This window comes from Topomyia yanbarensis, chromosome 2 (assembly GCF_030247195.1).
Source record: "Topomyia yanbarensis strain Yona2022 chromosome 2, ASM3024719v1, whole genome shotgun sequence".
Classification (NCBI taxonomy): Eukaryota; Metazoa; Arthropoda; class Insecta; order Diptera; family Culicidae; genus Topomyia; species Topomyia yanbarensis.
Window position 1 is genome coordinate 440,887,374 of NC_080671.1, and position 64,886 is coordinate 440,952,259.

Genomic DNA, 64,886 nt, shown 5'->3' on the forward strand with positions numbered 1-64,886 from the left:
TAGTCTCCCACATTAGTACCATTCCCTTCATCATATGCTACGCCAATATAACGAAGTCCCTGATTGGCGGAACAATCCAGAATGCTCTTTTGGATACAGTATAAAAGCATGTGCAGTATCGTAAAACAGTCATAAGTATTTTGTAAATTAAACAGTGAAGTCGAATAAACAAGAAAAACCGAGAATGGAATATTCCTTTCCCAAGCTGATGCCTGAGGATTGCAGCCATTGCTGCTCGTCTGCTCGCCATGTGAAATCTGGAAGTGATTTCATTCCACTGCTGCTCCGTTTCCGCTCGAGTTCAGCTGCCGTAGGAGTTTGCCGCTGCGTTGAGGACCTTTCTGCTGCTGCACGTTTAGTCATGTTTGATCTGCAGCTGCTATCGGATGCCACTATTTCTCGCTATCTTCCGTCCGTAAAGAATTAAATTAGGCTCAAGTCCTTTTCAGGACTGGTCATCAGGAAGATAGACGATTGAAGAGCACAGATAGACCAGCGTCTCGTTGCGTGCAATGTCCCAGCAGAAGGTCTTCTGGCAGCGCGGCAGTGTCGCTGTTAGAGTGAACCGCTAGTCGTCCGCGTCTCAAATTGTCGATGTTGGCATGTGGAGCCAACAAGGTATCTGCGTTCAAAATTTTCGTCGTTGGCATGTGGAGCCAACAAAGTGGTCCTTCGAGCCGAATAGTGAAACACGCATATGAACCATAATCAAAGTAAATGAAAACGCTTTATGAAAAAAAGTTGTGAACTAATTGAATTTCTGCCAATATGAACAAACAAATCAAGTGAACACTGAACAGAGCAAAAGTAAAAGTGAGTGAATTCCAAAGGAACACTGGTAGTGTTTTTGCAATCGAGCTGTGTCATCATTGTGTTTGTTGCTCTACCGTAGCAGCGTTTCCTTTTTCTCTATGACACTACCACGCACACCAGAGACATCAAAGAAGCTAAAAATGGAAGAAGTCAAGCCACTCATCCATCAGCGTGGCCAGGTGAAGGCCAGCGTTACCACCATCGTCAGAGCATTAGAAAAAGCGGAAGATGATCCAAGTCAGGTAAGCCTTCCAATCCTGCGAGTGTATTCGAAGAAACTTGAAACCTTTTACAACACGTATGTCGCCTTTCACAAAGAAATATTGGCGAATATTCCAACCGGAAAGCTGGATGAACAGGATGAAAAATTTACCGAGTTCGAAAATCTGCACACAGATGCTATGATTCGTGTTGAGATTTTGATTGAATCATTTTCTAAACCCCTTTTAGCCACTGCCCCAATTACTACGCAAGGAAATTCCCCCCAAGTGATTATTCAGCAGCCACTTAGAGCACCCATCCCAACTTTTGACGGGCGCTATGAAAATTGGCCGCGTTTTAAAACGATGTTCCAAGATATCATTGATAAATGTGCAGATTCTGATGAAATTAAACTGCATCATCTCGATAAGGCATTAGTTGGTGCCGCAGCCGGCATTATTGATGCAAAAACTCTAGCGGACAATAATTATCAACATGCATGGGAAATTCTTATTGATAGGTTTGAAAATACAAGGGTTATAATTGATACATACATTGGGGGGTTGCTGTCTTTGAAAAAGATGAGCAAGGAGTCTTACAGTGAGTTACGTGAGTTGATAGACACGTGCACAAGGCACGTAGAAGGTTTAAAGTACATGGGTCAATCAATCGATGATACATCGGGATTAATAATCACAAAAATTCTCACTTCTTGTCTTGATCCAGTTACTCGAAAGTATTGGGAACGTTCTCTCACTCACGGTGAGTTACCTAACTTTGATGAAACATTACTATTCCTCAAAGAACAGTGTCGTGTCCTCGAACGATGTGAAACTGAGCAACCAGCTGATGCAAAGCCATCTCTGGGTAAGTCCTCTCAAGCTGCGTCTAAGTCAGGCAATGTGAAAGTACATGCGTCAACTTCCGCCGAGAGCAACGAACCGTGTCAGCTTTGTGGTGGTAATCATTTCAATTACCAATGTTCCGAATTCCGCAAGTTGTCGGTGCCAGATCGAATTGCGAAGGTGAAGGATTCCCGAGTTTGTTTTAATTGCCTTCGTCGTGGACACCGATCAATAAATTGCCCATCTAAGAATACATGTTCCAAATGCCGCAAACGTCATCATTCTCTCCTACACCACGAGGGCCAGAAACTCGACAGTTCTGGAATGATAGACGCGAAGCCTCAAGAGCAAGGTGTTTCGATTCAATCTTCGTCTGTTCCACTGCCACCACAAATCGTTCCAGACAGTTCTGTTTCCACGAATGTTTCTTCTACATGTTGTTCAGCCATTCTCCCGAATGTGTTGCTACTTACCGCTCTTGTGAGTCTCTTAGACAAAAATGGCAATCCCATCCGTTGTCGTGCATTTTTGGATAGCGGAGCACAAACAAATCTTTTATCTGGTTCAATGTATCAGAAGTTGGGAATCGAAGGTACGCCATTCAATGCAGATATTGTCGGCGTAAGTGGTGCCCGCAGCAAGTCAACCCGATTAGTAGAGGTCAATATTCGTTCATTATACAGCGATTACAATGCTTCATTGAAATGTCTGGTCACGTCAAAAATCACCAATGCTCTCCCGTGTAAAACTGTGAACATCTCCAACTGGAGAATTCCCTCAGGTATCTTTTTGGCTGATCCAAAGTTTGGCACCCCAGCAAATGTAGATATGCTGATTGGTGTTACCGAGTTCTTCCGAATATTGAAATCAGGGCATCTTGTGATTGGCGAAGGTCTGCCCGAATTACGCAAAACGGAATTGGGTTGGGTCGTTGCTGGAGAAATTAACGATGAATCATCAGCTATTGTAAATGCGCAACAGATAAATTCCGTGACGATCGAGTCTCTTAACGAAGCGATAAAACGCTTTTGGGAAATCGAAGAAATAGAAAACCAAACTTCTTCATCTACGGAAGAACAAGAATGTGAGGAAATGTTCCGTAAATCTCATGAGAGAGATTCTACAGGCAGATATGTAGTGAAACTTCCATTCCGAAGCAACATCCACCAACTTGAGGATTGAAAAGCGTTTACAAAAGCAACCAAATCTGCAAAATCAGTACTCGTCCTTCATTCATGAATATGAGTCCTTAGGGCATTGTAAAAGAATCCGAGAAGCTGATGATAGTCCTAACATGGTTAAATATTACATGCCACACCATGCCGTGCTCCGTTCCGACAGTTCAAGTACTAAATTGAGGGTGGTTTTTGATGCATCTGCTAAATCGGGTCCCTCAGCTACATCACTTAACGATGTGCTACAGGTCGGTGCAACTGTCCAGAGTGATTTATTTAGTATTTTGCTAAGATTTCGAATGCATCGTTATGTCTTCACCGCTGACATCACAAAGATGTACAGGCAGGTTCGCGTTCACCCCGATCAAACCTCAGTTCAACGAATTTTTTGGCGTTCGAAGCCAACTGAGAGGCTTCGAATTCTTGAATTGCAGACTGTTACATACGGTACTGCTTCAGCTCCTTTTTTGGCAACCCGCGCGTTGGTTCAACTCTGTGAGGACGATGGATCCGAGTTTCCGCTAGCGGCTCGCATAGTGCTGGAGGATTGTTATGTTGATGACATAATATCTGGTGCTGATTCGATTGAAGCAGCTATTGAATGCCGTCAACAGCTTCAAGCCCTTTTAGCCAAAGGAGGGTTTCCCGTACACAAATGGTGTGCCAATAATGAATCAATTCTACGTGATGTTGCCGAGTCTGAACGAGAGAAACTACTACAACTTGATCAACTTTCGGCCAACGAGGTTATCAAAACACTCGGTCTAATATGGGATCCTACAAGCGATGAATTCCTGTATGCCATTGACAATGCTACTTCAGAAACTACAATTGTAACCAAGAGACAGATTTTTTCCAAATGTGCAAAGTTGTTCGATCCTATTGGTTTCCTTTCTCCCATTCTTGTGTTGGCGAAACAGTTGATGCAGCGCACATGGTCACTCAAAATTGATTGGGACTCTCCTCTGGAAGGAGATCTGTTGGCAGATTGGCTACGTTTTAGTGGTTCTCTAAAGGGCGTGAATGAAATTAAAGTTCCAAGACCAGTCATTACTTTTCAATATTCCCATTTACACTTGCACGGTTTCGCTGATGCCTCGGTATTAGCTTATGGGGCTTGTATTTATATCCGTTGCATTGGGTCCGAAAATGAATGCTTTGTTCGCTTGCTATGCAGCAAAAGTAAGATCGCTCCTCTACAGAATATGACGATTGCTCGAAAGGAGCTATGTGCAGCACTGCTGCTCTCACGGTTAGTCCGCAAGGTGTTTCCCATTCTCCAAGCCAGTATTTCAACCGTTTACTTGTGGTCAGATAGTCAAATAGTACTTGCTTGGTTGCGAAAACCTCCCGCAATGCTTCAGCCGTTTGTTCGAAATCGTGTTACAGAGATTGTCCAAGACAATCAGCACCATCAGTGGGGTTACGTGCGGTCAAAGGAAAATCCAGCTGACGTGGTATCTCGAGGCCAGTCTCCTGATCTATTGAAAAACAACTCTTTGTGGTGGGATGGTCCACCATTTCTTCAATCATTGGAGTTAGAGCCAGCTGTCGCCGAAGAAATTCTTGATTCCGAGCTTCCGGACATGAAGTCTTCTTCTGTTATAATGATTAATATCCTAAACATCGATGATCTTCCGTTGTTTAAGCGCTTCAGTAACTTTCGAAAGCTCCAGCGAGTTTTGACTTACGTTCAACGCTTTATCAGAAATTGTCGCGAGAAGGTCGTTGAAAATCGTATCATTGAACCATTACCTACAATAGCAGAGCTCAGAGCAGCATTACATACGATCGCAGTACTAATTCAACATGAAGCATTTTTCGATGAGGTTCAGCGAGTAGAACATGGTGAACCATGTAAAAGAATTGGTAATTTAGGTCCCTTTCTCCACGAAGGAGCATTGAGAGTAGGTGGTAGGCTTCAACATTCTCGCTTGCCGCTGCAAATGAAACACCAGTACATACTGCTAAAGCATTACATAACTGATCTTATTATTCGTGCATACCACGAGGAAAATTTGCACGTGGGTCCAACAAGTCTGCTTTCCGCCATACGGCAACGTTTTTGGCTATTGGGATCCAGATCAGCTGTTCGAAAAATTACAAGAAATTGCGTTCAATGTTTCCGTTCACGGCCCAAGGGTGTAACACAATACATGGGCAACTTACCACCAGCCCGGGTCACATGTGGAGCCCCTTTTGAAGTTACCGGGGTAGACTATGCAGGACCCTTTTTGGTGAGACAAGGAGCTAGAAAACCTGTCGTCGTAAAATCATACATATCCGTATTTGTTTGTTTATCGACCAAAGCTGTCCATCTTGAGCTTGTTTCGGACATGACTACAGTTGCTTTCATAGCAGCATTGCAAAGATTTATTTCTCGCAGGGGAATTCCTCGTGAAATTAATTCCGACAATGGTACTAATTTTCGGGGTGCCAAAGCAGAACTGCTCAACCTTTTCAAGCTATTCCAAGATCAAGCTGCCGTGAAAGCTATTGGTTCTTTTTGTCAATCGAAGGAGATAAGATGGAACTTCATACCGCCAGAGGCACCAGAATTCGGAGGCCTGTGGGAGGCGGCAGTAAAAAGTACAAAATATCACTTGAAGCGAATTCTGAAGGAAACTCCATTAACATTCGAAGAGTTCAGTACTTTGTTAGCGCAAATTGAAGCAATACTTAATTCACGTCCCCTGTTTTCCCTTTCCGATGATCCTGTCGATGATGAGGTTATAACACCATCGCACTTTCTCATTGGGCGACCAATCAATGCTATTCCAGAACCGTCATATAACTCAATTAAAGTGAATCGTTTAAGCCGATGGGAGCATTTGCAATTGATGAGAGAGCATTTTTGGAAATCGTGGGTTCGGGATTATTTAGTAAGCTTACAGCCAAGAGGAAAAAACTTTATCCGAGTCCCAAATGTTTTCCCGGGTCAAGTTGTTTTGCTGGAGGACAAGAATTTACCGCCATAGCAATGGAAGTTGGCCAGAATTGTCACAGTGTACCCTGGATGTGACGAACTTGTAAGAACAGTCGATGTTCGCGTTGGTGAATCAGTGTTTCGACGACCTATTAATAAACTTTCTCTCCTACCTATAGAAGATAATTTGCCGTCCAGCCGGGATTCTGCGACCAACAAGTGATGGCCATCACTTGCCGGGGGTGTATGTTCGCGATAGCGAGAATGACGCAACCTAATTTCCCAATGTACCACAACCCTGCCAGCAAAACGCGCCAATTCGACATCTCCCTCCCTTTTTCCCGTTTGTATGCAAGACTCAATCACACACTAACACCACGTAAGCCGCCTGGATAGTCTCCCACATTAGTACCATTCCCTTCATCATATGCTACGCCAATATAACGAAGTCCCTGATTGGCGGAACAATCCAGAATGCTCTTTTGGATACAGTATAAAAGCATGTGCAGTATCGTAAAACAGTCATAAGTATTTTGTAAATTAAACAGTGAAGTCGAATAAACAAGAAAAACCGAGAGTGGAATATTCCTTTCCCAAGCTGATCCCTGAGGATTGCAGCCATTGCTGCTCGTCTGCTCGCCATGTGAAATCTGGAAGTGATTTCATTCCACTGCTGCTCCGTTTCCGCTCGAGTTCAGCTGCCGTAGGAGTTTGCCGCTGCGTTGAGGACCTTTCTGCTGCTGCACGTTTAGTCATGTTTGATCTGCAGCTGCTATCGGATGCCACTATTTCTCGCTATCTTCCGTCCGTAAAGAATTAAATTAGGCTCAAGTCCTTTTCAGGACTGGTCATCAGGAAGATAGACGATTGAAGAGCACAGATAGACCAGCGTCTCGTTGCGTGCAATGTCCCAGCAGAAGGTCTTCTGGCAGCGCGGCAGTGTTGCTGTTAGAGTGAACCGCTAGTCGTCCGCGTCTCAAATTGTCGATGTTGGCATGTGGAGCCAACAAGGTATCTGCGTTCAAAATTTTCGTCGTTGGCATGTGGAGCCAACACTGACCTAAGAACTTTAACTTGGTGGATAGTTTATAGTTGGCCGATGATATACAGCATTTTGTAGTGACATAATATTTAATGCACAAAAGAAAATAAGTTTGAAGTGGTTGAACCATCGTGCCATGATAGTTATTTTAAACTTTGATTAAAAAATTGGTTGAAATATTTCAAATTGAATTCAAAATGAACTGTGAATATAATTCTAATTGAACACGATACCTGTCGACACGGGGGGGGGGGGGGGTAGAATATTTATATTCATTTCAAGCTAATTTTCACAAGGTTGGAATAAATATCAATTATAAATAAAGGTTAGATCACACTCTGCGAATTAAAATTGTACACGTTTTTTTCAGCGAAGCTTAAATAAAAAGTAAACAAAGGCCAAACAAAAAATTGACAGAATGATCATTTTAAATTCACAAGTGTTATATTTCATATTGTTGATTGCCTATTTCTGTAATGCACCAATGTAGATTGGAACGATTTTATTTGCTAACAAAATTTCTACGATTTTATAAATAAACAGTAATGACTGTTTTGAGCATCCTAGCAATATATTTTTACGAACAAATATATTGATCGCCGTTGCGTTCGCAATCAATTTTAAAATATTTTTATTTGGATGTTTTATGTGAGTTTATTCATATAGGAAAAATGCGTATATTTAAAATCTTTTATTTAATCTTTGCTTAGGGTATTAATGGAGTTACTTTGTAAGCAGTTGACATTCTGATTCAATTTGAGAACTGGTAGTGAAAATAAGAAAATTTATAAAATAGTGCATTCTACGATCTACATCCGATTGTCATTTATTTGGATCTATCCAATAAAGAAAAACTATTTTTTTTTCGTTATTCACTTTCTTTGATGTGTGAACGACAGATATATGGGCAATAATTCGTGATAACATGTTATTGATTTATATTACGGAATAAAATGATCCCACTTAATCTCACAGAGATATGTAAAAGAAAATAATCAAAACAATTCTTATTGCAGTTTTGATTCTAATTCGCAAAAAAACAACTTTGATCTGAATATGCGATAATCGATTCGATTTATCCAAATGCTCTCCTGTAACTCTTCGATGAGCAATTGGAATCAAGCGTGTAGAGAGAAGGAAAGAACAGAAAAATCAAAAATACAGGTAAATATAGAGCACTCTATATATCTGACAACCTCAAAAGCTGATTTTCAACGACGTAAATCTGTCAAATGGGTTAAATCCAAATTGCTGAGCTTTCAACATCTTGTATTGCTAAAACGATGAGTTCAACGAAATTTTACGACGTCGTGCAAAAATTGAGAAAGCTTCAAGTCCCGGTTACAAAATAATAAATTACAATTAATTACTTCCTATAGTCTGCAATCTGTCTGATAATCAATTGACAGATATAACTTAACAAATTGAACCTGACACTTGATGCAGACAGTGAATCTTCAGAAGGCACCTCGACAAAATGCATGTTAACCGTAACTCAATATTTCCTGGACCAATCGTACTGAATTTTGCACAGTTTTTATTCTTCACATCATTGGTCTACAGTGGAAATGCTAATCGTCCAAGATCTGATGGAAAATTATAAATAGTGAAACAATATAAGCAATCATCGATGTTATTTAAATAACGATCAAAATGAGAATATTTGTAGCAGATTGTTTGCCGTCATATTGTTACTTAGGTTGTATGACATGGCTTTATTTACAATCTTTTATTTAATCTTAGTTTGGATTCTTTCGAAAGCAGTAAATTATAAGAAAACTTCCACTTGCTTATTGTGTTCTTTGTGAGAAGATATAAGTAGAAAAGAGTACACAGTGTGATTATATATTATTTTCTTTTCCTCTAGTTAAACTAACTAAAAAATTGTGGGTATATTAAACAGCTTTACTCATTTCGATAGCCATAAGTAAACTAACAAACGAAAACAATTTTTTTAATGCAGCTTTGCATCCAATTTTAAATTTTCGTTCTACGGTTTGTTTCAAAATTATTCGACTTCTGCTAACTTGCAATATAACTCTTCGACATGGCATTTGCAAATGAGCGTGCAGCACCTTATGGATAGGACGATAAAGAATATCAAAAAATGACATTTAAAACTCGATTATACCTGTTTTTCGTACGCGATAAAACTTGCTTACTTGCCCTCATATGGTTTGTGTACAACATGGGCCATAATATTGCACATAAAAGTCGAAAAGTTGATTCAAATTATTGAGATGTATGCAGGAGGAATATGGCGCCCCTTTACACTGTTTTCATTTGGCTTCAGGATGCAGCCATTTCTGCGATGACAGGTACTAACGTCTTAGACCGGACTAAACTGAGGCCTAAAATCAAAGATAGTACCGTGTGGCGGTACCAACTAGCTTCAAGCTTACCGCTATCAGAGTTTCCACCCAAACACAGATGAACTCTTAGCTCTAATAAAAGTGTACTAATCCTATTTCTAATACAGTGGCAGAGGATGGTTTTGTACGCGTTGTAATCGCTTTTCATAGCCGAAAAGGAAACAAGAACCTTTTGCATTTAAGTACATACTTAACTAGACATGAAGAAGAAAATAGTCGTTGTAAAAAAAACAAGGGTCAAACTGTGAAATTACAATTCAACAAACACACAAAGTTAGTGATACAATTACGCAGCTTGAAGTGATTTATTTCAGTCGATTAGGACATGAATGCAAAGATTTAGCAATCTTTCGAATATTTGTTCGGTGTGAGCAACGGAGAGGGTCATATTTACCCGCTCCAACAGCTGAAGTGTGGAACCTAGTGCGATATTTAGCATGATATACTGTCAAAGTGGACATAAAACAGCAAAACGAATGTAGTAATACACAAACTCAACCACACACACGAAAGAATGACTGTAAATGTTGAACATTTTTCGTTTGTTTTTTCTCGCGCTAATCATTATCAAACGATTAAGATTGATGATACTAGTTTTTACAATTACAGAAAAAAATGGCGAAAGCCAACCATATTATATAAACGCCAAGAAATAAACTTGATGATGATCGTCAACCGGTTATTGCTATTATTTAAATTTAGCGATTCGAATTTGAAAGAATTACCCGCGTACTACTTTTTCATCGTTCCCTGCGTCTTCTTGCTACTGGCTCCGGGGAAATCAATTAGAATGACCGAAAGCCCGGCGCTCATTCTGTTATCGAACGATTTGGCAATGTTGTCCGACGAATCCGATGAGCGGGTTGACGTGGAGCAGATCGACATTTTCGACACTGAAAAGAGACAATTTTTATTTTTATATTATCCGAACAGCTCATTAACCCCTTCATGCCCATGTTGCTTATAAACAATCTCATTTTTAAACAGTTATAACTTTTGGATTAGGTAAGGTTTTTTCCACAACAACTAGTAAAGCTAACAACTGAGACTATTACCTTACATTTGAGTACTAACAGTTATTAGAATCCGCGGATTATAAAAACTTCGGTTCTACGCGTAGAACCGAAGTTTTTATAATTAGTCTGATTGAATTTCGCTGGAGCAGTGCTGCCAGGCACAGTTTCATGTAACGGTGCAAAATTAAATTTTGATATATCTTCGTTGCTTTGAAATGTCATTTAAAACTATATCGATTTTAGACTTCGACTAACTTTTCCATGAAATTGGACGATTATCGCGTGTTTTTTGTAAAGGACCAATAAGCATACTGTCAAAATTCACTTCAGAGGGAAAATTCCGGACAATGTAATATCACGCAGATTGATGTGTTCAACGGCAAAGGACATAACGTGAAGAAACCTCGCGAAAAAAGTAAATTACGGATTGGTGGGGCAACGAAAATCACGTATTGTTATTTATTGTGTAGCTACATCGCCATTCCACATCAGGGGCCCTATTCTCACAGTCACTGGCCGCTCGAAGCACCGGCCAGTTGCAAGTTGCTACTTGGTGTTGCCATCTCAAAGCGACAATTTTATTTCTTACATAACTTGAAAATTTTACTTGTATGTTCTATACTTAGCTCCCCCGGACGGGAACTCACAAAGAAAAGTACTCTGCCAGCATGACTTAACCTTAGTGGTGACGCCATTGATGAGTAAGTCCTAATGACGAAGGCGCTAAATTTGATGATCTCTGATCTACGAATCAGTCCGTTTGGCAATCGGAGGATACCCTAGAAACCTGAAACCTCCTAGGAAGGACGAGGAGCCAGGTACATTCAGGTAAATACGACAACCTCTTGAGAATGAGCAAGCTAATCGATGATACTCCTGTGGTAGTCATTTCTTACCAATCTCTGAACGTGGTCCAAGGGGTTATGTATGATCCGGATACTACTGAGGGTGACACAGATCTCACATGCAGGGGCAAGGATGCTCTTATATCAGAAGGGTTACGAAGAACAACAACGGTACGATTAGACACCTACCACTTCTAGTATTGTCATTTCAAGAAACTGTATCGCCTACCCACGTGTACATGGGGCTCACAAGACTACCCGTACGCCAGTACTATCCGACACCGTTGCTTTGCTATAATTGCTACCAGTATGGGCATTCTCATAAGAACTGTCAGCGGATAATAATCTGATTTAGAACATCCTATCGACACCGACTCCGCATGTACAATTCAAACTTTTTGCAGGAATTTCAATCACCAGCATCGAATAAGCAATTACCAGTTCATGAAGAAGATGTCATAATCCGAATCAAGGTATCGAAAGGAATCACCTTCGGGGAAGAATTGAAGAAACGGAACAGTAAACCTTTCTACGCCCAAACGTATAACCCGATACCATCAAGGACAGGAAAATCCACCAATTTAAACACATAAGCAACTAAAGAAACCATTTGAACAGTAATCAACCGAAAAGATGTGCAGATCCAAAAATTGACCCAGGATGATAGTAGAACTTATGGAAAAATTGTAAGCTTTCCAAAAACAATTTGAATCAGACTTCATAGTTCGCCGAGAATCCCCAAAACCAGAACCACCGAGAAAGAAACTGGCTGAAACCAAGACAATCGGAATGACACCCAAACCAGAGGCACCAACAACAAACTCAAATAGCCAATATATTAATAAACCCGCGAATGCAAACGCTTCACTGAAGAGGGGCACCATCACGGTCTCCGATCATCAATTCGATTAAAATTAATCTTCCAAAAACAATCATAAACCAACCAACTGGAGGCCTTTTATAACACCTAGAACTAGTATCCTTTTTCAGGCCCCCGATACATGGCTACAAATCCTTTTGCACCGAGTGAAAACAAAAAATGTCCGCTGTTCAGTAACCAAAAAACCCGACGCAGTAGGATTGTTAGATCCTCCCTACCCATCCCCTGTAGTTTAGAAAACAACGAGTATAAAAACCACTGCAAATATGCGGCTCCGCAACTATTCTACAACACAACCAAAAGTCATGTACGAGGCAAACATGTACTCATCCATGAGCGGGCTTCCAGGGCCCTTCTCAACCACCAAACACCAACCGGAGATCGTGCAAAGGAATCTAATGCCCACCTGGCTCCTTGTAATAAAAAAAAAATCTTTTCGCATATCTTCCTCCAGTCCAAGCTGTATTATTCTCAACTACTGAAACATCAATATCGTGGACTGCTGAACGGCAGTTTGTGCGTCTATTTCAAATATCAACCTAGAACAGGAGATTTACAAAATCAGTTGACTTCGTCCATAATGCGGCCTTACCCAAGCTACTACTCAATATTATTCTTCAATAGCTACCGAAAACAACAGTTTCTCACAGACAGAGATTTAAGTCCCATCCCAGGATGCTAATGGCATCCTATAGGATTTCGCTCAAGTCGTCGCACACAAGCCGATACTTTACACGTCCAATTAAATACGTCAACCAAACCCGACCCGACCGAGGAGGTACTAGCACAGACCGATGAACCTTCGACGGCTGCGGACACCAGGAAATCGGGAACTTCTCAGGCAAGTACCCCTTACCCTAACATCATAGGTACCCATTCATCTGCTTGCAAACATATTTCAGTGTCAATGGAATTCGAGGCACCACCCAACCCAGACATCCTGCCACGTTCAAGACCAGCAGACTCCCGACATCGATCAGCTCGACCAGCAGCCACAATAACGAATCGCAAACCATGTGCCCGGAAACAACAGCAAGAAGCATTGGCTTGCGCTCCAGTGGTACATAAACGGCATTCGAAATCAATTAGGTGACCTGCTACTACTAATTAAGCGCCTCGATCCAGTGTGCTTGTCCCTACAGAATAGCTATATTCGTACCCATTCTAGACCCCAGTAACTGGCTCGGGGAACACTTTGAGTGGCATGCTAAACAAGGAACCAACATATATCGAACAATAGATATTGTAGTCCGATCCTACTGCAACGCCATTGCAGTCCCACTCGACACCACCCTCCTCGCCGTAGCGGTGAGAATGCTTAACCCGATACTAATCACCACGGTCAACATATACCTTCTGTCCAGCATCATCATGGGGAATTTTAAGACCCACCATACACATTGAGGGAGCAACATTGATAGCAAGAGAGGAAACGTACTACTCTCATCAGTGGAAAAATTCGATGCTAGCATTTGAAATGACGCTAATGCAACCTTTTCGAACAGCCGGGCAACATCGGCAATTGACCTCATTATTTGCTCCAGTAACACAGCCGGAGTCCTTAGCTGGCAAGCGTCACAAGAGACTTTCGGTAGCGATCGCCATCCCATCATTGTTCACTGAAATCGACAACCACCCTCCACCACTCGTAGGAAATGGCTCTATGATCAAGCTACGTGCCCGAGCTTGAAAACGCAGTGCTCGATTATGTAACCCGCGACACGGCCTAATCAGTGGAAGAACTCAATCATAACCCGAGCCGTACATATATAGAATCCACGGCAAACCACCACAGAAAGCTGTACACTGGTGGTGTCCTGATGTAGCAATAGCGCTCGTAAACTAGCGATGAGCGCTTCATAGACTGCAAAGTACCGCTTCAAATCGAGAATGTTTTGCGAAAGCTTTTTGGGAACAGTAAAATGGAAAGGCTATTCGTAAAGCAAGAGAAACCAGTTAGAACTCTTTTCTTGATGGGATTCACCCAGACTCGACAACAATGGAATTATGACAATATTTTTCGAAATTGTCGTGCGAAAATGCCTACAGCGAAAACTTTAAACGGAAAAACATGGCTATTTTGAAATACCCGATTCAATTTAGCACAGATAACGCTCCGTACAATCAAAACGACTCCCCGCCCTCGCTGCGAAGGATAAACCTAACGAGCCTTGCTCTCCTTCCCAGCTAATAGCCAAAAAAGAAGAAACAGGATGGATCCGGTGACACTGTGTGTCACCGGATTATTTGCTCCTCGCAAAGAATCCGGTGATTCGTCACCGCCGTCGCTAGAGAGGTTCCAACAAAAGAGCCTGGCTCACCTCGCTACCTAATTGATAAGAACCGCTGCCTGAGCACCCAACAGAGACAGACCAGGCCGTTGTGGTCCCGGCCGTACAGAGAAACCCACTCGCCAGTCCGTCAGCAGTAACCAACGACGCTGGTTTGTTGGTGTGCAATGAAAAGGATTGGTGGAATAAAAGTTGGTAAATTTAGTTTCTTTGTTTGTTTCCTTTTTTGTTATGTTACTAAAATTCGAAATTCTGATAGAAACACCTATGCCTCCCTGTCAAAAGGGTCTTCCTTGCAAATAAAAACCCGAGTAGTGGGCTACCTACAATATAGGATATGAATTAGCTGTAGTCCGTTTACAATGAAATTTGGCAGCCGAACAAATCCAACCAATTCCAGTTGTAGACCAAACTCTGGCCGTTATCAATGTCGATGAAACGATAAGCTTGTTCTCGGCTTAATTTGTCGTTCAAGTCGCGACCTGAAGAAGTTCCTTTGGTGCGACCCATCGCTTTTTTGTGACTCTGCTTCTGTAAGAATCATCTTGCAGTGACATTTTTCGGTTTCGCTGGAAATCCGCGAACATGCTTCCAATCTATAGCACGGAAAATGGCGAAACATCAATAACCATCGTGAAATAACTTCATTGAGCGCTTTCTAGCTGATCATTATGGGGCCAATGTAAGCAGTACCTAATCCACGATTAACACGGATTCATGCCTGGACGCTGAATTGCGACTAACCTGCCGTCTAGCATCCTACATTACAGGAAGTATGAACTGTCACGGTGAAACTGATATGATTTACACCAACCTATCGCCGTTTTTTATATAACAAACGAAAAAAATTATAGATATATAGATTATGCAACTGTTTCGATCCTAGCTCTCCGATTGAGAGATGATTGTCATTGGAGCTTGCCGGGTTATTATTTTTACATGAGGAATAGCGCAGGGCAGCTACTTGAGACCGTTGATGCTTCTACTTTACTTCAATGACGTATATTTAGTGCTGAAAACTCCTCGCCGGTCCTGTACAGACGATCTCAAAATATTTCGTCTCAACCGCTTAATTCAGGATTGCCGATTTTTTCAAAAAGCAGTATTAAACATTTGCGGAAGGTGGTGTATCAAGAACTGGGTGTGTGTAAATCCGAAAAAGTGCCCGGTGATTGAATTATAATGGATGACTCTCAGAGCTCTACCTGCCAGAACTCAACAATTTATTTCTGCCGAAGCTCTTCTGTCATACCTCAGAACTTAACCTGCCGAAAACCTGCTGAGAAGGCACAGTCGTTTGAAAGGTGACGGAGGAGGCGTCCCTTTTCGACCGTCCTGGTTTTTAACTCGTCTGATATGGTTATAATGCTCACATTATAGTTAATGTGAGCATTATAACCAGCAAACTTATCTACTTATTCACCGGTAGCGCATATGACTTATTAGTCAGCATCCTTTACCCCGTTTTCTGTCGGAATAGCATCAGGCCTCTTGCCGAGCTCACCGACCGAGGCATCGGGTGTGGAAGCAGGCATTCTTACCTTCCCCTGAATCGCAGCCACCGAGATCATTAGACGCGTAAATGAATTCTTGGAGAAAGCTCCAGGGTACAAGCGTTTTCAAATAACATCAGCAAACAGTATCTTCAGACGATTCACTGGAAAAATACTACCAAAAAGAGCTTAAGTCCACAGGATGTTTCTCCAAAGTTGGAACGACAGATCACCAAATTAGCAGATTGAACAATCATCTTCATGTTATTCCAAACTTGACAATCGAATCAGTGTCCACGGACTCGAAATAATGTAGCATACAAAACACCTTCCAGTGCAAATTACTCCTGCCTTCCCTGCCATTTCGAACATTATCGCCACTGATCCGGAAAGGCCATCAAGGAACAACTCCTCGCGCTCGTGGAGCGATAGCTACACCCGTAGCGGGCTTGACCCAAATACGACATGTCATCACGTACCGAATAGTCACTCCCTGTAGCCGGGATGTGTTACCGTGGAACCTATGCCGTTCAAGGTAAACGATACCTGCACTACCTTGAAACTATTACAACTGGCGGAGACCCCTCGAACCCACCAAGAAGATCAGAGAATCAACCAATGGACATCACCCAGGTCCAGAACCTGTACGAAAAAGTAGAATTATTCGGGCATACAAAACAAAGGCCAGATACATGCACACCCATCCGACGTGGAAGTCGGTACATGTCGGTGATCCCATTCCGCTACTGTAACAAAGAGAGAAATATAACAAACGAAATGGCCAATTGTCGTGACGCTTGGAAGCCATTTTGGAGTCTGCTAAAATTTGGCAGTCTGTCCGCTCGCTTCAAATTTATAACACAGAATGAATCGCTGAACTCAATTCAAAGTTTAGCGAAGCAACGAGCATGTATATAAATTCTCTTCTCTCTCCAGTCTTGCTATGCCATCATCCCTCTCTCTCTCTCAATCCCGTCGAAAAAGGCGCTTTTCTTACTTCGCTCTATCTTGCTTCTCAATTTTAACGAGTGGTTGCACGAAGGCTGCGGGGAAACTTCGGTAACCGTCGTTTTTTTTTTTTTTTTGTTTGTTTAAGACGCCGGTAGCAAATGCGTTCGTCTCTCGGCAAGGTATCGTTCATCTGCAAGATTGCTCTCCTGCTTGTTCTCGTTCTTCTCTCAATAGAGTGCACAAACGCGATTCCTCAGCAGAGAACTTCGGCAGACGTCGTTCTTCAACTTCCGGCAGCAATGCGTTCGTCGCACGCTTGAGGAAGTTGCGTTTCGTTTACACTGAGTAAATTTATCTGTTGAATTAGTTTTGAGCCGTTTGCTGCGTGATAGTATCAGAAAGATGCTGAAATCATCACCTAATTTTTATTCCTGTTATATAGTTCGATTTGCATTATATTATTTTCGTCATATACCCCACAATATCCTCCTTCTCTACTCTTGTTATATATTAACTGATTTATTAATTTAGTCATTGACTTTTTATCGCAGTTTCAATTCATCCATACTTCTATGTTATAATCCATTTAATACAACTTCATATATGAATCTAAGTACAACAGACGTAATAAGTTTGGTTTATTGTAGCAAGTGCTACCCCAGTTTTGATTTTCTTCCAATTTATTTTCGTTTAATTTTCCGTCCAGTTAGTTCCTATTTTCCTATTTATTGTCATATTGAAAACAATAGATACAAAATTTTCGTTTGTCCTGTATTCTACTACTGACTTTAACTCTTTAAACTATATGTTTAATTCGCTAGAGTGACAAGCTCGACATATGTAAGATCACATACAGCAAAAAACAGACAGCAAAGATAAATATTCCCATCACCAATCAATTAGAGCGAAGTGCGGTTTTACTCGTTTTTTTTCCACCTTTCTATCTACCTTCGAAATGACAACCGCACTTCCACGTAGCAAATGTAGTCACCTTTGTAATTCTGCACTTGAACAGCATGAGCAGCGATGCCAGATATGAAAACATGTCTTCATTTTAAAGACATTTGAAAGGGTGTGAAGACAGGTTTTTCATTTTGAAGACAAATTTGTTTCGGATGTCTGGCGGATTTCTGGCAGAAATCTGGCTCAAATCAAAACCTGATTCAGAATACTGGTCGGTAAAGAGAAATGAAGACATTTGAAAATCATACCTGGTATCCCTGAGCATGAGTCGACGAAGCTCTATATCGACCAAGAAGACAATACCATTAAATTGACATTTGTCAAAAGAAAATTATGTGCAACACAAAAGTGTGAATTTCGTGAGGTTGGTGGTTTAGTTTTTGCCGGCGTTTGCTTTTATCACCTTCCTGCAATATCAGCAAATTGTTGGTACGAAAAAATCCCCGAACGACAATTGAAACGCGAAGGCGGCAGATCACCCTGAGGATGGATTACTATGGAAAACCGCTTGAAGAATCCCATTACCGTGCGATTAATAAATTATGATATTCAAATGACCTATGGAATTAAAGAATTACTCAACCGTATGGTTCGTTCTGTGGTTTACAAATTCATTTCATACATTTATTTATTATTATTATTATTTTTTTTTTTTTTTTTTACTTTTAGATTATCGAAGTTAATTACTGGAAAATTCTATATATGAAGTCATTGAACCTGGCTGGTTTCGTTATGGTTCGTTTTGAACAGCGTGTTTCTCGGGTATCTCTGTTGTTTGTCACTTTGATATTAGGCCCAGAATCAGCATTAGAACCCAGTACTGTTGCCGTGCAGTCTGATGAATGTGGAACCTTCTTCAAGTCGTTGCAACTTCTAGCGTATTGTACTCCGTTATCGCTAGAAATTACTATCTTAGCTCCTTCTTGTGCAACGACTGTGTAGCGTTCAGAAGAGAAGGTAGGGTCTGTCTTGGATTTCTTGTGTTGCTTCAAAAAAACCGTATCACCAATACGAATATCTGAAGTCGTTGCCCCTCTAACGCGGTCTGCATGTTTCGTACTGTTCAGTTTTGCTTCTGCGTCTTTTTCTCGAATGTTTTCGCGGTCTAGTTCTCTAGCGTTCACATCGGTCCAGAGACTTGGAAATGTTCCTCGAAATTTCCATCCGACTAGAAGCTCGAATGGCGTTACGTTTAACCTAGAGTGAGGTATGAGGGTATTATGATTGTGTACAAATGTTTCTAGCGCCGTCCTCCAATGTATTCCTTCGAGTTTTGCGGCGGACAATGTTTTTATAATTGGTTGATTGTACCGTTCAACCAGTCCATTTGACTGTGGGCTCAGTGGGATCGATTTGCGCACTCTGATACCTTTTTCTTGCCAGAAGTCGCAGAATGTCGAACTCTGAAAGGGAGGACCATTGTCACTTTGGATTATACGTGGCAATCCCCAGCGTTTGAACACATCTTGTAGAGCCCTATTCGTAGCATCCGCGTTAGTACGATGCATTTCAACCACGAACAAAAACCGGGAGTATGTGTCTATGACCATGAGGAACTCTCCAGATCCAAACCCCGGAACCATGAGGAAGTCTATTTGGACTATCTCCCATGGTCCTTCTGGAAGTTCACGAGGTGCTAGTGGGATTGGCGGGTTTTTTCTTGACAGCAATACACACGTTTCGCAATTTTTGATAAACTTTTCTGTTTCAGAGCTCATTCGTGGCCACCAAAAAAATTCCCGCATTATGCGTTTCATAGCACCCTCGCCAATGTGTCCACTATGTGCTGATACCATTGCTCGGGTCCTTAAATGTTTAGGTAAGATGATTCTATCGCCTTTGCATAGCAGTGCTCCCAGTCCATGAATGTTCTTCTTTTGCGCTTCATACATCCGCAGTTCGTCAGGCCAGATATCATGCTTCAAGGCAAAACGCAAACGTTCCATTTCTTCGTCTTTTTCGGCACTAGACTCTATTTCGCTCAAAGTTAGCTCCATGCAACCTGTATCCAAACTACACAAAACATTGCTATCATTATCTTCATCGAACGGTTCTGCTTTTTGGGAAATCTGAATCAATCTCGACAACGCATCGGCCACATTTTCTTCGCCGTTGACTCTCTCCATCTTGAAGTCATATGGTTGAAGTCTTAAGGCGTACCCTTCAGCTCTTGTAAATGCGCGCTTCCCTATGCGATAGTTCGAATGATAAATAAACTCATTTGCGGAGGCGTCGGTTCGTACAGTGAATGGTCTACCCGTGAGGTAAAATGTGAAGCGCTCTATGCCCCATACAACTGCCAGAGCTTCTCTGTGCGATTGGGGGTAATTCCGTTCAGAGCTCGTGAGTGCCTTCGAAGCACAAGCGATTATTCTAGGCCTTCCATCCGAGTTGTACTGGACTAGCACAGCTCCTAAACCAACTGCGGATGCATCGACAAACAGTTCAGTTGTGTCAGTATTGCTATAGTACCCTAGCGTCTTAATTGCCTTTATTGTTTTGGTCTGTAATGATACGAACTCCGCTTCCTCACGGTCGGTCCAGTAAAATTTCGCCGCATTTGACAAAAGCCTTAGATACTCCGTTTTTGTTGCCCGATGGATGAGAAATTTGTCGACAAAAGTAATCAATCCTAGAAAACTTTTTACTTCTGCACATGAGGTAGGTTGTCGGAAATTCTTAATAGCACTTAATTTCTCCTGTTCAATCCGCCATCCTTCAGCAGTTAACTCAAATCCGATGAAGTTTACCGTTCGACTGCTAAATTTACACTTGGATGTGTTAACCTTCACATTGTGATCTTTGAGTCTGGTTTGAACTTCTGAAAGATTCCTATCATGCTCTTCTTTCGTTTTTCCGTATACCAAAATATCATCGAGATAGTTACATACACCTTCGCATCCCGCCAAAATCGTACGCTCCATTACTTCTTGGAATATATCCGGGGAGTTGCACAACCCGAAGGGAAGTCGTACATAGCGGAACATTCCAAATTCCGTCATGAAGTTGGTCAGGTGCCTTGAGTCTTCGTCTAGCTCGATGTGAAAAAATGCGCTAGTCAAATCTATGGTGGAAAACCATTTTGCGCCCTCTAGTTTCACGAGGATCTTTTCTAAACTGGGCATTGCATATGGACTACGAATGATATAACGGTTTGGACCTCTGAGGTCAATGACTAAACGGAAATCATTTTGCCCTTTCGGAACGACAAGCATTGAAGAACAGAATGACATATCCATCGATTCTGTAACGCGCTCAATAATTCCTGATGAAATTTGTTCATTCAGTCTTTGTTCCACTAATTGTTTCATAGCAACTGGAACATTCATGAAAATGTTGCGGCATGGTGGTTTTGACAAATCGTAGTATATTTTGATCGGAGGTATGTTAAACTTCGGGAATGTTTCGCCAGAACTAATGAACGCAATATTCTGTCCACTGTTTGGATTCCGAGTTAAGGACACGCGGTTCAAGGGTACGTTTAAGCCAAGAAGCAATATGCTGTACCTAGTCGCTGTAGCACGGCTAAGTAATGAGCGTAGTTCCTTGACCACGTAAAATCTTTCGAGTAGTACCGGGCGATCATCCGAAATGTACAGAAATGCTTCGAAGTTACATAATACGCGTATGCCTTCGGCTGTTGCGTATGCTTTTAATGGACGATCAGTTCCTTGTTCAATATTATACAACCCTTTACTATACTGGTTATTCGTGAGCAACATTTCGAACACAGACTCCGTTACGGTGTTGACCTGAGCACCAGAATCAATCAGGAACTCACATGCCATTCCAGCTACTGTAGCTTTGATAGTGCTATTGTCGTTGGACTCACACAGCACCGCCAATGTTGTCCCCGAACTTTCATCGCGCGGCTCGAAAACCTATTAATAATTTGAACATTAATTCACACACAATAAAAAAGTAACACCAAATGGGTTGTATTCATCAAACGTGATTTTTTTTTATTCAAATGAAAAAAAAACAAAGAACATTTCAGTTATTACCACTAATTACCCATTGGTGAACTTCATAGTAACTGAGTTGAGTCATCACTTACTGGTCTTGGGTTGGTGTCCTCGCCCGCAATTACTTCGGGTTTAGCATCGACTACAGCTACTTCCATCTGTTCGCGATTCATCTTCCGATCATCTGGAATTTGTCTGTTTCTCGATGCCACTGGTAAATTGCACGCTCGAAGGAGATGTCCAATACCACCACAGTTATGACAAGTCATTTGACTTGCAAAGCACCTTTCCGCTGAATGGTAGATACTGTTGCACCGAGTGCAGCGCTCTGGAGTCTGCGAACTTGATCCGCGCCAGGTCATGCCACCTCTGTAAGGTCTTTGCCCTCTTCCACGATAATTGAACCTTTGGTGCGGAGTTCTACCATAAGCTGGAGTAGAGTGACTAACCACGTATCGTGACGGTCTAGCCACGGATCGCAGAGCATTCAATGAGCCCTCCGCGGTTCCAACAACTGCTTGTTTTTTAGAAACGTATTCTTCGTTCAGGCGTATCGTTTCGATCTCCCTAACTTTGTCAATAAGTTCTGATAGTGTTCCTTTACGACTCATCATTTTGAGTGCTGCTATTCTAACCTCTTTATGTTTAGCCTGTTCGGCCACGGTGCTTAATATTTCTTCAAACTGTTTCTCGTCTGCATACTCGCACAGCTTTGCAGTCATCCCAACTCTTCTAATAAATGCCAAATCCGTCTCATTCACTCCCTGTGACATGAGTGACAATTTTCTGCGGTGGAGCATGACATCAGCGTTAGAAGCAAAATACATCCTTAGGCGAGCCATTGCATTGGAAAATGGATGAGTCACTTCACTAGGCGCATCGTTTGCTGTTACAGTTCCTCGGAATACTTCAAGAAGCTTTTGTCCTGCCTTAATTTTGAAGACAACGTATTTCGTTTCCTCGTCAATAATGCCCGCCAAAGCCAACGAATTGCACAAAAGATCCTGCCATGAATCAAAGTCGATTCTTGATATTTCTTCGCCCTCTACACACGGTTTACATTCCGGCACGCTAATGGATGAGACGGACATTTGGTTCATTGAAGAAACAAATCGGGAAAGATCGGCCGACGAATCGCTCCGGTGTCCAGCTTGGTGTTTGGTACTGCAAGGGCCGAGGTCGTTCTCGAACTCAACGCTATTTACCTCGCCACACTCGCTTCTTGCGGATGACAAACTAGATTGTAACAATCGAATCGTTTCTCGCGCCTTCTCCAGCTCTTCGGTAAGATGAGCCAACTTGGTATTCTTCTTTTTCCTGCAATTTATTCCAATAGATACAATCAATTTTTTTTTTGTAATGGGAAACTATTGTTACTACTAAGTGATAATAGGTGCGATGACTACTTGATTTGTAATGGCTTACCTTCATATTTTGCCAGTTTTTTTTTTCTCATAAGCTTACCTCACATATTTTGCTTATGGTAAAACGCATTTATATTTGACATTTCATTGATATTTTCTTTGTGTATAGCTATTTTGGATAATAGATGGCTTACCTTATTTTTTTTGCCATTTTAATTTTCATAAGTTTATCGTACACGTGTCTTGCTTATGGTTAGAAGGCTTACCTTTTTTTTGCCTAGTGGAGAATGGCTTATCTGTATTTTTTGCCAACTTTTCCAACAACAAATCGCTTTTTTTTGCATATTTTCTCACGTTTGTCATCGCGACCTTTATACATTTCCCTAGTCGTTTTCTTTTTAGAAGGAAACTATATCTGCTTTGCAATTTATACTTACTTAGTGGGAGCGTCAACTACGCCATTGTCGTGACGCTTGGAAGCCATTTTGGAGTCTGCTAAAATTTGGCAGTCTGTCCGCTCGCTTCAAATTTATAACACAGAATGAATCGCTGAACTCAATTCAAAGTTTAGCGAAGCAACGAGCATGTATATAAATTCTCTTCTCTCTCCAGTCTTGCTATGCCATCATCCCTCTCTCTCTCTCAATCCCGTCGAAAAAGGCGCTTTTCTTACTTCGCTCTATCTTGCTTCTCAATTTTAACGAGTGGTTGCACGAAGGCTGCGGGGAAACTTCGGTAACCGTCGTTTTTTTTTTTTTTGTTTGTTTAAGACGCCGGTAGCAAATGCGTTCGTCTCTCGGCAAGGTATCGTTCATCTGCAAGATTGCTCTCCTGCTTGTTCTCGTTCTTCTCTCAATAGAGTGCACAAACGCGATTCCTCAGCAGAGAACTTCGGCAGACGTCGTTCTTCAACTTCCGGCAGCAATGCGTTCGTCGCACGCTTGAGGAAGTTGCGTTTCGTTTACACTGAGTAAATTTATCTGTTGAATTAGTTTTGAGCCGTTTGCTGCGTGATAGTATCAGAAAGATGCTGAAATCATCACCTAATTTTTATTCCTGTTATATAGTTCGATTTGCATTATATTATTTTCGTCATATACCCCACACCAATCAACGACGCTCCAGCGATATTTCCCCATGGCAATACATAGCAATTCCAACAAGCAAGCGCCCGACATCGTATGATGCAGCAGGTGAATCTCACGTGCTCTCAAGGACAAACAAAGCTTCACCGACCTGCCACCGCATCAAAGAACAATTCGATGACAACAGTCGTTTCCAATGTCCTACACCATATGTAATTTTTGTGAAATATCCACACAAAAAAACAACGGCGAACGACCCGCAGAGGTTGAAGACAGGAATAAACAACAACAAAGACAGTTTTAAAATAAATTTGTTTTGGAACCGTATATATGCCAGAAAAATGTTGGGCATGAAAGGGTTAATGTCAACTAGTAAAAAAATACGAGTCGAAAATGTACTTACTAGGTTTGGAGGAAGTACTATCAGCCCGACCGCTATACTCCGATCCCGGTGAATTCTCACTACGCCACGAGATCTGACTTTTAGTGCGACGCACCGTGGGAAGTCTTAACCCCTTGTCATAGAAATACTTGTTCACCGTGGGATTCATCTCCGGGAATAGTTCGATCAGATCAGCGATTTGATGCAGTACCAGGCTGTTTCTCTCTTCGAGCTCCTTTAGGCTCAAATCTTTCTGGAACGTGACCAGCAGATCTTCATCATTCGTTTTCGATTTGGCAGCTTTAATAGCTAACCGCAGCTCACGTTCCGCTCGTTGAATTTTCGTCTTCTGATCAAGAAGTTCCTTCTGAATCTTCAGCAGAATATCATTGTTATCGAGTCGATGTTTCTGTGCTGCTTCTAAACCCCTATCACTATGCTCGCGTTCCTCGTTCAGATTGTGCAAGTTATCGGTGTTCAGCACTAAATCAGTTCGAACACTTTTCAGAGCCGTCAATGCTTTGCAGTAGTCATTTTGTATTTGCTGCATCTGCTGCATTTCCGGCTCATCCTCTTCGACCTTTGAGAAACCACGCTTGTAATTTTCATTTGAAAAATTCATCAACTTCAATGTATTCTCCAGTGCTTTGAGGTCATCCTCTGCTTTCAGGATTTTCACGTTCAATTCACTACCTTCTCGCAACAGCATGTATTTCTCTTGGGCATTCTGTATCTTGATCTGAGTCGCTGTAACGATAGTACCATCATCGTTTTTCCCCAGCAGATCCAGTGACAGATCATAACGATTCTTCAACTGTTCGATCTTAAGCGCTCTCTCACTTATGTCCGCTTTAAGCTGTGCCCGTTCATCCTGCAGATACTTCTTCTTCAACAGCAGCATATCCTTTTGCGAACGTATATCAATCAATCGTTCGTTGATCGCCGTTTCCAGCTCCATGCGATGCCGTTCCAATGTGTACATTTTATCATTCTGTTTATTTACTCGCGATTCCATCTGATTGATCCTCATCTTCAGTAGACTCTTTTCGACCAATCGCTCCTGATTTTCAGTCGTAAATTGTCGCAACTTCTTCTCCCCTCCTTCCACTATCAATATCTTTTCCTTCAGTTTGCCAGTCATTCGCTCAATGTCTTCACTGTCCTGCTGATAAATCGTATTCAAGTAACGGAAATCTATCTGAACTTTAGATATTTGTGTTTGCAGCAACGAGTAGTTTTGCTTCCTGGCCGAAAGTATGGATTCCGCTTGCATTAGTTTAGCATGTGCTCGATTAGCGCCCTCTTGCTTGTTCTCCCCACGCATGTTTGCTATACGCATTGCAATCTTTTCCATATTGTAATCCACGTTGTAAGAGATCTCCATTTGTCTAATGATTTCTCTTTCCTGAACTTTCATCGCTGCTTTAATTTTAACAATTCCCGACTCCAGCGAAACTATTTCGATCTTCAACAGTTTGTCCTCATCTTTCAATGCCAATAGCTGAGTTTGTGCTCGATAAAGCGCTGAAGACAGCCGTGCCGTCTCATCGCTCAGTACTTTCATCTGTTTCTCCTCCTGTTCTACAATCTCATTCAGTTGTCGCAACCGTTCTTGCGCACACAACGTTTTACTTTTGAAGTTCTCGTACTTGTCTCTCAATTGTTCTAACAGACTCAGATTTACGTTGATTTGCTTCTCCTTCTCTACTTCTTCCGCCAACGCTCGGCGGTTCTTATTGCGCATGCTTGTCAGCTTGTTGGAAATGTTTTGAACAGCCTTTCTCGTAACTTGATACTCGTTGGTTCTGAGCTGTACGTGATCCGTCAAAGTATTCAGCCGGTTTCGAAGCTTTGAAGCATCCACATTCAATTCAGCTATGCCTATCTCTATCTCCCTGTTATTTCGTTGCTGCTCCTCCAGAAAATCAACCTGCGCCTGCAGATCCTCGTTCAGCAAAGCGCTCAACTCCCGTGCCCGTTCGATCTCAGCTTCCACCGTCTTGATATCTTCCTCACGTTGGTTCATATGCTTGACGGCTTCCTTCCACGTTAGTACCAGCTGTCTGCGTTCGGAATGCGCTTGCCGGTAGAGCTGAGAGGTGCGCTCCAGGACCTGCTCCAGTGAGCGATATTCTTCGGCTAGATCAACCAGAGTAGTACGCCGCTTGGAAACCTTCACTTCGAGAATCTTCCGCTTCACTTCCAACCCCTCGGCACGGCCCGCATCCTGTCGGCTGTACCTGGCGATCAGTTTGTTGGTTTCGTCGCCGCTTCCCATCACCTGTTGCCACTCGAGCAGCGCTGCCTTGGCCCACTTGATTCGCTCGGTAAGGCGCTCCATGCTGGCGGCGAGTCGTTTTATTTCCTCTGGTGGTTGTCGATTTGATGGAATATGAAAAAAAGGAAATTTGAATTACTGTGTGGTAATACAGTTGTGGTTTGAACAAACGAAAATCATTAAAGGCTACAAGGGCAATTGTTGCCATGACTAACAGTCGATCCTTCTCGAACTAGGATATAAAATTGATATTTCGTAGAAATGCAGAATGAGAGGCGATTTGTTATTAAAGTTAAATCGTTAGAGCTTTTGTGAAAGCTCTGAAAAATGGTTTTACCTTTCTCGAAGTTATTCAATCATGCTGAACGTATTGCTAACGTGGTCTCATCCTTCTTGTTAACCCACTGTTCGTTTCGTTACTTTCACTAGAGATGGTATAATTAATCTGCTCACGACCCTCGTCTCGGGAGGGTCACATGGTTAGCTATTGTCGTACGCAAACGTATCACTTCTCCAGATCATAAAAATCCATACCTTATCAAATTTCTTCACACGTCTTGTTGTTTTTCAAAACTTCATTTCAATAATTTTTTTTCTTGTTATCCTTCTTTATAGCATGAGCTGTTGTTTCGAATTATATATAATTTAATAATTCTACCCAACCAACCGAACTACGGTATCCCAAGACCCACACTAGTACACCTTTATCATTACTGGGTTTCGCCAAATTCTAAAAACGACAATTCCAACTGAACTACGGGTTTTAAAGAGCTGTAGTGTTTGAGGCGTTGCTAGCGCAATGCTGCTTTCCCGCATAACCAAAACCAAGGATCCAAAACGACGCAAAGTCGCTGTGAACTCGATCGACGCCGACTAATTATCGAAAGCGGCGGCCCCTCTCAAGCAAACATGTGATCGTTTCGTTTGTTCGGATTACTCAAACAGAATGACTATGAATTAGTATAAGTCCGACGGAGCATTAGCGTTGTAGAACAGCATGGGACTTGAAGCAATGTGGAGTAGCTACATTGGGTGTCAATAATAATGAACGAATTTGGGTTTGTGACAAGTTTATAAATGTACGCTATTGTTTAACAAACCCTCTGTTTCTTATTGAATATACAGCGAGAAACATCCGAAGCGGCCCAAAGCCTGCATGAATCTGCCAAACAGGTTGACAGGGAAGCCACACTCGTAAGCGCAAGTAAACCTGTGATCCTCTCGTTTGGCCGTTACATTCAAACATATGGGTTTTTCACCAACCGCTTACAACTGCATATGTAACAACTTCCCCCGACACCGTTTACCAAAATAAACACCCTGGTAATTAATAACTATCAATAAATATGCCCATACCAAGCGACCATTGTGCCAAATTAGTGTCTTCTTGAACATAACAATAGTTATATTATTCACAAGTTTGAAATTATGCCTGTTAACCTGAAGATAAAAAATATGTAAAATAACCTTCAGTGTGATCACTTCTTAAAATTATGCTAAATGTCCATTACACTGGCCTAAAAAAATATTATGCCAAATGCCCTTTCTTTGCGATTCTCAAAATTCTACCAAATGACTATTATACCAAATAGCCATTATCAGGGACAGCGGAACACCTTGGGTAGTAATATTCGGAGTCATTTCCACATGTAGTGACGAAAGTTCAGACATGGCGTGTGTAAGTGAAATGCCTGAATAATAATACCCTTTGTAAACGGGCTGTATGAGCGACAACTGAGAGAATATGTGTTTGTTGATTACTCATACTACAAAGGTTACACAGATAAGTACCAATTACTGTATTCTTTTCAATTTCGTTGCATTAATTTTCCGTTCGCTACGATACAACCTTCTTTTCGCTGATACTGAAGCCCCCATGATAGTGTTTTTCTTATTTATTTGACACGGCTCAATGCGTTAGCATAACTGAGCCGTGGGTCTTTTAAGATTTTTACAATATGTAATAATTAAAATTAACTTTCAACTGTCCATAGGGTCTTGTTGACGCAGCTTGCTGCTGCGTGTTGAGATCCTCTTCCTTGGTGGTGAACCATTAGGTGCGTGGTGGGCCGCGCCTTGAGGGTAATTCGGTCCGTCTTCTCTCGCGTTTTCTTTCACGTCCATGTCGTCATCGGTACTGCATTCATGATGCTCACGGTCGGATGTTCTGTTTGTTTCTTGTACTTTCGGGTCGCTGTTGTAAATCCTTCTTCATCTGTGTTTGATTCTTTATTTGTAGTGTTGGTTGTTGGTTTGGAGACATTGGGTGTAACCGTTGTTACTTCTATGTTGGTAATGGTTGTTGGTTTAGTGATACTGGGCCCGATCGTTGTTGAGCTGGTGCTTGTTACTGGCCGGTCCGCAGTCGTTGGTATACCAACCGGTTGTGGTTTAGCATACGACGTCTGTATGCCGGCTTTGTTCGTAGCAGGTAGAATTCCCTTAGCAGCCTCTGCGCAAAGTTTTCCGCGGTGTAGCGGCTGATCGCAATATTGGCACGTAGGAATCTGCCCTGGGTACGTGACTAGTGTTGGTTGAGAATGTGCAATACCTTGAGGACATCTGCCTGAGATGGTCAAATAGAAGGGAATAGATTTTGTCGGCCGTATTCTCACTACATGAACGCCATTGCGAAGTCCTAGGAAGGAATTCCTTCAAGTATCTTCCTTAACACTATATTTTGACATGAGTTGTTTGATAGTGGCGGAACTAGCACGTGGTGGTCATGTAGCTTTATTTCAATACTGTCATTACCAATATACGTTGGGATGCTGTATAAAATGCCATTACATTCGACGACGTGTTTCAAGTTGTTCTGCGAAGCTAATGATTCTGCTTGATTAATGTTTTCGAACGTAATCAATACCGCATGACGTAAATGATGGAATTGCACATTATTAACTTCTGCTATGTTGAGCGTCATGTTCACCTTCAACAATTGCTCCATTTCAAGAACCCTTTGCTTCAGTCAGTGAAAATTCTGATTTGCAAACAATTTCATTCAGCAAAAATCGAGGAGTATGAGAAAACAACTTATTTTCCATCAGCCTCATTTCGAGCCTTTCGCCGGAACTTTCAAACTTTGCTCTTAAATTTAAAATAAATCCTAATTATCATCCCATATTTTCAAGAAATTTAAATTGTATAGCAAAGAAATTTTTATCTGAATGAAAAAATGAAATTTTTGAAAATCTAGAATGTTAGGGGCATGCATTTTGTGCGAAAGACACAGTTGCTAATCTCAGGTTTCGATTTGTTCCGAACTCTCGATTGGGTAATCCTCCTCTCGTTTATTTGCAAGTGGGTAGTACTATCCATACTCTCTGACCGCCGGCCCTGATCATTATGCCAAATGTCAGTTTTGCCAAAAGAACACATACCCAGACTCCTTGTCTCGACACATCTAAATAACGATATTTTTCACAACGAGTACTCTTCGTACTGTTACGAATCTAGGGCAATTGATGATGACGTCCTTGTGTTCGCGTTGTGAACAGAAGGGTAACGTCGAGTTTCTGAACCAATGTGTCAATGATGCCTGTTCACCTAGATCAAGAGAATCGGCATGAGTATGTGCGTCCAACTACCATTTTCCACCATTCAAGCTGCAAATCGACTATCGAGGCCGATTTCTGTATTTTACGCATTGCCTTGCGTTTTTTCCGCTTGTAGCATTCTCTATCATCTAGCACCTTCTTGCTACTGCTTGGTACAACCTTATCCTACTACTTCAAGTGTATTGTTCGCAAATCCAACGATCTCTACACTCTTAATTAAAAAAATCCAGGTTATTGGATCCTAACATCCTTGAAAGTCCGCTGGTCGCGCATCTTCGTCGGTTTCACATAAGCAGCGAGTGCAGGGTCTGTCCCAAAGTAACCAACTCCTACTAGGTGCTCTGCTGAGCATAACTTTAGCTGGTTCTCTTCCGGCATTCGCGCTACATGTTCAGTCCACTTTAGTCTGCCGTGTTTCATCAGCGTCTCGATGTCAGTATGTTAGTATGCTTGATAAAGCTCATATGGCTGTACCATTCTCCATTATTTACTGTTACGCCGAATCTTGAATGCATAATTCTTCTCTCAACCACACCGAGTACTCGAAAGCCTGCTTCCTATAACGTACATGCCTCTTGACCGTACAGCGAGTATCAGCGATTTGTATAGAGCAAGAGACTCTAGCTGACTACGCAAACCATAGAAATTCTTATTCACAGTCGTAATACGCTTTTTTACCTTGCGGCTAAAGGGTGAGTTGATAATATTTGTGACAATTTTGAATGACTTTGAGTAAAATTCTCAACATTTGAGATCGGAACCCGCAGGCACGTAGCCAGAGGGGGGGGGCTAGGGGGCTAAAGCCCCTCCCGAAATTTTTCAAAAATGAATTTCAAAAACCGGCGATGTTTAACAAAATTTGTTGCTCATTTGGTTTGAACAAATCTTTGAGAAAAAGTTAAAGAAGGCTATTTCTAACCACCAAAGGCAATGGTCACGAAATTCAGTCACTTTATGCTTTTGCTCGAGCCAGTGCGACGCGAACGACAAAAATAGTAACTTTTATATTGTGTGTCTTGCCTAAAGAATAAAAGAAACTGTTACTATAATTGTTGCTGTAGTAATCTGTCGAGAAGCAAGAAGTGGTGCTCCAGCCAAATACGGTGATTATAAAATTATACTACTTTCGGAAGCGAGTTCTACCATGTCAGGCATTTAGCGCTCAACAAATTAGCCCAGATGAAACCATTCATTTCGAACAACTTAAAAAACGTGGTTGAAAGTGACAATGCTATAATTAAGATCCTCCTATATATGGACGATGAGAACATCAATGTTCCGCTACAAGATCGGATATCGCTTACTCGCAGATTAATGTCATATTTGGGAGAAATGGAATCCATTCGGAAGGATAATTATTGAGAGCGAGAATCAAGTAACAAATCAGACATTCGCAAACATAAAGGCAAAATTGACGAATTGACATAAAGTTTTGCAAAAGTTTCACAGGAAACGGATAATTTGCTGTGATTTGAAAACAGACAACTCTAACAGAAAGCCTCTTTTGAAAATTAGATGTAAGTGCGATGTGTTCTCTTCCATGTGTCGGAAGCAAGTGATGCTGAAATTATTAAGCTCACCTGTGTTTATAGTTTCTAGTTATTTTGGTGGTGATATATTTACCTAATTTTACGTAAATTAGAAGCATTCAGAATCAGTGCTAAGTAATTTTCTTTCGATTAGTGAACAAGTTCTGAGCAGTTTCGCTCAGTAGATTAAATTCTGGGTAGTTTTCATTAGTAGATTAAATCATTGAAATATATATTTTACATTGTCCAAAAACCCATGAAATCCGAAATAATACCTTCAAATGTTCAAATATAATATTTACTTAATCTAGGTAATCTTCTCAAGTTCCAACGGTTTTGCAAAATTCTGAACGTCAATGAGCTAATGATCTTATTCTTGCATTGTAGTGGAATAAGTAGTTTTTTGCACTCACTTTACATTTTGACTTTTACTATAGTTTCAGGGATCTAGGAAAATCAGTCTACGATATTTTTAATTCGTAAGTCCAATGATATGAAAGTATCTAAAAAGAATCTACTTAAATAAATAAATAGATAGTTATTCTCAGTTGCCTGATAATATTGTCGAAGATAGCGTTTAACCCATTCCCCACGAGAGTCAAATGAAAAAACATGTGTTTTTCTCAGGATTATAATTACGACATGATCAGTATCATTTAAACAGAAATTTCATAAAGTTGAGTTAACGCATACTTCGGATGAAGTCACAGAACTAGTAATAGTAGCCTGATCATGAAAATAGGAGTTGAAGTTCACTTTGTTCGGACATTCTTTGCAACGATAAACTTGGATTTCACACTGATAAATTCCTATCCATGGAGACAACCTTAACGTTGGTTTCGTTCTCCTGTTTAGCAAATGCGTGTAAAGTTTCGTTAGGCGGGTTTTTGGATATTTTTGTACTCATTCCAATTTAGCGTCTTCTACACCTTGTAAACGTGTAGTCTAGAATGCGTAGCATTTTCAACCAGCCCTAAATACTTTGATCTCTTGATGAATCTTGAGAGAAATTTCTAACTTATAAACTAATAATAATCAAATTTAATTCGTCGATGCACTATAGCTTTTCTTGTAACAGACAACATATTTTTAGGGTTTTTAGTGTCTATTGTCTTAGTTATGGAATTGTTTTCACTAAGAAAATTTCATAATTACATTCAGTTTACTGTGACTATCTCAAGTCATCAGAATTTATACATTTATGCAATAATTTTCAAGCCCCTCCCGAAACAAAATCCTGGCTACGGGCCTGGGAACCCGGTACGTTTTTCTCAGTTTTTTTTTTTTTTTCATTTCCTCATTTCCTGTTTGTCTTTTGCCTCTCCGAAGTTCACGATTCATCAAGGCCCAATAGGTTTCGATTGGACGGAGTTCAGGACTGTTTTGTAGGTTCATGTTTTTCGGTGCGAAACTCTGAAAATTAGCCGCATATAATTCCTCCCGTAGTAGCTTAAAGCCAAATCGGACCAAAAGTTTAGATCGCGATATCTTAAAAACGGCAAAATCCATTTTTGGGAGCACTCAGTTTTGTAAATCTCACCTGGTCGTCAAACGGTGAGATAGCATAGTCTTCACTAAAGGGATTGGAATGGCAAAGAGGCACCATGTTCCGTTTGTAGTTTCAATTCAGCTGTAGAAGCTTATAGCTGAGTTTGGATTCAGGACGGAACATGTCGTTTCTTTGTTTTTTTTTAAATCTCTTTAGTTCTCACAAGTCTCCTATCTCATGCCTCCACGCGAGTCTAAATCTATTGATGACATTTGGTCCTTAGACCGGCGACGACTGGGTGCTATCAGCCTTCTGCCGATAGTAGCAGAATGAGAGGGTGCGAACAAATATAATCAAGGAAACAGTACCGTAAAAATGAATATCTGATCGGAAATCAGCCGCAACAAGACTTTAATCTGACTAGTATCGATGATCGTGGGTCAATACGCACTGAAAATTCGCCGCGTCTGTTTTTATTAATTTAATTTCAAGTTCCGTTATTGCTAACCAGCCCGTGTATTAGGTTAATAATCCTTTGTATTTCTCTTCAATGATCATTTTTATCGCTTGTATACGTGTATTTTACAAATCATCCGATACGTAAAATAGGAAATACATACCTTTTATTTATAACATCTCGCGCTATCATAACTCTCTGTCTGTATAACGTGTTATCACTCGGTAGTTTTCAACCAAATAAATATATCGTAGAGAAGAAGTAGCGAATTCTGTCTAAATAGTATTACAATAGATAGTGATCCGGCCAATTACGCAGATAAGATTAGCTTTTCTAGGCAATACTCCCACGGTCGACTATGTGGAGTTCAAATTGCTTTTGTTTAGGAAACATAGGATAGCCGGCTGCCCAGAGTTTAAAAAGAACCAAAAACTAAACAAGATCTTTTCTTTTTCGAGTGATCGTGTACTCGAAAACTAGCTAAACAACTACATAACAAAATATTATTTACAGGTCGCATCGCTTGCTTGGAGCGAATCCTAGACCTTATACCCTTCCAAACCACCAACTCCGCGACACCTATGGAAGAGTCTGATGAATCGTTGTCCTTCCGTTAAGTAGGTGGAGCATCAACACTTCCTGTCTACTTTATCCTTTATCCTTCCCCGTGAACGATGGAGATGGGGGCGGCCGGCAATGATGGCTATCATGTGTTGAGGATTTAATATGGGTCGGATTGGTATGAATTCCTACTTACCACTTCCTAAGCAACTCTTATTAGATTATCAGCAATCATACATGATGAAGTCAGTGTGCAATCCGCCAAAATCATCGTCACAACGCAACGCACTCAGTTTTGTAAATCTCACCGTTTATTGTGCCTTAGTTCATGAATGGTTGACCACGTTTGTTACCAGTACATACAGCCTGCCAAACCAAGTACTTCGAGCGAGTCTCGGCAGCTTGTTTCGCTTGACATGGTCATCTACAGCTAACTTGTCATTAGCCGTAAAATATTCCTGCCACGACAACTACTTAAAATCTGCATTGATGTAGGTCTCATCATCCATCAAGAAACACCGGTATTTCGTTAGCGGCCTTGGGAAGCTAATAAGTAAGAGCTCGCCATGGTGGCTCCGTTCCTTTGCACATCTGATCTTCCCATCGCAGCTTAGAGTGCTACGCTAACAGTACATTAGACAGTGTCCTGCTTCAATCCGTTGAACATCATAAACGAGTCGGATGTCTCTCCGGTTATTTTGACCCATGCAGCGTCATACGAAACAGCTTAACCAGTTTGGTGCACGTTGCTTTGAAAATCTAGCGAAATCGTCTTAGAGCAATTGCGGCTGCTCGTTCAGTGAACCACTTGTGCGACTTTCGGGGAGTTAAGAGTCCATGCACGACAACTCCTAATAAACCAATTTTTATGATCCAAATGTCGCTGGATGCGGAATTAAATGTTCTTTTGTATTATTATTGGAACCAGGACGCGGATTTGGAAAAAATGTTGCATGTTTTTCATGAAAAAATCTCAAAAACATGGCATTTTTCATAATATTGTCCAAAAATTGCGCATTATTTTCAAAATTCCGAAAAAATGGATTTTTTTGCTATAAATCAAGGTTTTGGGGGTACAAAACATTTTTCAAACAACTCTTTGTATTGTATTTGATGAGTCGTACAACCTATAGTAGGTCTCTTGAAAAGTTCAAAAGCACTGTAGCACCGTGTAATTCATTTATTTGGTTCTTTGACGTAAGTGCCAATACCTTATTTAAGACTTTTGAGGTATCCAACGGGGAAAACTGATCGAAATGGTGAGTGAAGAGAAAGCAATTAGGCGAAAAAAATCCCCCAGATGCGAGATTCGAACCCGCAACCTTTGAAACTCTGGCTCAATGCTGTCCCTGGGATATGATTACGGCCCAGAAAGAGCATATGATCATAACACTAGCGACGGTGATCGTATCCTGGCTGCAAAGTGAGATCACAAACAACCGCAGCTACACCACCCAACACATTTCATCTATTTCATTTCTCCACTAGATACCAAGTTTTTTTTATTATGATCTGGTGTCTTAGACTAACAGCACCGGAGCGTGGGTAAAAGCGATTTGCTAACCGCCATCATAACACGACACCGCACCGGCGGTTCGTAAACAGGTTGGGAAATGGAAACTTATCGTTTCGGTTTATAGCAAGTGCGTAAATTTGATAACTTCTTCCAACTGACGGCAACGTTGCTATTCGTAGAAAGGAAGCAAAGCAAAGGAAAATGTAAAAAATTGGGTCTCGCGATGATTGAATTAAATAAAACTTATTTAAAGTTTACTGAAATTACAACAGAATTATTGAAATTAAAAGTTTATTGTTGTTTTAATGAAAATATATTTTCAAACCTTGATTCACACCAATTATTTTGTCGTTTGATGCAATGAACAGTGTTTGTTTGAATTCAATAACACATATTTATGATCATGCTGTATATTTACTGCGTGAAAGTAAAAATAAGTGCATCGAAGCAACTTGGATTGAACTGGTAGATATAGCATTATGTCAAGCTGTCATGATGTGTCCCAGGATCAGATTGATGGGTCAAATCAAAAAACTAAAAATCTGCATAGAATGTATGAGGAAACACTGCGAACAAATGGAACTGTGGAAAGTAAGATTCAAAACCTGTTTTAATCCACCTGTAGGTGCAATTATGCCTTTCTCATTTCTCCAAACTATAATTTAATCGCTGGTTCGTACAATTTAACATTATGGAAATGTCTTTAATTCTTATTACACTTGGTAAGTATATATAAGAGCACCTTTTTGCATTCATCGCGGTATCGGTTTGAATCGGAGTTTTCTATGTGATCGCACTCCACAACCCGTAACTCCGGAGCCGGAAGTCGGATGGAGATGGAATTTAATATCAGTTTCCGGGGACGCAACACCTTTCATTTGAGACTAAGTTGATCAAATCGGTGCAGCCATTTTCGAGAAACCAATATAACCGTTATTCTGAATTTGGATGCTTCCGGATCCGTCGATGGTGGCCAGTGTGGCCAAAGAGACTTTGAATGACTGTTGGTGACCTAGATCTACAAATTCAACAGTTGTGTTTACATTTTGGAAAAAATTTCACATTTTTACATTCATCGCAGAATTCGATAGAATCGGGATTTGCTGCGTGATCGTATGTATCACCCTGTAATTCAGGAACCAGAAAATTCCGAGAAACCGATGAGGACAAATCAACAAATTTTGTTTTGTAACCATTCTCTTCAACTCGTAACAAGATGTCAGTTGAAAATGAAATTCAATAGTAACCTATGGGAATATTATACCTTTCATTTGAATCTTAGTTTGTAAAAATCGGTTCAGCCATCTCCGAGAAACCGATGTGGACATTTTGTTAACAAATCCGCACATACACACATACATACATACATACATACATACACACACATACATACACACAGATATTTTGCGATCTCGGCGAACTGAGTCGAATGTTATATGAGACTTGGCCCTCCGGGCCTCGGTTAGACAGTCGGTTTTTGGAGCAATTGCATAACCTTTCTATATGAGAAAAGCAAAAGAATAACATTTAATTAGCTTAATCAGCATGAGTTCGATGTTATCTTCAAGTGATTATATTTTGAAATGTTGGTGGAATGGGTTTGAAAGTGGAGGGAATGGGGGGTTAGTAGAGTGGGAGTGGAGGATGCGTCAGAAATCCTTCATCTTATTTCGGTATACGGGGTGGATGAAGGAAATGCGGGCGTGAGGGTGGTCCAAGGGGAGGGGAGTGATGAAGGAGGGAGGTGTAAGGGCAAGACAAGGAGAGGGAGGGGCGGCGACGCAATACTCAACTGCATATTTTGCCTTCCATTTGAGACTTGGTTTGAGAAAATCGGTTCAGTCATCACCGAAGAACCGATGTGATTTTAATTGTGGAATATGCCCGGAACTCCGGACTTCCGGAATCGTCGATAGTGGACAATATATTCAAAGAATGTTTGATTGCCAATCAGTGATTTAGATCTGCGATTAGAAGTAATTTGGTGACCATTTCAATAGTTTTTAGCCTCTGAGGTATTACGATTGTACCGATTTATATGGGAAATTTCAGTGTATCCTTACTAACACCCCTGTAACTCCGGAAGCAAGAGTCAGAACCGAATGAAATTCAGCAGCAGTCAATGGTATTACTGTATCTTTCATTTGAAATCAAGTTTGTAAAAATCGGTAGAGAATTCGTTTGGGGAATGGGTGTGATATTAGCTTAGGAACTTGGCGGGTTCCCCGGGGACGTTATGAACCGTCATAGGTGGCCAATGTGGTCAAAGCTGCTTTGATTGATCATTAGTGATCCAGACCCGCAAAATAGAGTAATGTTACATCTATTTTAGTATGTTTTACATCATTTGAACATCATGGTGGTACCAGTTTATATGGGAATTTGCTGTGTGACCGTACTCTTCAACCCGTAACTCCGGAACCGGAAGTCGGATCAACTAAAAATTCAATAGCAGCTTATGGGAGCGTTATACCTTTCAGATGAAACTAAGTTTACGAAAATCGGTTCAGCCATCTCTGAGAAAATTGTGTGAGTTTAAATGACACACACACACATACACACACATACACACACACATACATACACACACACAGACATTTGCCGATCTCGACGAACTGAATCGAATGGTGTATGACACTCGGCCCTCCGGGCCTCGGTTAAAAAGTCGATTTTTACAGTGATTGCATAGCCTTTCTTTATATGAGAAAGGCAAAAAGAAAGGCAATGCGTGAATTTTTCTTGTGCAAAAGTCTTTAATTCAGGTCCAATAGTAAGTGGAAGATAACGACCATAATGGTTTGCCACACACTCTGCAGCGCTTGGTTCAGAAAAGAATACCTAAAAAGAACTTGGACGGACACAGATCACACCTGTTACATCATCACCATCTAGTTTCAGGCGGTGGTTCATCATATTTTCGGGGGATAATATGATGTTGTGGTGTATAGTGAAATGTATGAACGTGAATGCACTACCATAATAATGTGTTGACTAAAGGCATTTTTTTCATTGTACCAAAACAGTAGTTTAACAATAATTTATACTACAGTCTAATATGACATTACAATACAAAATCAATAAATTTTAACCTTTCTCCATAAAATTTCAAAATTCACTAATTTTGTGAAAAAGGAGATGGCGGGGTTGGACGGTAGTACATTATAAAAATTGATATTTTAATACATTCAAACATTTCTTATATTGCTCATAGAAACAGTAACACGAAATGTTAATTAACTAATTTATTGTTGGACAATAAAGTTGATTGTTGCAAGAAATTTTATTACAAATTTACTAGAAGAATTCCACGTCGAACAATGTAGAAATATTCTATGATTCAAGGATAATTACTTTTGTTAATTCGTTTCAATAGTTTTTGACTTACTCCGAGAATTTTATCCAAACTGTTGATACATGGATGTGGATTTGACGACCAATTTGGTAAGCAGCAAACGTCACGCTCAAAAATGTTCGAACGTTCGACTGTTTAATCTTCCTATGAATATGACCTGTGTCAGGCCATGATAAACGCCGGAGGATCCTTTGGCTCGGTCTATGCACAGACAAACAGACCTAACAGACTGATTTGAGAAGTACATCGACCATATTCAAAGGAGCACATCTGAACATTACATTACCTACTGTCGCTTCAGCTCATCGCATCGCAAAAAGCGATGCATTTAACAGGCGAAGCTCTAGTAGAATTTCAAATTGTTTGCGTTAAAAGTGTTTACCATATTAAACTCTGGTTAGGAATTTTGCACTACCCCGCAGGACCATTGTTTGAAAGCAAGATTCCGTGTTGTAATTTGCCATACTGATAAATTGGAACCAAATTTATAATTTTAAACAGTAAGTGATAATTTGATTCCATCTTTGGAATTACCGTAGCGATGACAAAATGTTGGATTAAATTGATACACTGTATCAATTTGCCACAAATTCGTGTGTATCAATTTGCCCCAGGGTACGCACTTAATGTTTATTTCTTGAAGTAGATGTAGTTGTAGTTAGTAGTATTTCATTTCCAGTGATACAACCGATTCTAATTGGAAATGGTTGTGTTATTGGCGCCGGAATACTACAAGTTAAGCTCAGCCGGAATGTTGGCTGGTTCTAATTTGCATTCCGGCTTTAGTGACACATTTTAGTTATAATCGGTTTTATCAATGGAGCCGGAATATGGACTAAAACCAGCCAGAATTCCGGCTCATTTCCGATTGAACTTTACTGGGTGTACGAAAAGTCCGTATACCGATTACTAGAAGTCTGTTGGCCGATAGTAGCGCCGGCTAGCGGCTAGTTGTTGCTTGCTGATGTCCAGAGAAACTATTGTTGGCTTAGCGCAGTTCATAGCTGTCACGAAAGAGATGGCAATACTCCTTTTGTTCACGAGCACTAGATGTGTTTGGTGAATATTGGTTTGGAACTCCCCCTCAACGTGAATTTTGATAGTTGTATTTTAAGCACAAAGCTCGGATCTATATTAGGAACGTGCCATTTGAGCCAACCACTACTGATTCCTGATTCTAGTTCTAAGTTAGACGAGATGTGATGACTATATCAACGTAATCAACCTCATGTATCAACCTCGGAAAACAACGCAGTTTATTTCAGCAAGTTAATATCATTATTGAAGCCACGCATAAAATGCTACCACTTCATTATTTTTGTTTTACTGTATACTATTCTGCCCAAGTTGTACAGTAATGTTTCCATTTCGAGTGGGTACAGTCCAGCGTACCAAGTATTCCTGAATAAGCCCACTACTCTGCGATTCAAAATCGCCTTTGAAAATTCTTAAAACGCAGATATATTTACCCAACTATACTCTGCAATATTACCACAGATGACGCACATTTGGGCTAAAAATTTATGTAAAAATCTGTCTAAACATCTATTATCTGGGGTATAGCAGGATTCTCACATAGATTAAGGCGCAAATTTTCTCTCATGCGAATATATTTTACTGTAGTGTCCGAAGGACGTATGTCAGATGGCTTTCACATAATTTAGTAAAACCCAGATTTCTCTGGCTTTTTATTATAGTATTGTCTCCTCTTCAAAGGCTTCGAAATACAAAAAACGAAAGTCTTCGAAACCAATCGTTCGTGAAAACTGGTTCCGCAAAACAATCGTTGAATGGTCGAAAAGCTTCATTCACCGCAAGTCTGTTCGTAATATCTAGGATGAGATCTTCTTCATTGCACTCCTGATTCGGAACCGTCGTAGTATGTGCTTTAGACAATAACTGCCGGGCAATCATTAGTTCATAGAATTCTATGAATTCTCATAATTATTATTACATAGAAAATTTTAACATATTTGAACAAAAAATGTCTTATTGAATTCAATTATACAATGTTTATTGCTTCAATCGGCAAAATTAATGGTACGAACATTTTTTGCTTTCAAACAATAATTAACTTTTAATCTCAATAAACATTTCCAGTTCGAATAATGTTGCAATCATTTCAATAATATAATTTTTGGAAAAGAGAACGATATTTGTTACTGAAATGATTTGATTGAATTCAATAAATAAATGTATTTTCTTTCTAGCTATATTTTTTCACTGAATTAAATCCATATAATTAATTTAAAAAAAAATACTTTATTGCATGATTGCAAAAAAAATGTAACGTAACTATAATAACAACTACCGGTGTGAAAACAGATTATTATTTTGGCAACCTATTTACCAACGACCGGTGCGAAAACGGGTGTCTAAATATATTATTATCGTTTAGCGTAATCAAAATACACACGCATTTGCTTACGCACCGGTGCTGATAGTCTAAGTTAGTTTATTACCCATCGTTCTTCGGTGGGTGACAGAGCTGATGAAGACTGTTGATTTCTGGTCCCTTGCCCGGTTTGTTAGTTCCAATTAAACTAATAATTCATTTATTTAGTTTTTTTGACGTAAGTGCCAATATCTTATTGAAGACTTTTTTTGTGGTACGGGCTAAAACTGATCGAAATGGTGAGTGTTTCAGTTTTCTTCGTGGATACCACAAAAAAAGTATCAGTGGGTCATGTAAAACCTATCAATTTGAGAGGCATCGAATTTAATTGATATACTTAAGTTGCCCAAATTTCCTACTTTATGTAGAAAACTACCCAACATTTGCACGATCTGGCAGAGAAGAGGTTCTGCTCTGACGGTATTACGCATGAGTGGGCAAACCGGTTCGTACCCAAATAGCTCGAACAGTTTTTATCTGATCATAAGTAAATCGTCTTTGATCATCTAAACGTCTAGATTTCACCCTGTTGCTGTTCTACTGCGAAATAATTCAATTTTGAATAAGTGGTAGTACAAAATTGGATTTAATTGTGTGGACTTTGCTAGAATGTACTTTCCCACTCTTTTGATCAAACCTTTGATGCGTGTAGATCCTTTTAGGATTTTCGGTGAATCGAAAATTGAGTCACTTCCCACAACATCAGGTGTGAATACTGGCAGTGAATACTGCGAGAAGCGTGTTCCTTCTAGTTCTTTAAAAATGGGAAAAAAAGAATTGATAAAAATTAAAGAAATGAAGCATAATCGCAGTGGTTCAACTATGCTTCTGCTCATTGAGTTTTCTAGTCTCAATACTTATCGAGTGCAAGCAAGGTTGGAGAAAGGTGACTATCCCAAGCCTTACCACTTCCCAAATCCTTCCCATCAGGGAAATTATGAAAAGGCAAATCATGGCAAGGCACAAATCTCCGATCAACATGAGGAACGTGCCATTTGAGCCAGTCGCTACTGATTCCTGAACTGTTGAGATTTTATTGTATAAGTAGAAGGATTGTTTTCTGTTAATTACATGACTTTAGGGATTATCATTACAAATCAAACAGAAGATGTACGAGCCGTATATATCAAGGTAACAAGTTTTGAAGAATGTGTCTGGGAGACCTAAAAAACCCCAAAACAAATATGTCAATAGTTTCCTTTATTTTATTCTAAATTGGAACTGATTACGGAAGAACTGTGTGAGATTCGAAATAAACTGATAGGCTTGAAAAGGTCACCATTCATAATCTATCAGGAAACATAAATGATCTATGGCAATACTTCAAGGTATATTGCCTGGAACTGATTCTGAAAAAAAAACCTGTTCATTTTTGGTAGAGCACTACACCGGTGTTATCGGTGCTACACTCATTCAAACTTGGGTGTAATCAGTCTTTTTTGCACTACATCAGTGCAGCACTAAGAAAAAACGAAAACGCTATAAGTGAACTCCAAAACTACTTACTTATTGTACTATTTGCTGAATTTCAACAACAAAACCATAAAATAAAAAAGTTCAACCGCAAAATATGGCAACAAACCACTCACTCTGCGAACGTTGATCGTGCTTCTCCAGTTCCTCCGTTTCACATTGTGCCTCTTTGGCCAGCTTCCGCAACCGGCCACTGTCATTTTCCGCCAGCTTCAGCATGTTGTGCTCCGTATCGATTTGGCTCTTGTCCGCACCCATCAGATTCTGATTCTGTTCGAACTCCACTTTGGCATTTTTCAGGTGCACCTGCAGGTTGGCCAGCCGCCGATCGCTGTCCTGCACCCGCCCGGTACAGTTTGTCTTTCGATCACCCAGCTGGTTGACATATTCCAGCAGTTTTTTGTTGGCCTCGTTGGCAATCGGAATGAAACTCCGGTCGGTACCCCAGCCCATCTCCTCCATAACACGGATTACGTACGGTTGGGTCATTTTTACGCACTCGAACTTTGCTCTGATGAACCCGAAGGGTACCGGTATAGGAAGTTAACAATTTTTCAGCTGCAGAAGCGATAGTTTTTCCAAACAAACAAATTTTCCGACTTGTCACGTAAAACGCTGCGGTTGCTACGCAATAGTCGCGGTGGCTTTGGTAGCAATGCGACGCAAGCGTGTCGGCAATCGCTAGCGCATGTGGCTGCAACCACGTGTTGCATATCTTTTCATATATGTATAACTTCAATAATTTCACCAGTGAATGTGTGGAAAACATCAGATGATGAATGGCAACTGGAGCAAAAATTCTGATTGATCCTTATGTGGATCTTCGCTATGCGAGGGAAAACAAAACGTCATGAACACGATTCTATTTTTACTTGGCGCGTCTACCATGTTTTTTAACCAAGAATGTGAGAGAACTGCGCAAACGATTCACGTGGACCCCAAAAATCGAACGCGCTCGGCGCATCCTTGCTCGGTTGAGAGAGAAAAGCGAGAGGAAAATTCACCAATCGTTATATGTAAGTCGAACGGAAAAGATGTGAAAATTTTCGGTCAATTGAAATGTGGAGGACAATTGTAGTGTGAATTTGACCAATTTCGGGAATATTCCGCGATCAAGAAACGCAAATCAAAATGTGCACCAAAAGCCTGTCATGTCCGTTGTGTTGTCAGACGAACTTTCCTAACATCGATGCTTTACGTATTAGTCTGCTGAAAGCAACCTCGAGGCCATTAAAATGTCCGATCTGTGCAGACCAGTTGCTAGGGCTGGACAAATTGACGATTCATCTTTTCGGTCACTCGATTCTCGGGCAGGAAGAAAATCGTACCGCAGCAGTGGAAAGAAAAAAATCTACAATTACGAACTCATTGAAAAGTGTTAGAAAACCCAAGAGGGAACCTACCGCAGCAGCAGCAGGTGTCAGCAAGAATCCTTACCCTCAAGAGGTGCAACTGAGTAACATTGCTAAGTGCGACATTTGCGGAGATGAATTTCAAGATCAGAGTTTTCTGAAATTGCACACTTCGGTGTTTCACGAGTTCCCCAGTACGCCAAGCGGAAGTCCAACGATTTTACAGGAACCCAGTGTGAAGGTAGATGAACCAAACGATTTTTTTCCGTGCAACATGTGTCCCAAGGTTTTCCGGATGAAAGGATCACTTAAAATCCATATGCGAGTTGTACACCTAGGATGCCCGAAGAAGAGTTCAACGGATAGTAGCTGTAGTAGTGATAGCGCTACTATGACGGTCACAAGCACTACTACAGCGCCTGTTTACCAGTGTTATGACTCAATGCAATGCAATACTGAAAGTAATGTTCAAACAATCTCACCGCATCCCCCACCTCTAGTGCCTCAGCACCAACCGACTCTCACGATCGCAACTCCCAACGGACAATCGCAGATAATCAAAATTATAGATCCCCTACATCTAACCGAATTCATATACGTTGCGAACCAACAGCAACAAGTTATGGAACGTGCTATTACAAATGCCAGTCCACCGAGCGTACCATCGCCAGGTGGCAGTTCGGATGTTCCTTCTCCTTCACAACCTTCACCCCAGTCGCTAGGGACGGGATCGGATGGCAACAAGCAATGGGAATGCGATGTCTGCCTGAAAAGCTTCACGACCAAGTACTTCCTCAAAAAGCACAAGCGGCTACATACAGGTTAGTTAACAATACTTGTCCAACCTAACTCAACATGTAGTCTTTTCAGGAGAAATGCCGTATTCTTGTCAAATTTGTGGCAAATCGTTTACCTTCCAACAATCGTATCACAAACATCTGCTGTACCATAGCGACGAGAAACCGCACATTTGTACGATCTGTGGTCGGGCATTCAAAGAACTATCTACACTACATAATCACGAGCGGATTCACAGCGGAGAAAAACCGTTCTCTTGCGAAACTTGCGGTAACTTCACAGATATATGTCTTTACAATTATCCCACACTAATCTGTCCTGCTTTACCCTAGGCAAGTGCTTTCGACAGCGCGTTTCCTATCTGGTCCATAGACGAATCCACACTAACACACAACCATACAAGTGCACGGCATGTGACAAGAGTTTCCGCTACAAGGTCTCCCAGCGAACGCACAAATGTCCGGCACAACCGCCCGGCACTGTGGTTCGACAAACGGGTGATCTGCTGCAGAAACTTTTACAATCCTCGGCGATTCTTCCAAACTTGCACGATCCAGCGAACGCGATGAGCGACTCGGATCAACCACCATCGATCGAAAGTAACGATCATTCGCAGGAGATCAAGTCTGAAGATTTCATCAACCGTACCTTGGATGAACTGCTGAAGGAATCGTACGACAAGATGGGAATCGGGAATCAATCAACCAGCTATGAGCAGAATCAGGCGCTTTTCGATTCAATGGATCAGCAGCAACACGAACAACAGGTACAGATGCAGTCGAGTAGCCCCAGCGAGAGTAATATTGTACCGCGTATTGAAAGCCTGTGCTTACTCTCTCCTAATCCACAGGACGTAGTCGATTACGATGGGGAGACCTTGGAGGCAATCGATTCCATTAAGCTGGATTTGTTGTATAATTAAGCAAGGGCATGTTGAAAAGTTCAGGACAATTTTGGTCAGTTTAAAAAAGGGCCCAGCGGACCTCGTTGGAGTGGTCTAGATTTCTTTTGTTTTTGTTTAAAGCGGAATAGCTAAGGCAACGGTTCGATAACTATACAAATCCTTTATTCATAACAAGAACAGCATTTTATAACAATGGTACGTGCTATTGTTTCAACGAAGCGACATTTTTATCAACATTTTATATCGGTTAACCCAGTTTGCTCTACTGAAGGATGTAGTCTTAACATTGGCAAGGCAATCAAATATATGTTAACGAATTTTACTAATATGGAGTTTTATTTTAAATTACCTTAAACTTTTGTTCATGTTTTTCTCCATAACTGCATCCTGTGAATCTAGTGCAGACAACGGCAACGTGCTCCGGTATTGCCATGGCGTTTCCACACTCTGGACAGTGCGTTGCTTCCGTTGCGTCTTCAGCGTTACAACCCAGGCACAACTTTCATACCTTAGGTATCGATAAGGATACACCTGCCTGGCTCTAAGATAGTTTGCGGAAAGAACAACCATTCATTCTGGTGCATGTTCCGGTTACTCCTGAAATGTCATATTATAGATTTGCCCTGCACTTTGTGAGAATCCCGCTGAAGTTTGTTATGATATCCTACTCAGGATTTAGGTAAAGTCTTGCCAAAAAATCCAAAAAAATTAGACTTACTCAGAGCTTCCATATAATTCGGATTTTGGTTGAATCCTACTATGTTGACGTTAACCTGCTCCATCGTTCGCAGGAGTAGAGCAAAACAAACTTGTTGATAAAACCCACCGATGAATTATATTACAAATGTTTTGTGGATTGCCTAATCGCCCAGTAAAGTTCGATGGGCCGAAGTTTCGAACAATTTGGTGGATTGATATCTTTCTCAACGAAATCTATACCCCTTTACGTGAGCCTATTGAGTTGTTTTGGCGCAGTATTCCGACAATAAATCCGTCAAAACCGTGATAGGTGAAATGTTTCTCTTATAAAGGCTGCAACCTCTTCTGTAGACACTCAGATCGATAGATTTTCGCATTAATCGTTTCGGTAGTATAAAAATAGTAGACTTCGAACCGCAGAAACATATTACTTGACATACCAGCACTTTTCGACCGAATTCCTCCACTTGAACCGATTTGTCCACGTCGCATACATCATGCCCTACGACGGTAGTACAGTCGTAATTAGCTAGTGGGGCCACATCCTCGGTCCAACTAACGATTTTGATTCACTTACTGACCTAAACTGACAGACGTCAAAAACTCTCCAAAGTAGACGACAATGGTCAAACTTGCGGAGGTCCAACTAAAAAGCGGCCTAGTTAGAAAGTGACTAAATAGCGAATTACGACTATATAAAAGTTATTGTCGACGTAGAAGCGTGTTTGAGTCTTATTTCACATTGAATCCGGTAGCTGTAAAACTTACGCATACATTTCCGGGCCCTTGTTGCAGCACGTTGCTTTTATTCTGCACTATTATAGGCCTTCATATTGTTGCACTTCTTGATACGTTGGATCATTCCGACGCTCGTTCCCGCTTTATTGATCAAATCACGCATCGATTAATTCCTAATTAGAGATACCATTTTTGGTCCAATTCCGAGTTGGACGATCCACGTTTTCTGCCTCTTCCTGGCAGTTTATTCTAAAAATAGACGGAAGTATTAAGAAAGTTAATAAAAAAAATTGTGTTTCTAAATCTTGCTTCGAAAATTTTCGCATAGATCTAGAGAAAATTTTCAATAGGACGTAAGTAACATTGAGAGCCTCTCTTTGTTTACTTTCTCTTTCGTTTATTACGACGTCATTACAACACTTTGTACTAATTTTCCAGTACATATCGAAAGCCGACGGTTTTTACTACAATATTATGCAAAGAGTAGAGTAGTAAATGTTGAAATGGCCGAGTAATGAACAGAAGAGAAAGACCTCAAAGAGAATCTCTCATTGTTACTTACGTCCTATTGAAAATTTTCTCCAGAATTACACTCTTTTTACTAAACCATGCGTCCAAGCAAATTTTCAATGCGCGACAAATCCACTGCATACTGTGATCAATCCCTGCCAAAAAAATGCGGACGAACATGGTCAGGCGATTTAAAAAGTTTGACGTTTGACTCAACTCGCCAGTGCCATTAGCACAGGCAATCAGCCCCTCGGAACAAATGCGATTTAAAGGCAATTTCAATACTTAGACGTTTACGTTTGACTCAACTCGCCTGTGCTAATTGCCCCTCGGAACAAATGCAATTTGCGAATACGATTTAAAGGTAAATTCAATACTTAGACAAATTTTCTGGCGGCTGAAATGGACTTGGTTGTTTTTCGCGTTTTTCAAACATGGCGGTTCATGTTTGGTTTAAGCTTAAAATTGTTTTTTGAACAATTGGTGTGTTTTACTTGTACTTTGTTTGTCTAGTGCACTTCATTTAGCCAACGAATGTGGGAAATTGTGGAATCGTGTGTATGTATAGTAGAACAAGATCTCTGACTTAAAGTCTTAATGAACGTCAGATTGTGATAAGTTTTGAAGTGCAATACCAATTTCACCATTGTTTCTTCCTATAATTTGGTGGTGATTACCTAGTATACTGGTAAGTATATGTGAGTAGATAATGAATCCAAAAATAAGCATTATTTTCAATTTTCATATTAGGCTATTAAGGGCGATTAAATGGCGCGTTCCGTGGGTGATTTAAGGGCGAGTTGGGTGGCAAAAAATGACGGCGGCGAATCGCCCAAATGTTGCATTTGAAATAGCCCCCTAATTGCCAGCAATTTGCTGGCAAATTGAAGGGCAATTAGCGCATCCGAGTTGGCAAATAGTCCCCCATTAACCAGCAACTTGCCCTTTTTGACAGGGATACATTAAAACCACTTATATGGCACGCCACTGGCGGCTCCAGGGAGGGGCACGGGGGGCTCGTTAGCTCACCATAAAACCGAGAAGGTGTTGATAAGCAACCGCAAGGCAGTGCAGAATTTCGGTTGGAGAGTGTATCATCAACTTGACGCGGGAAGCTAGATAACGGAGAGTGATGATAGACCGGCTAAGCTTTAATAGCCATGCCAACTACGCATGCGGGAGAGCCGTAAAAGTGATCTCGGCACTATCTCGGATCATGCCCGAAAATTCGGTGATCAGCAGCAGTAAAATGCGACTACTTTCAGAACCTGCTTGGGTGACGGCACTGCGGATGGAGAGTGATAGCTGAAACGATTCTCATAAACCTTCTACTCGAAGAAGATCAGTGGGATAACGCTTTACAGATGGTAGATGCACATATCGACTAAGTCCATGCATGTCTGTGTGGATGAACAGAGCACACGATGAAGAGAACTTCCACATGACACAGTTCTTGTCTGGGCATGACTGTTTCAAGAAATATCTGAGATCGCCGTGCTGCAACGCTTGCGGTGATGCAGAAGAAACGCCTGAACACGTGGTCTTCGAATAACCGCGATTCGAGCACGAGAAAAACGATATGAGAACCATTGTCGGTGAGAACGTTAACATGAACAATATTGTCCAAAGAATGTTCGTAAAAAAGAAAAAAAAGAGGACGTGATAAACAGAACAGTTGTTCAGATTATGTCAGCATTGGAACAAAGATGGCGAGAGGAACAACGACCAATAACGTAGCAGTACACGGCCACGGGTCGTCGATGCACCGAAAGTAACACTTCAACTGGAATCGCCTGACCGACCTTGGCACTCGACATGTCAGTCTGCTGAAGAGAGATAAAGTAGACCAGCAGGTGCAACCGGAGTAGGCTAGATCCACCGCCGGGGACTAGACTGAGCGCACGTATCGTCGACGATAGATCGTCGGCACACATGAGAACCGGAAGTCATTCTCCCCCCGGAATCACAGGATCGACCTCGGCACTCAACCGGCCAGAATCGAGATAAAGGTTTCGAGGGAACTTTCGACGTCGGCAAATTTCTCCGTCGGAGTTGGCTAAACCCACCGGCGGGGATTAGTTCGAGTAGATCGTGAAGTAGCACTGGCAAAAGGTCGTCGGGGCGTTAGTGATCTGAAGGGCAACCCTGCACCCAGAATCGCAGGACCCACCTCGGTATCTGCCTAAGCAGCATCGGTTTCAAAAGATCTTCCACTGCCGAGGAACTCTTCATCGGAGTAGCAAAGATCCACCGTCGGTAGCGAACTGCCGGCTTAAAACACCGGGGCACCAGTGAACTGGACGCAATCCTCCTTCCGAAATCGCCAGACAAACCTCGGCATTGTCCGGACTGCTTCGAAGCAAGAATAACGCGTGCGTCAACGGTTTCTGGAGATATTCTTTCGTCGGGGAACTCTCCGCCGAGGCAGGCTAGCTTCACCGTCGGGGACTATGCCGAGTAGCACCGATAAACCACCGTTATAGGGCCGCCGGGATACAAGTGAACCGGAAGTCTCCCTCCAACCGGAATCGCTGGATCGACCACGGCATTCAACTGGTCAACGCAGAGTAGAGCGCATGAAGAATTCCATACCGTGCAGGACTGATATGGCGGGTATGAGACCAGCGAACTAGCACGACCATCTAGACCTAGAATCCAGTGAAGGGCATCAGCACGGCCTCCCCCCGAAGTAGTAATTTCAAATAGAATCCGGGGGATCAAGCAAATGTCGGACTCTTTGGTGGAGGTGGACTTTTTGGTGGAGCTACTGTTAGGTTGTTTATTTGCTTGGTTTGTAGCCTCTTTGAAGACAGATTCTCCGCACAGCTCAGTGTTAAGTTTTTTTGCCATATTGGCATAGATTTTCAGAAATCAATTGTCGGTCGTCAAACGGTGGGATAACAAAATTCTCACAAGTTTCCTATCTCATGCCTCCACGCGAGTCTAAGTCTATTGATGACATTTGGTCCTTAGACCGGCGACGACTGCGTGCTATCAGCCTTCTGCCGATAGTAGCAGAATGAGAGGGTGCGAACAGATCTAGTCGAGAAAACATAGCCGTAAAAATAAATAGTTGATCGGAAATTAGCCCCAATACGTCTAATCTGACTAGTATCTATGATCACGGGTCAATACGTACTGAAAATTCGCCGCGTCTGTTTTTATGAACCTAATTTCAAGCTCCGTTATTGATAACAAGCCCGTGCATCAGGTAAACAATCCTTTATATTTCCCTTCAGTGTTCGTTATTATCGCTCATATACTTGTATTCCAAAAACAATCCGATATGGATAATAAGAAATACTTTCCTTGATTTATAACATCTCGCGCTATTTTTGCCTGTATAATGTGTTATCACTCGGTAGTTTTCAAGCCAATAAATATATCGTAGAGAAGAAGAGCTAGTTCTGTCCAAATACTGTTGCAATAAATAGTGATCCGGCCCATTACGCAGACAAGATTAACTTTTCTAGGCAATACTCCCACGATCGGCTGTGTGGAGTTCAAATTGCTTTTGTTTAGGGAACATAGTATACTCTCGGTAGCCGGCTGCCCAGAGTTTAAAAAGAACCAAAAACTAAACAAGATCTTCTCTTTTTCGAGTGATCGTGCACTCGAAGACTAACTAAACAACTACCTAATAAAATATGCTTTACAGATCGCATCGCTTGCTTGGAGCGAATCCTAGACCTGATACCCTTCCAAACTACCAACTCCGCGACACCTATGGAAGAGTCTGATGAATCGTCGTCCTTCCGTTAAGTAGGTGGAGCATCAACACTTTCTGTCTACCTTATCCTTTATCCTTCCCCGTGAACGATGGAGATGGGGGCGGCCGGCAATGATGGCTATAATGCTGTTGAGATTTTAATATGGGTCGGATTGGTATGAATTCCTACTTACCATTTCCTAAGCAACTCTTATTAGATAATCAGCAGTCAAACATGATAAAGTCAGTGTGCCATCCACCAAAATCATCGTCTCAACGCAACGCAACGAATAAACCAAAAATCAATTGTCCTAAGTGACTTCCTTGTGTGAAACCTATCGGCATTTCAACTGAGATTGAGCCCGAGGTACTCTAACCCTTCAAAGGCTGCATTAAAATATTGGATTTCAATCAATTACAGTCAATTGTCTTAATTTGACGGAAATCTGCTTTTTGTGGAACGAGGAATTCGCCCAAATTAGTGAAATGCAAGGGATGCCAATTTAGAGGAATACTTCGGCCAAATAGACGTCCACGGACTGAACGGAAACTTTATTTGTTTAAAAAAAATGGTGCCTTCTCAGTTTAGCAACAAATCAGGAGTCACACAAGGAAGCAATATGGGCACACTACTGTACATGCTGTTTTTCAAGGATGCACAATTTATATGTTGTGTTGGGTCAGGAAATTGCTCCATGAAATCTAACAGAATTTCTATTTGTGTAATCAGTGAAAGTAAATTGAAAATTTAATTTATTTAATTTATTGACCAATTACACTAGTTCACAAGAAAAATGAAGCTTCAAGAAAAAGTATTTTTTAGACTAATTTTGGGTCGCTGAACACGAAAACAATATTCATTTTTTTGTTCAAAGAAGCGATTTTGTGATTTTTTCAAAAAAATCGTTTTTGAGCACTTTTTGTAGTTTTAAGTCAATATTTCTTAGTTTCAATTAATTTAGTCAATATGCAGGTTGAAAGATGCTGAGATGCCCTTTCCAAAAACATATAATATGTGTCGATCATATGTAGAATTTTTAGTGCTGCAAGCGACCAAAGTTTAAAAAAAGTGCATCTTTGACCATTTTTAAAAGTTACTCACTTTTAAATTGTTTTTTTTACCAAAAAACTATTTTTTTCGGACCTTTTAGAATCTAAGATGACAAATAATATGTCTACGTTAATTTTAAGCCTAATATCACTAACATCGGATGGAAAATGTTGATGCTATGGCACATTGAGTGAAATGGAAATTTTATTATTTTAGCGGACCCTGCTCTGGTGCGGCAGTTTAGAGGGTGTAGCACTGGTCTCATAAACCAGTCGTCAAATATTTGAGTCCCTATCGGGTAGGAGTCTCAGTGGGATCGTAACACTAGCCACGTAATATTCTGTGAACTGAGAATCTGCTGTGAAGCCTGTTGAAGCAGAAGAAATTCCTTTAAATATGTACTCACCACAGACAAAACAAAACTTTGGAAATATTTCCTCATTTTATTGCTTGTGGCACTAAAAACTGGATTCTAACCGCAATGCGCACTTACTATTTTTCTATTTGTTGAGGACAACCCTATCGCGGTGTATTAATTAGTACCCCGTTCAGCGCTAGGCTCTAACTCGGCAGCATAGCTGTCAATGTGTGATGCCTGATAAGCGCATCAATGAAATGTTTTTGTGGTTGTCAGTTTCAGTTTGTTTACGTCCTGTATAAAGTTGTACCGTGCTTTTAATGTGTTCGATAAAATATAGTTTGTTTTAATTGTTATCGTTCGCGTTTTATTCCCCTGATATAGAGACGATCCGTAAGCAAGTGTCGGGGACTTACACGGTACAAAAGTGGCGACGAGAATTCGCGAGTGTGGGTAGTTTTTATTCGCCGATAAACAAAACTAACCCAACATTTCGTCACCCGCGCGGAAGAAAAGAAAGTGGAGTGCGATGGCTGATGACGGTAGTGAGTTGAACGGACAAAATGGTGTTGACCCCCCAGGACTGTTAAATCAACGGCAGCAGTTGAATCAGCAGATTAATCCCGCACCAGCGGCCCACCAGCAGCAGCAATTTTTCGCTCCCGTTGTGACTACACACCAGCAACAGCAGCCGTTCATTCCCGTTTCTGCAGCTCAGCAGCAGCTGTTTACAAACATTCCGCCCCACCAATCGCAACCCCAGGTCAGTAATGATATGCTCATGCAAATAATGCAGATGATGCAACAGACGATTGCTCAAAGCCAACAGCAGTTTGCTCAAAGCCAGCTCCAACACCAACAGCTTATGGCTCAGCTGGTACAGCGGCAGCAACAGTCCGACGAGCAGCAACAACAGTTTTTTCGTACTATTGCATCGTCAATAAACGTGCAAGTACCACCGAACCCGGAACAGATCCTTGACTCCTTGGCAAGCAATATCAAGGAATTCCGGTACGAGATCGAGAGTAATGCCACTTTCGCAGTGTGGTACTCTAGATACGACGATCTTTTCGAGAAGGATGCTGCTAGGCTGGATGACGAGGCAAAAGTTCGTCTCCTAATGCGAAAGTTGGGTTTAGCAGAGCATGAGAGGTACGTAAGCTTCATTTTACCAAAGTTTCCCAAGCATTTTAGTTTCGCACAGACAGTTGACAAGCTGAAGAGCCTGTTTGGAGCGAAAGAGTCGGTTATCAGTCGTCGATACCGATGTCTGCAAATCGCGAAGAATCCTACTGAGGATCATGTGGCGTTCGCGTGTAGGGTAAACAAGGCTTGCGTAGAATTTGAACTGGGAAAGCTCACGGAAGAACAGTTCAAATGCTTAGTATACGTGTGTGGTCTGAAATCGGAGAATGACGTCGAGATTCGTACCCGTCTCCTTACAAAAATTGAGGACAACAACGACGTTACATTGGAGCAGCTCTCCGAGGAGTGTCAGCGTCTGTACAACCTCAAACACGACAGTGCGATGATTGAGTCTGCAGCACCATACAACCAAGTGCAAGCGATACAGAAGTTTGGTGGGAAGCGATTAGGCGAGCGTGACCGAGAGTCACCACAACTGTCTTCGAGTGCTACCGGAAGGAAGCCAAGTTATCCTTGTTGGCTTTGCGGTGCATTACATTTCGTCCGAGACTGTAGTTACGACAATCATAAGTGCTCCGATTGCGGCCAAGTCGGACATCGTGAAGGATACTGCGACAGTGCAAAGTCTCGGAAACCTGGAAGCAGACGTAAGAAGCGAGACGTCTCAGCCAAAGTGGTGGTGGTCGACGTATGCAGCGTGGAGCAGCGACGCAGATTTGTATCTGTTGGCCTATCTGGAACGGATATTCGACTGCAACTTGACACTGCATCTGACATCACTGTCATCAGCAGGGAGAGTTGGCAGAAACTCGGTAGCCCTGCGCTTTTGCCAGCAACAGTCAAAGCGAAGACAGCATCTGGTAACATTTTGCCACTCGATGGGGAATTCGAGTGTGACGTCACAATCGGAGAAAGTACACGACGTGATCTGATCCGTGTTACCGAGAAACAACTACATCTACTCGGTTCCGATTTAGTCGAGAGTTTCAACCTTTGATCCGTGCCCATGGACACCTTCTGCTGTCACGTGTCAGGCTCTCCTGCGGCACCCGCTGCACTGCAATCGATTTTTCCAAACGTGTTCACCGATCAGCTCGGTTTGTGCAGCAAAACTAAAGTGAAGTTGGAGCTGAAAAAAAGTGTTCGACCCGTCTTCTGCCCTAAGCGCCCGGTTGCGTACGCGATGTATGATGCCGTTGACCAGGAACTCGACCGACTGGAAAATTTGAATATCATCACCCCAGTCGAATATTCGGAGTGGGCTGCTCCGATCGTTGTCGTCCGTAAAGCCAATGGTTCCATTCGAATTTGTGGAGACTATTCCACGGGGCTTAACGCTGCGCTCCAACCAAATCAGTATCCACTTCCCCTACCGGACGATATCTTCGCCAAGCTGACTAACTGTAAGGTGTTCAGCCAAATCGATTTGTCCGACGCTTTCTTGCAGGTGGAAGTCGACGAACAGTACCGTAAGTTGCTAACCATCAATACGCATCGTGGCCTCTACTCCTACAACCGCCTCCCGCCAGGTGTGAAGATCGCACCTGGTGCCTTCCAGCAGCTCATCGACACAATGCTAGCCGGTCTGCAGTGCACGTGTGGCTACCTCGATGACGTCATCGTCGGCGGAAAAACTGAAGAAGACCACGATCGCAATTTGCGGGCTGTTCTAAAACGAATTCAGGATTTCGGGTTCACCATTCGAGTCGATAAATGCACCTTCCGCAAGCAGCAAGTGCAGTATGTGGGTCATATCGTCGACAGTCGCGGATTACGTCCAGATCCGGCCAAAATCGAAGTGATATCCAAGCTGCCGCCTCCAACCGATGTATCTGGTGTGCGATCATTTTTGGGGGCTATCAACTACTACGGCAAGTTTGTTCCCAATATGCGCAAGTTACGATATCCGCTGGACAACCTTCTCAAGGACGATGCGAAGTTCCAGTGGACTGATGAGTGCCAGAGAGCGTTCGAGCACTTCAAACAAATACTCTCCTCGGATCTACTTCTCACACATTATGATCCGAAGCGGGAGATCATTGTCTCTGCCGACGCTTCTTCCGTTGGGCTCGGGGCAACGATTAGCCACAAGTTCCCCGACGGCACAATCAAAGTCGTCCAACATGCTTCCAGAGCACTCACAAAAGCTGAACAAGGCTACAGCCAACCGGATCGTGAAGGTTTAGCTATCGTCTTCGCCGTCACGAAGTTTCACAAAATGCTCTTCGGACGACACTTTCGTTTGAAAACCGACCACCAGCCTTTGCTCCGTATCTTTGGTTCTAAAAAGGGAATACCGGTCTACACAGCCAACCGCCTCCAACGATTTGCGCTCAATCTACTGCTCTACGATTTTGACATCGAGTACGTGCCCACCCACAAGTTCGGCGACGCAGACTTACTCTCGAGGTTGATCAACCAGCACGTCAAACCCGATGAGGACTATATCATCGCCAGCATCAACCTGGAAGAGGACCTCAGGTCGGTAGTATCTCATACAGTTAAAGCTTTGCCTCTCAATTTCAGAGCCGTCGCACAAAGCACCCAAGCAGATCCACTGCTCCGAAAAGTCTACCATCACATTCAGCACGGTTGGCCGCAATCTGAACATTCAGAATCCGACATCCAGCGATTCCATGCCAGACAGGAATCACTCTCCGTGGTAGATGGGTGCATCATGTTTGCCGAACGGCTCGTCATCCCGTCGCTCCATCGCAAGCGATGCCTCGAACAGCTCCATTGTGGCCATCCTGGTATGCAGCGTATGAAGGCCCTCGCTCGAAGCTACGTGTATTGGCCCAGTTTGGATGCTGACATCGTCAACTTCGTCAAGGCATGCCAACACTGTGCGGCCGTAGTCAGGTCACCTCCTCACTCTTCACCGGTGCCGTGGCCCAAGCAGACCGCTCCGTGGCAGCGCGTCCACGTGGATTATGCCGGTCCAATCGAAGGCGAATATTACCTGATCGCCGTCGACTCCTTCTCCAAGTGGCCAGAAATCATTCAAACGTCCCGTATAACCTCGGCGGCAACCATCAGCATTCTCGGTGGGTTGTTTGCTCGGTTGGGTATGCCTGTTACACTAGTCAGCGACAACGGAACCCAATTCACGAGCGCTGAATTCGCAGATTTCTGCGCCTCAAACGGCATCGAACACCTCACAACTGCTCCGTTTCATCCACAATCAAATGGCCAAGCTGAACGATTTGTTGACACGTTCAAAAGGGCTGTTACAAAAATTCGAGAGGGGAGAGGATCGATACAGCAAGCGTTAGACATATTCCTGTTAACGTACCGAAGTACACCCAACCGGGCACTGCCAGACCAAAAGTCGCCGTCCGAGGTCATGTTTGGTCGCAAAATACGCACCTGTCTCGAGCTACTACGTCCCCCAACGGTACGAACTCCAGTGGCACCGTCGAACGATCACACAAAACCGAGGTTCTTCAGCCGGAACGATTCGGTTTACGCTAAGCTTTATGGCCGTAACGGTTGGAAGTGGGCTCCTGGAACTATCATCGAAAAAATAGGAGACGTGATGTATAACGTATGGGTCGATGATCGCCGAATGCTGCGTTCCCATATCAACCAACTCCGGAGTCGCCTAGCTGTCGACTCGATACCAAAGCAACCTGCCAATCAAGCCACCTCTCGTCAGTATTCGTTACCGCTCGACATCCTGTTGGGTGCCTGGAATCTACCAAATCAATCTTCTGGCACGCCAGCACCGTCCCTTGTTGCGAGCGGATCTGAATTATCACCTGTCTCCAGTTCCGAGCATACCTTGCTAGGTTCAGTGCCGGCGCTTGCGTCGTCTACACCACAGCAGGAAGTCTCGGCTTTCCCATCAACGTCATCGACATCAACAACATCAACATCAACTGAATTCGAATCCGCCATCGAAGTCGAATCCGTGGTAAATCTACCTAGACGTTCTTCACGAACCCGAAGACCGCCGAACAGGTTTGATCCGTACCACCTTTATTAAGAGGGGAGATGTTGAGGACAACCCTATCGCGGTGTATTAATTAGTACCCCGTTCAGCGCTAGGCTCTAACTCGGCAGCATAGCTGTCAATGTGTGATGCCTGATAAGCGCATCAATGAAATGTTTTTGTGGTTGTCAGTTTCAGTTTGTTTACGTCCTGTATAAAGTTGTACCGTGCTTTTAATGTGTTCGATAAAATATAGTTTGTTTTAATTGTTATCGTTCGCGTTTTATTCCCCTGATATAGAGACGATCCGTAAGCAAGTGTCGGGGACTTACACGGTACAAAACTATTAAATTCTTATCATAGACTGGTTAGCTCGACTGGTCTGTCTATGAAAGTACGATCTTTATCACTTGAAGTACATGTGTTTTGACAGCTCGCAGTTTTCAGTAGCAGTTTGATCACTCGCACTTTGAAAGTGCGGAGTCCAGGTTGGTGGGAAGTGCGCAATAAAAAGAGCACTTTGTTGTGCAACGAAATATCCAAAACCATTTAAATGCCGCAGGATGGATGGATGCAAGCTCGAGAAGATAGTACCCAACACAAACAATAACTATCAGGTATAGAAGATTATTTCAGCCGAAAGTATGATTGCGTTGCGTTGCGTTGCGTTGCGTTGCGTTGTGACGATGATTTTGGCGGATTGCACACTGACTTCATCATGTTTGACTGCTGATTATCTAATAAGAGTTGCTTAGGAAGTGGTAAGTAGGAATTCATACCAATCCGACCCATATTAAAACCTCAACAGCATGATAGCCATCATTGCCGGCCGCCCCCATCTCCATCGTTCACGGGGAAGGATAAAGGATAAGGTAGACAGGAAGTGTTGATGCTCCACCTACTTAACGGAAGGACGACGATTCATCAGACTCTTCCATAGGTGTCGCGGAGTTGGTGGTTTGGAAGGGTATCAGGTCTAGGATTCGCTCCAAGCAAACGATGCGACCTGTAAAGCATATTTTATTAGGTAGTTGTTTAGTTAGTCTTCGAGTGCACGATCACTCGAAAAAGAGATGATCTTGTTTAGTTTTTGGTTATTTTTAAACTCTGGGCAGCCGGCTACCGAGAGTATACTATGTTCCCTAAACAAAAACAATTTGAACTCCACACAGCCGATCGTGGGAGTATTGCCTGGAAAAGCTAATCTTATCTGCGTAATGGGCCGGATCACTATTTATTGCAACAGTATTTGGACAGAACTCGCTACTTCTTCTCTACGATATATTTATTGGCTTGAAAACTACCAAGTGACAGCATATTATACTGGCAAAAATAGCGCGAGATGTTATAAATCAAGGAAAGTATTTCTTATTTTCCATATCGGATTGTTTGTGGAATACAAGTATACGAGCGATAATACCGAACACTGAAGGGAAATATAAAGGATTGTTAATCTGATGCACGGGCTTGTTAGCAATAACGGAGCTTTAAATTAGGTTCATAAAAACAGACGCGGCGAATTTTCAATACGTATTGAGCCGTGTTCATAGATACTAGTCAGATTAGTCGTATTGGGGCTAATTTCCGATCAACTATTCATTTTTACGGCAATGTTTTCTCGACTAGATCTGTTCGCACCCTCTCATTCTGTTCGCACCCTCTCATTCTGCGGTCTAAGGACCAAATGTCATCAATAGACTTAGAATCGCGTGGAGGCATGAGATAGGAAACTTGTAAGAATTTTGCTATCCCACCGTTTGACTACCAGAATGGATGGGAGAACAGTAATACTAGCAAATACCGACTACCATAAGAGCGGTGCAAATTTGAACGAGTGACGTAGAGTACTGCACTGAAAAAAGGACCAGGAGTGCGATTTTACGAAGTTTTAGCTTCCGATGGCCCTACATTTTCTGACAAAGTGAAGTTCTTGAATGTTGAGATTTTTATTACTGTTTAGAAAAGCAAAAGTATCATAAAGCTAGTGTCAGGCCTTCATGAGACCTCAAGAAGTCACTTTTGGAGGTATTCGTAAATGTAGATTTGTCGGTAGACGGTTCCAAATATAATAGAAAAATACCTAATTTAACACAACTACAGATCACTTGCAACATAAAAAGCTTTTTGTGAAATTCGACAGCTCCATCTTAGGCCAATTCAATAAATTTCCTGCATGAAAGTTTCCATTTTTTAAAAACGGTTTTTAAGCCAAAGCTTTGGAAGTTAAACCTTGGCGTGGAAGTGCCGGTATATTAATATATTCTGTTACTTAGTGTAGAATTAGATTTCGTCATTTACGGCTAATATACAACCGCCAGAAGAAACTTAAACCGTTGGTACACAATCAAGAAAGGCGAATCAGAAAAGGTATATGTCAGTGATTCACTAAATACAGACTGGAAAGAGGGTAATATGGAAAACCTTAAGGTCCGCCCAGATTAAGTCTTCGGTACGGAACAAAACCTCGGCCTAGGAACTCCTAGCATGTTGTTAGTCGCCTCTTACGACATGGGAGCAGTTCCCAGAGGTTCTATTCTTGGTTGAAATAGTGCAAAAAGATTTCAGCCCGCCGGACACCACACGGCTTTATTTCAGCCGAAAGTATGATTGTGCGAAAAATAAAAAGTTACAATTTTCACTCAGTGCTTCATATTATCTACATTTTTCATCCGACTTTTGTGCAAAAAGATTGTTTATCTCATTAGATTCTAAAAGAATTTTCTTCTGTCCTTGATTTATTATAAAAAATTTACTTGAAATATGCATTTTTTTTAAAAAGATCGAACATTAGACTTTTTAATGTAGAATACATTTAAGGTTTCAATATAGGGGCCCCGTTTCAAAATATCGGCTGCGGTGCCGCGTCAGATTTTGAACGTTAATAACTTTTATCATACTTAACAGAATGATTTGATTTTTAGGCCAATTTGTTGCAAATATGTTCCTCTATGCTGTATTAAAATTTGAAGTATGTATAACATGTACTAATAACAAAAAAAATGTGTTTTGAAAAATCTTTCGAAAACGACTCGGAAAAGTGAAAATTTTCAGCCCATCCCGCACAGAGCCGTCGTTATGGTAGACCAACCGAACAATAAAATAATGAAAAGTTTATATATAGGTCCACTACATGTTTGTTCGTATGGTTATTCGCATTGGGTTGCTTGACGAGAGCACTTGGTGGGGGAAAGACTGCATATTCCTTTGGTTAGGCCATTAGAAGCCGGACGGAAAGGAAAGGCTCATGCACGGCACGAGAACGAGCGAGAAAGCGATAGTAGTGCATATTAGCGCGATTATATAAATATCTGTCGGTCGGTTTTTCTCATCATTCGTATTCGTTCAAGCACTAGCAAGCAGCCAGTCCATCGAAGAAAAGCAGTGGGCGATGACGACGGCGGAAAAAGTGCCCCAGCTACTGGTGACTCATCGCAACCCGATCAGGAACTGTCGCCCTGCAAGAATTTCGCCCCAACTAAAGGGCAACAGAGTAGGCTATCGTTCCAGCGTCTGGGTCGTGAGATTGTGCAGGACTGCAAAGTCGAGCTACGCTTACAAAGCTCAGTCGTAATGATGCCCCGAGAAGCCAACGATGCCTTCTTGGTCGGTTTGTTCGAGAATGCAAAATAGTGCTTTCTAGCTCACCGTGTCCGCGGGGAGTGCGTCTGAATTATGCTCCCGCAATAAAACAATAAACGGTTCTTTACAGGACCAATTAATTGTGTTCTAATAAGAGTTAAACTGAAATTTACATTTTATGGTGTATAACAAATAATTTTCAGAAAGCAATATAAGAAATACGATGTGTGGAAAGAAAGAAAGAGAATTTAAATTATCCTCTCTCGCTCGTTTTCGTGCACTGCTTTTCCATTCCTTTCTGCTGCTACTACCATCATAACTAAAACGAATGTGCGTGTTCCCCCACCATCTCATGACCAGTGTTGCCACAATTGCATGTCGCTATTACAATTTGAATTATTTTATTGATCCTCTCTAGTATTGATAAAATATAGAACGTGCAATGTACACTAGTCGCATGCTTTTATTCGAACTTTTTGGCAGCCTCCGTTGATTAACTGCATAAATCGATTTGTTTGTGCAGCTCCTTGCTAGTAGCAAACTAAATAGCCTTTATCAGCGCTAACAAATAACACGAAAGAATTTAAATTTGTGAAAATCTTTTCCTTCCTTCTTTTCAAATCTGCAACATTCTTTGAAAATATTGTTTGAATGTTGTTATTGAAAAACTGAACATGCAAGTTTGTTAGCACTGGCCACTAGATTGAAGGCGATGGAAAGACAGAATATTCGTTTTGGTTATGCTAGTATTGGTAGCCAAACGGAAAGGAATGGCACGAAAACGAGCGATAGTAGTGCTTTCTCGTGTGTTCATATATGAATATTGGTCGTTCGGTTTTTCTCATCATTCGTATTCGTTCAAGCACTAGCAAGCAGCCAGTCCACCGAAGGAAAGCAGTTGGCAATAGCGACGGACGGAAAAAGTGCCCCAGCTACTGGTGACTCATCGGAACTGTCGCCCTGCAAGAATTTCGCCCCAACTAAAGGGCAACTAATCCGTAGGCTATCGTTCCAGCGTCTGGTTCGTGAGATTGTACAGGACTGCAAAGTCGAGCTACGCTTACAAAGCTCAATTGTAATGATGCCCCGAGAAGCCAACGATGCCTACTTGGTCGGTTTGTTGGAGGATGCAAAATAGTGCTTTCTGGCTCACCGTGTCCGCGAGGAGTGCGTCTGAATTATGCTCCCGCAATAAAACAGTAAACGGTTCTTTTCAGGACCAATTAATTATGTTCTAATAAGAGTTAAACTGAAATTTACATTTTATGGTGTATAACAAATAATTTTCAGAAAGCTATATAAGAAATACGATGTGTGGAAAGAAAGAAAGAGAATTTAAATTATCCTCTCTCGCTCGTTTTCGTGCACTGCTTTTCCATTCCTTTCTGCTGCTAATACCATCATAACTAAAACGAATGTGTGTGTTCCCCCACCATCTCATGGCCAGTGTTGCCACAATTGCATGTCGCTATTACAATTTGAATTATTTTATTGATCCTCTCTAGTATTGATAAAATATAGAACGTGCAAAGTACACTAGTCGCTTGCTTTTATTCGAACTTTTTGGCAGCCTCCTTTGATTAACTGCATAAATCATTAGATTTAAATTAACGTCTCGAAGTGAAGTCACGATGCTCCGGTTATGTTACAGACATTACCCACCCATCTTTTTTTTTTAGTTTAGTAGAGCGAATACGAACTACTATCGCTCTCTCGCTTGCTCGTTTTCGGGCCATGCGCCTTTTCTTTCTTTTCTGCTACTAATACTAGCATAATCAAAACGAATGTGCGTCTTCCCACCATCCATTTAGTGAGCAGTGTTGGCAAACGCATTTTCAGTTTTTCATCAATAACATTTCAACAATATTTTCAAAGAATGCTGTAGATTCGAAAAAAGAAAAATAGTTGGTGATGGAAAAGAATTTCCAATTAGAATTTTTAACCATAATTATAACGAATCATTTGAAAATTTCACATGCAAACGTAATTTCGTTGCATATCATTAGATTTGGATTAACGTCACAAGTGTAGTTACGACACTCCGGTTATGTCGCAGACATTACCCACCCATCTTTTTTATTGTGACCACGACTAACGGTTTAATATAGACACCCCATTTCAATATTTCTGAAGGAACAGAAGGTCGAGTTTGGAAAGTTTGTAACTTTCATTGTACTTAACCAAATTACACAATGTTCGCACTAATGATTCAGAAATATGACCAGGAATCTTCTATTAGATTTGTAAGTATGTATAATTTACATGAATAAAGAAAAATTGATTTTCAGGAATCAATTATTATCTGTTCTTCCATTGGCCAGTACTACGCGACTTCCTCATGCTAACAATTAATTTCATCGTTAGCCATCTCCCTCACCAAGGCCAACAACGCCAACAAAACCGGTCCTTTTCAGGACCACCATCATTTTTGTAAAGAATAATTTGAAATATTCCTCGCCCAAATCACCTTTTGTCCGAAAATTCCAATGAGTATCAACATATTTGAAGAACGTGTTCTTTATGTATTCTACATCTCTCCGGTTATGTCGCAGACATTACCCACCCATCTTTTTTACTTTGGTCGATTGTAATCATAATAAATGTACATTTCTCGACAAACATACGATTACGGCTTAAAAGCCATCTGTCAAAATTCTCTTTGAAAGGAAATTCCGGACAAACCGTTACTGGCATAACACAGTTCATAGCAGTTAATGCAAGAGAAAACTTTTTTCTTTTGTTTACTATAAACATCTGTGATTGGCGGGTATCAGTTTGTCTGAAATTTCATTTCAAAGAGAATTTTGACAGTTGGCTTTTAAGCCGTAATCATATGTTTGTCGAGATTTGATTTACGCATATTATACATTTTCGGAAAGGGCACATCAATAC

At 41.6% G+C, this 64,886-nt stretch overlaps 5 protein-coding genes across 6 annotated transcripts; 4 read left to right on the top strand and 1 right to left on the bottom strand.

Annotated features, from left to right (window-relative positions):
* Positions 1-2,426: 2,426 nt before the first annotated feature.
* LOC131681044 (uncharacterized) lies at positions 2,427-3,041 on the top strand. Its single transcript, XM_058961749.1, has one exon. It carries the CDS (start codon positions 2,427-2,429, stop codon positions 3,039-3,041), a length of 615 nt encoding a protein of 204 aa, XP_058817732.1.
* Positions 3,042-10,045: 7,004 nt separating this feature from the next.
* Positions 10,046-43,766, bottom strand: LOC131685597 (coiled-coil domain-containing protein 39). Its single transcript, XM_058969448.1, has 3 exons — positions 43,333-43,766; positions 24,631-26,976; positions 10,046-10,267 (listed from the first exon to the last, which is right to left on the bottom strand). The coding sequence occupies exons 1-3, from the start codon at positions 43,703-43,705 to the stop codon at positions 10,107-10,109; spliced, it is 2,880 nt and encodes a 959-aa protein (XP_058825431.1). The 5' UTR covers positions 43,706-43,766; the 3' UTR covers positions 10,046-10,106.
* A 421-nt stretch (positions 43,767-44,187) lies between these two features.
* On the top strand, positions 44,188-46,561 carry LOC131685599 (zinc finger protein ZFP2). Of its 2 annotated transcripts, XM_058969451.1 has the most exons (4): positions 44,188-45,389; positions 45,439-45,636; positions 45,699-46,132; positions 46,217-46,561. In XM_058969451.1, the coding sequence occupies exons 1-4, from the start codon at positions 44,348-44,350 to the stop codon at positions 46,286-46,288; spliced, it is 1,746 nt and encodes a 581-aa protein (XP_058825434.1). In that variant the 5' UTR covers positions 44,188-44,347; the 3' UTR covers positions 46,289-46,561. The 2 variants fall into 2 exon arrangements, with proteins under 2 accessions (XP_058825434.1, XP_058825433.1); XM_058969450.1 differs by having other exon boundaries at positions 44,189-45,389; positions 45,699-46,561.
* Positions 46,562-53,864: 7,303 nt separating this feature from the next.
* Positions 53,865-55,478, top strand: LOC131681045 (uncharacterized protein K02A2.6-like). The gene has a single exon (XM_058961751.1). It carries the CDS (start codon positions 53,865-53,867, stop codon positions 55,476-55,478), a length of 1,614 nt encoding a protein of 537 aa, XP_058817734.1.
* A 9-nt stretch (positions 55,479-55,487) lies between these two features.
* On the top strand, positions 55,488-58,750 carry LOC131685600 (uncharacterized protein K02A2.6-like). Its single transcript, XM_058969452.1, has one exon. The coding sequence runs from the start codon at positions 55,488-55,490 to the stop codon at positions 58,467-58,469; it is 2,982 nt and encodes a 993-aa protein (XP_058825435.1). The 3' UTR covers positions 58,470-58,750.
* The last annotated feature ends 6,136 nt before the right edge of the window (positions 58,751-64,886 follow it).

Excerpts from the sequence above, each read along its gene's own strand:
- LOC131685600 (XM_058969452.1), top strand. The coding sequence starts at position 55,488 with ATGGACACCTTCTGCTGTCACGTGTCAGGCTCTCCTGCGGCACCCGCT.
- LOC131685597 (XM_058969448.1), bottom strand. The coding sequence starts at position 43,705 with ATGACCCAACCGTACGTAATCCGTGTTATGGAGGAGATGGGCTGGGGT. Across the intron at positions 26,977-43,332 it reads GCACGATCAACGTTCGCAGA|AGGAAATAAAACGACTCGCC; the intron begins GTGAGTGGTTTG and ends GACAACCACCAG. Across the intron at positions 10,268-24,630 it reads TAGTACTTCCTCCAAACCTA|TGTCGAAAATGTCGATCTGC; the intron begins GTAAGTACATTT and ends GTCTCTTTTCAG.
- LOC131681045 (XM_058961751.1), top strand. The coding sequence starts at position 53,865 with ATGGCTGATGACGGTAGTGAGTTGAACGGACAAAATGGTGTTGACCCC.
- LOC131685599 (XM_058969450.1), top strand. The coding sequence starts at position 44,348 with ATGTGCACCAAAAGCCTGTCATGTCCGTTGTGTTGTCAGACGAACTTT. Across the intron at positions 45,390-45,438 it reads GCACAAGCGGCTACATACAG|GAGAAATGCCGTATTCTTGT; the intron begins GTTAGTTAACAA and ends TAGTCTTTTCAG. Across the intron at positions 45,637-45,698 it reads GTTCTCTTGCGAAACTTGCG|GCAAGTGCTTTCGACAGCGC; the intron begins GTAACTTCACAG and ends GCTTTACCCTAG.
- LOC131681044 (XM_058961749.1), top strand. The coding sequence starts at position 2,427 with ATGTATCAGAAGTTGGGAATCGAAGGTACGCCATTCAATGCAGATATT.